Consider the following 72089-nt stretch of genomic DNA (forward strand, 5'->3'; position numbering starts at 1 on the left):
CAAGCTTCATCAGGTCACCAGAATCTGGCTCTTAATTAGGAAATGCCTCTCTCCATGTGAGAGGGTAGAATTTGGGAGTAAGTAAAGACTTTAGGAATTGACCCAAGCGAAGGGGTGGTATGAGCTAATAGAGAAGGGGTACTTGAGTGGGCGTCTGGAGTCTTGGGTTTTGTTCCTAGGTCTGCCACTGCTGTGTGACCCTGGGCATTCCACATCACTTCTCTGTGCCTCCAGTTCCTTTCCCAAACGTTGTCTGTCTTTGTTGACAATGTATTTGCAGGGGGAGGGGCTAAGGACTACCTCTCGGTCTTTATTTAACATTTTCGACTGGGGCCCTGATCTCATTTGGGACCTCTATGCCCTACTCTAACACTAATCACATTAATAACGCCATTCTAAGTATCCTGCACAATGATGTTTTCAATGTCCTTCGTTTTAGGTTTTGGTTACACCGTATTGTGTACATTTAGGCCTTTGGATTTTCTCGTATTTCTGTAACAGTCCAGAAAAACTTAGCAGCCAGGAGACCGAGAGATACGAAAATGCTAGAAGGTGATGTGCTGCTTAGTTTCCATCCACAAGGAAATGTTTTAATAAATCCCTCACAGGCATCATACACTAGTTTAATAAATGGAGGAACACAGTGAACACCACAATAATCTTACCAACAAACTCCTTTGGTGAAAGGGTAGGTAGAGCTTAATCAAAACGATTTTTTTTTGGAGATATTGCAATCAGATATCTTTTAGAAAGGGCTTAGCAGCTTTTTTAAATACATGTCTGTGCTGAATTGTGGATTGTTAAAGCTTTTGTATTGTTAGAGATCCTAATGTAGAGAGGGACCTCAAATATATTTTTGCACGATTTTTCTACATAAGAAGTTACATTTGTATTTAATTTGCAGTCCCATGGAGGATTCTGGTGTCTAGCAAGCAGTGATTTTATTAGATTTATTCCCATGTATTATACATTGAATTGTTCTAAACTGTTCAGTGTTTGATTAAATTTAATTATGGAGGAAATAATAAAATAATGATGGCATGGTATTCCTTGTGATTATTCCAGGACTGTAAGCATGTTTCTTTTTGTTCTGATCCCTTCTGTTTAGATGCTAGGACAAAAATCCAGAAACTTACCAGGATTTGGATAGGCAAGATTTTAAAACAGTACTAACTTTCTGGTGACTGTCTTTATGATTAACCTTGTTGGTAATATTTTTGTCTGTACAAGTGTCCTAAGTACATTCATTTGAATAGCCACCATAGTCATACTTGCCTATATAACCAAATAAAACAAAGCAAACGAATAGTAAAATTATATATGACTTCACTGTAATTATTCCTCATTTATACCAGTGTAAGAGAGATCAGTATCAGGTTCAACTTCTCTAAAGGCTTGCCTACACAGGCACATCCAGGAAAATTAATTCAAATTAACTAAGGGCTTGGCTACACTTACAAATTTGCAGCGCTGCAGCAGGGTGTGAAAACACACCCTCTCCAGCGCTGCAAATTGCGGCGCTGCAAAGCGCCAGTGTGGTCAAAGCCCCAGCGCTGGGAGCGCGGCTCCCAGCGCTGTACGTTATTCCCCACACAGAGGTGGAGTACGGGCGCTGGCGCTTTGACTACACTTAGCGCTTTGAAGTGTAAGTGTAGCCAAAGCCTAAATGTGTGAATTTGAAGTGGATTAGTTAAACCACATTAAATTCCTGTGTAGATGCTACTACTCAGAATTAAAGTGGCTTTAATTCCGTTTAGTTTAATTCACTTTGTAAGTAAATCAAACTAAACAAACTAAGGCCACTTTAATTCTGAATAACAGCATCCACACAATAGTTTAATCCACTTCAAATTAACACCTTTAGTTAATTTAGATTAATTTTCCTGGATATCCCCATGTAGATAAGCCTTATCTTCAGAAGCATTCCATGCATACTAAGGACTCCATTATGTAATCCTTAGGCTAAGGCGAATCTTACTGTGTGAGTAACTTCACTGAAGTCAGTGGGACTCTCACTTGCTGAAAGTTCTGCTTAGCTGAATCAGGGCCTTACATGCTAAGGTAAGTGGTACCAAATATAGCTTTGCATTTACAGGACTTAATGTAGCTATGTGCCAATGGTCTCCGGGTCCTGAAGTCATAATAAAAACAAGAAGAGACTGCTGGCAAACTCCTCTAGAAATATGAGAAGGGTGTCCAAAGGCTTATTATTTATTTACACCCCTAAACATAAATAATCCCCTCATGTACCACTTTTACCCACAGCCTCAAACACATAGTTTTACAGTAACATCATATCTTCACTAATGTTTTGGAAACATAATATATCGTTTGAAGTTTGCAATTCACTTAGTTCCAGCTGCGGGTTTGTAAATCACTCCACCTTCTAAGAATTCAAAAGCTTCTTAAGACTGTTTTCATTCGCATCAGGTAGCAAGGTTTTCATTCACATCAAGTCACCAATTTAAAAAAAAAAAATCAGGCGCAAGTATAATAGATACATATTCTTTCCCATTATTAGTGTAAATATTTGGAGAGGAGAGTGAGCGGTAGTTTGCTTTTCAAAAGCCAAAGTATAAGTACCACTGTCAATGAAAAAAGCTTCTGTTTTCAGGAGCTATGGGGAAAGAGTGTTACTTCTAATGGCTCCCCAAGTGAAACTTTCAAGCAAATATTAGCAGACATGCCTATTTGTGCTGAAATTTAACACTGGGCCTGATCAGACAAGACTTTACCCAAATCTTGTCCGAAACTCGATTAGACTCTTTTGCCCAACATACCAGAGGAAGTGTGGCCCTGCAGAATGTCCATCTTCAGCAGTCCACACACCAAAGAAGCTGAGATACTGTGAACAAGGTCTGAGTAAGTGTCCAAACTCTTAGATGCTTAACCAATCCAAGGACCAGATTGTGGCCCAAAATGTTGCCCCTTTGCACTGGTGCAGTGTGCAAAGGGGCCAGAAAGCTGGATCCGGGGAATACTGGCATGGGGGAAATACCCTGGCAATATAAAGCTCACAGAGATGACTCGATGCCATCCCCTCACCAAAAGGCACATGTGGATGATACAGCTTAGGCAAGTGGATGTGGATAGAGTGTCTTCCACTCCAGCAATCTCTAGCTGGCATACAACCCCCTTGGGGGGCCACCGCAACTCGCACAGTTTACAGACTGCTCTAATTTGTACCCCAGCACCAGTCCAGATCCCTGTAGCCCAGGCTTCCTCAGTCACATTGGGGGCAAGGGGCTATACCCAAATTCTCACTTCCAAGAGTGTCATCTTCTTAGGGTATGTCTTCACTACCGGCCGGATTGGCGGGATCAATCGATCCAGCAGGGATCGATTATCACGTCTAGTCTAGACTCGATAAATCAATCCCCCAGGAGCTCTCCCGTCGACTCCTGTACTCCAGCTCAGCGAGAGGTGAAGGCAGAGTTGACGGGGGAGTGGCAGCAGTCGACCTACTGCAGTGAAGACACCATGGTAAGTCGATCTAAGTACGTCGACTTCAGCTACATTATTCACGTAGCTGAAGTTGCGTTATTCACGTAGCTGAAGTTCCTCCCCCCTTTTAGTGTAGACCAGGCCTTAGCAACTGATCACCAGGCAGTATCACAGCTACATGTGCTCTCTTGCCACAGACTTGTCATCACCTTATTGATACTAATTTCCAAAAAATTTTCAGTTCTGTAGCTTGAGTCTTGTTTTGCCCTTCATCTTTCCTTTGTAATTCTTTATTAGAATACATGCTGTCTGCAATCTAACCAGACAATTTAAAATAAGTAATCTTGCATAATTATGGTGCTGTTATGTGAATAGGATGTGTTGCATGTAAACCATACTTCAATCTGAGAAGAAGCCTGGTTGTTGGCTGTCTAAAGGGAAGATTCAGTTATTCTATCTATTAACTCATAATCTATTAACTCATAAAGTTATTCTGGCAAACAGATTATTGCTGATTGGACTATCTTGGACTAATCAAGTGAAGCTAAACATTCCCACATCTCAGATTATCCCGAGTTTAAGGGACACAGTTGGTTTAACTTCACAGTATTTAAATGGAATTATTCCCTATTTACGCCTATGTGAGATCAGAAGCTATGTTCCCTGTTCTGCCACAGATTTCCTGTGTGACCTTAGGCAAGTAATTTCAAGTCAGTTTCTGTGAGTGGGTATCTCCCTGGATGAGGCCCCTAATTTTCCAATGCTCTATCTAAACTAGATTATAAGGGTCTGTCTACACGTCAGTTAAACACCTGCGACTGACACATGTCAACTGACAGATTCATGAGACTTGGGTTGTGGGGATGTTTAACCGAGGTGTAGACATTTGGATACAGGCTGGAGCCCAGGGTCTGGAACCTGGGACAAGGACTATCTTTTTTGTTATCTAGCACAACGGGGCCCTAATCCTTGACTGTAGTTCCTAGGAACTAACATAATGTAAATAATAATAAACAAGTGTTTTACGGGACTAATAATACTTACCTATTGTCACAGCACCCTCTGTGTGGTGAGCCCCTCAACACCCTCAAATGGAAAATTATACAGAAAAGCAAAGTGTTATTGTATTTCAGATTTTCTGGAGTTAAAGCTGTGACAGCTATGACAATATCCTGGACAATCCTTCTGGAATTAAGTTGAACCATACTAAATTAAGTATTTTAGGAGTACTTTGTATGAAAAATGCAAATTTTATGTACTATTGTGGGGCTGTATAGAACTTCTTTAGGCAGACATTAGAATTAATGCAATCTCTTGGAAGAATTAGGAACTTCAAAGGACTTTTGTAAACAATATGTGTGAAGTAGATTTCCTAGGAAATACGTGGGGTGAGAGACATGCAGATCACCCACCTCAGAGTCCATCCTTTTGAACTTGCTTCTTGAACAGAAAACCATTGTCTAGCTGATCACCTATTCAAGGTCTCTTCAAAGGCCCAAACTAGATAAATGAATGACTCACAGTCATGAGTGTTCTAGTTCTAAGAAAAAGGTGTTATGAACTTGAAGACACAGGAAAGGTCCTGTGTGGGGTTTTGAAGGATTTATCACTTACCAGAGCCCATGTTAGAGTTGAGGTGATCTCTGGTAAGCTTATTAGCATATGTGTAGGTTCTTTTATAGTTTTTAATATGGTTTCTGTCATGCTTTTACTTTAATAATAAAATGTGCTTGAACATGAGATCATAAGAACATAAGAAAGGCCATAATGAGTCAGACCAAAGGTCTATCTAGCTCAGTATCCTCTCTTCTGTCAGTGGTGCTTCAGAGCGAATGAACAGAACAGGTATTCATCAAGTGATCCATCCTCAGTTGCCCATTCCCAGCTTCTGGAGAACAGAGGCTAGGGACACCATCCCTGCCTATCCTGGCTAATAGCCATTGATATACCTGTCCTCCATGAATTTATCTAGTTCTTTTTTGTACCCTGTTATAGTCTTGGGCTTCACAATATCCTCTGGCAAAGAGTTCCATGGCTTGATTGTGCATTGTGTGAAGAAATACTTCCTTTTGTTTGTTTTAAACCTGCTGCCTATTAATTTCATTTGGTGAGCCTAGTTCACGTGTTATGAGAAGGAGTAAATAACACTTCCTTATTTACTTTCTCCACACCAGTCATGATTTTATAGACCTCTATCACATCCCCCCGAATCATCTCTTTTCCAAGCTGAAAAGTCCCAGCCTTATTAATCTCTCCTCATATGGAAGCTATACCATATCCCTAATAATTTTTGTTGCCCTTTTCTGAACCTTTTCCAATTCCAATATATCTTTTTTGAGATGGGGTGACCACATCTGCATGCAGTATTCAAGATGTGGGCGTACCATGGATTTATGCAGACGCAATATGATATTTTCTGTCTTATTATCTATCCCTTTCTTAATGATTCCCAGCATTCTGTTCGCTGTTTTGACTGCTGCTGCACATTGAGTGGATGTTTTCAGAGAACTATCCACAATGACTCCAAGATCTCTCTCCTGACTGATAACAGCTAATTCAGTCCTCATCATTTTATATTTGTAGTTGGGATTATGTTTTTCAATGTGCATTAATTTGCATTTATCAACATTGAATTTCATTTGCCATTTTATTGCCCAGTTACCACATAGCTCTTTCTAGGCTGGGTAACTTACAAATGTTGCCAATTGCTCTGTTAGTCTCTGAAGAGAAAGCAAAAGAAGACTGCTTAGGGAGCCTGCCTTTTATTGGGGATATCACAGTAGGGTCAGGGGACTGTACAGCAATACTTCAGTCGGAAGGGAGAGAGATGCATGTCTCTACCCAAAAGAGACAATGGCTGGGGAGCCAGAAGCCTAGAGTAGGTGCTCTTGCTTGGCCACAGAAGTTGCCCTGAATTGTGACACAAACTACAGGATTAGTAGCCCTTACATAGCTAACAAGCAGCATAAATAAGATCAGTGCTGTAAAACACGAGTGGCTTTCTTAAACGCAAAACATTCAACAAACCAGCTGCCCCTTTGGGATGAAAGACACTGTTATAAATGAAAGACACTGTTGTTGTTGTTGTTGTTGTAAGATTTTATTAGCAGCATTTACCTGTAGCACTTCTCACAGAGGAAACTGCTATAGATATCCAACTGATTTCCCAGTAATAGCATCAGTTATAGTGAGGAGGACTTAACATTCCACTTTTCTTTTTATCTATTCTATTTTACATCATGAAACATTGACTTAAGAAAATATTCCTAAAGCATGAATGTAAAGATTTCAAAACCACTGACTGAATCCCTCCCTGGGGTAATATCACTGAGCTCAGTAGAATTATATCAGAGATAAATTTAGGCTGATATTGGCAGTTCTGCAAAGTTAAGAGATACAAGCTGAAGGGGTCGTTATTGAAGAGATTGTAGCCCCAAAGCCAGCCTAAAGTTAAAATAAAGATAGGGGTTTAAAAATACAATAATGCATTTTAACAAAAGTTTAACTTCATTTGTTAGCACAGACAAGTTTGGCTACATCACAGTACCAATGTACAAGCTGTGGATAGAAATCATGGAGGATGAAATCTTGGGGACCATTGAAAGCTTACAATGGAGGGAACCATCAGGATCCAGGGGGACCATGCAAACACTGTGACAATAGAACAGAGTTCTGCGGTGGTGCACTCCATGGGATTGTGTAAGCTATTGGAGATCCACTAGGTTTGGTCCCTGTAGGGAGGGCAGCAGGCCGGATGCTACTGTAGACGACAGGCTGCAGTGTGGTATCAGCTGTCTCATACCTTGCTTCTGGGCTGCTGGAAAGGGGAGAAGTATTTATTCCACTACTTCCCTCAAAGTTGTTCATTTGGGCTTTGCATAGAGGACCAGAATTTCATACCCCGACTTCCCTGTATGAGACATTGGGAAGAGTAGGATTAAACACTTAATGTCTTCAGACACTTTCATTTAAAATTTTTAATAATTTTTCATTTTGTATAATGTCTTTAAACACCTAAGGCCCAGACTCCTTCCTGTATTCAGGCTGTCTAGGGGAACCTGTCAGTGGTGCACAGCCAGAGTAATGGCTTTCACCTCACTCCATCTCTCTGTGGCCAACATAGGGCTTGTGGCTGGCTATCCCTCTTCTGTAATGATCCCTGGTTGTTGGAACAGTTCCCATGGGCAGCTGAGCTAAACTGGAGCAGCCTTGAGGCTGCTCTGACTTTTGCTGTGGGACTGACCTGGTGAAGAGCCAGCCCAGGAAAGCCACTTGTGCATGCCTATTCCCTTGTTTGCATAGTGCACTACTTGGGCAGAGCAAAGATCTGGGCCTAAACCATTAAATGAAAGTGTATTTTTCTGGCTTTGAGTCCCTATGTATTAGCATCCCAAACTTCCACTCTTTTACAATCCTGCGAGTGTATTAGCGATATGAAAATAATGTGAAATGTCAGCCACTAGGGGCTGCTGTCTGTGTCAAAAGAGAGCTTTTTTGATGTGAGATGATTTCTGAAGTAAAGCTTCCTACAAGGCGTAACTGTATAATTAACAGAGGGTGTTAGATGCCCAGAAATCTCTAATCCCCAGATAACCATGTCCCTTTTAGATGATTTGGTTGATATGACTCGTGGTAACTTTTCCAGCTCCCCTAATATTATAGTAGTTCCTTTCAGGAGATATTAGCTTTCCTCTCCAAAGCCATGTGTCACAATACTTTGTTCACACAAACTCTTTCAATAACTTTACACAGACCACTGCAGACTTGATCTTTCCTCAGTGTAAAAAACCAGATAGCCAGTGTCATTAGCGATGACTGTTTTCTCTACCCTTCAGAACACTGTTGTACATTCAATCTTGTTAAAAATGTATAGGCATCAGTGCATTTTAATCACTGCAATTTTCTAAAATCTTCTAGTAACTAGACCAGTGGTTCTCAAACTTTTGTATTGGTGACCGCTTTCACATAGCAAGCCTCACAGTCTGACCCCACCCCCAATAAATTAAAAACACTTTTTTATATAGTTAACACCATTATAAATGCTGGAGGGAAAGCAGGGTTTGGGGTGACAGCTCGCGACCCCCTCATGTAATAACCCTGCAACCCCCTGAGGGGTCCCAACCCCCAGTTTGAGAACCCCTGAACTAGACCCTTAAAATCTTCTTTCCCGTATTTAAATGTCAAACAAAGATGTGATTTTATTTTGTTGATCAGTTTTCTCAGGACCTTAAGGTATCTAATTGTTTGATGCATTTAATCTGTATGAGTTTATCTCTGTAATACTTGTTTCTTTCATAGGGTTCTATAATTGGCTAATGGATTTGTTTATCTGAGTGTCTGGCTGTTAAGATGAATGTGTAGTGTTGCTGTCTTTCTCTGGTGATGTATTACTCACACAGAGCTAGCAGGAAGGAAAGAGTCGGAGACTCATTAAGTTTCTTTTAGTCTTTTAAAGCTCTAACTTAAAATATTTTTAAAGGACACATTTATTTTGTGAGGTAAGAGGAGAGAGCAACTCCTAACATACATAACGCAAGCTGATATAAATGCCTTGCCAATACGGAGCACGTGAAAATACTGAATGCTCAATAGAATTAAAATCTTGGGTCAGCCATTTGCAGATTTGAAGTGTGAGCAATTTCCCTGCACTAAAATCACAGACAGACAAATATGAAAATGTTGGTCACAGTCAGATGGCTCATGATTTTATATTTCCAGCAGTGGATTTGCTAACTTACCTTGCTTTTGCTTTATAAAAGCTAAACAAACTGAAATTATTCTGCCTTTTGTCTGTGTGTCCTAACTGTTATCACAATGAAGTCAATCAGCATGAAATTATGCCCACAAGTGAAGTTCCCAGGCAAAGAGAACGCAAGCAACATGAATAATGTATTGCTCATAACTGAAGCACTAAGTCAAGTTCACTGTGTATAGTTTAGTTATAACTGCGGAGAAACCACAGTAAGAATAAGAAATTCTCACAGTAGTTAAATGGTTTTTGATGACATTCAAACTATAGTCAGACCCATTAGAATCACACTTGTATTTCTGGTTTACTCCCATTTCAAGAGAATGACTGTAAACTAAATGTTAAGTTTAGGTCCCTCACGAGAATGAAATACATTCAATATTGCGGCAAATTAGGAGTGAATCATGTAGAAAATAGATTAAAAGCATTTGTCATTTGTCCCAGTCTATCCCTGAAGTGGTGCTATCCACTGTTCAGCAGCACATTGCCAACTGCTGAAGAAAGAGCCAAATGAATTCTCCATTCTGCCCAGGAAAACTAGGCCATGTGTGCAGAGGGCAAAGAGGCAAATGCTGCAATTCAGGGGCTGGATTCAGGGGCAGCTCTAGCCATTTCACCGCCCCAAGGATGGCGGCACGCCGCATGGGGGCGCTCTGCCGGTCACCGGTCCCGCGGCTCCAGTGGACCTCCTGCAGACGTGCCTGTGGATGCTGCACCAAAGCTGCGGGACCAGTGGACCCTCCGCAGGCACACCTGCGGGAGGTCCACCGGAGCCACCTGCCGCCCTCCTGGCGACCGGCAGAGCGCCCCCCGCAGCATGCCGCCCCAAGCACGTGCTTGGCGTGCTGGGGCCTGGAGCCGCCCCTGGCCGAATTCTCCACTGCCTTTGTAGCCATTGGCACTTGTGCAAAGTGGCTGTCAAATTTTCCTGTCACTGTCGAGGGCAGCTGTATTTCCCCCTCATTGCCTACCAAGAGCACCCACACTAGGATCCCGGCCCATAGTAATACATAACCTTTGCATTTAATACAATAGACCCCAAATAAACAAAAACATTAATAAAGTTTTTCAAGAATATTGCAGGAAACTGCCATGTGTCACAGCTCCTATTCTGATTTAGTAGTGTTTTACACCCACTGTGCTCTCACTTTGTACAGGTGTAAATGACACTTTTGCAGGGGATAATAGGTGTTGTTAATTATTATTATCTGTTATATAGCAGATTGTGGAGAATCAGACCCTGCAAACAGAATTTTCCCTTTGGTTAGATGTTCAGCTCATTCCATACCTCATCCGCAGTTTGCATAAACTAGCGGTAGAACCTGACCATACCCATCTTCAATTTTTCATGTGAAATCAAAAGCACGAGCCTGAAAGCCCTGGAGACCTGTTCTATATTTAGAACACTCGTGGGGATTGATCACTCAATAATTGCTCTGTTCTGTTCATTCCCTCTGAAGCACCTGGCACTGGCCACTGTTGGAAGACAGAAGACTAGGCTAGATAGACTGTTGGTATGACCCACTATGGACATTCTTATGCTCTTAACGGCTATACCATCAGCTGTGTCTGTTTTAGGGTTTTTTACTGCCATCTATCACCGTAGTATCTCGGCACTTTTCATGTAAAACCTCTCAGCAGTAATGGAGTCTCTGGATCTTCTCCCTTTTGGAGGATAAAAGCTCTCTTTGGGGTATGTTTTGTGCGTTTGTTGGAATTGTATGGGGTTGTTTGTTCATTTTGGTTTCTAGGGGGAGGAAGGGTACAAATAAAAGAGTGTTAGTATTGTGTCATTCTTTGAAGTGTTCATCATTGGAAAGTATGACAACTTATAGGGTGAGGAAGTCTTATAGGATGAGCAGATTTTTAAAGATATTTAAGTGCCTGAAATCAATAGGAGCTAGGAACTTATGCAGATTTCACTAGGCATGTCTCTACAGCTCTAAGTATGTAAATACCTTTACAAATCGGGCCTCAGGGCTATTAATTCCCTGCCCTCTGTGCTGAGACAGACAGCATGCTGCTAATTGTGTTATGAACACTAGGGCCCAGCTCCTCGGTTGGTATAAATTGACATAGCTCCATCAGTTATACTGATTTACACCTGTTAAGGATCTGGCACTGGGAACTGGATTGACATCATCAGCTGATTGCACATAAACCACTTTGCAACCATGTGATTAGAACCAACCTGTAATGTGAGCACTCCCAACCTTGGCTAGAGGAGAACCAGTGAGTTAGAGTAGTTGGCCTTCTCAGTGTCTAACTTATTTGGCTGCATGAATCCTCTCTTGTAACTACAGCTGGATGAATAGTGAGAAATATCATTTACAAATATTTCAGAAGCTTCTATATAGAAATTTGCTTCAAATATATTTGAACCCTTTTTATGTGTTTTTCATGACCCTCCCCACCAGGTCTGATCCCATTTTGATGCTCTACAGAAATCACCCTAATTTTCTTCTTCTGAAGATCTGACAGGTGTGAATGTGAGTATATGAATGAGTGAAAGAGAACTTGCCAGATGAAATTGACTAAACAGGTTAAAAAAAGAACCTCCAAATGGAAAGTCTCAAAGGAGGCAGTCAAGTTGAGTTAAGCAGACGGAGGCAAGGGAGTAGGTGGATGTAAAATTAGATGGAGAGTTTTATGTGAAAAGCTGTAGAATGATTTGTATTTGGTTCAGAATTGGATAGGAAGGCACAGGATGGGTTGACAATCTTATTCCCCAGAGTGGGAAACTAGCCTGACTTCAGGATTTTGGACTCCTTGAAATTCAGAGCATAGGGATTTTAAAAGATCATAAAAAAGGGATTGTCAGCAGTTTAGACCGAAGTTGATTAAGACATGAATTATCATTTCAGTAGAGTCCTGGTGAAAGAAAAAAATGAATTCTGGTAGTGTTTTAGAGATGGTAACAGGATGACTAAACAGACAAAGGAAATGGAGGAGGAAAAATATATATGGTCAAGAAGAGAGACAAGTGGGTGAAGTCATATATTTTATTGGCTTCTGCTGGTGTGAGGGACAAGCGTTTGAGCTACACAGAGCTCTTCTTTAGGTCTTTATCATAAGAGAAACACCAAGATTTTTGTCTTGACAGAAAAATGAGTTTGTTATAGTTGTAGTTACAGTTATAGTTATAGTCGGAGACATGGAGAAAAGACTTTCCATCTAGGAAAAGTACTTCAGTTTGTGACACAGTTATGACAAAGCTAAAAGATGAAATAATGAGGATAGAAGAACTAGAGCACAGAAGGAGCTCTAGAGTTGGGCAGCATCTGCACAGAAGTGATAGCCATGACAGATGCTAGCAAAGAGAGTCCAGAAAAAGAAGAGAGAGGTAGAAGAGGAAAGGGAAATGGAAATGGAAATGGAAGCCTTCAGGGTTTGAGGCTATAGATGAAAGGGTGAGGTAAAGATGTAAGAACACTATCAGAAATTTAAAAAAGGGATAGATAGAATTCAGTGCAGAAGAGGAAATTGACTGTGATACTGGCTTCTTTCTCAAGGCTATCAAAAATAGAGGGACTATTGAAATATTTCATTGTTTTCCTCAATTGTTAAACTGTACGTTTTTTGGAATAAGGACTATGTTATCTTATGCATTTATACAGTACTTAGCACAATGAGGCATGGAGTCTTTGTGGTTTACTGCAGTACAAATAAAAACAACAACAACTAGGGGCCTGCCAGTTTTCAGTCAGTGTGTAAGGACTCCAGGATATGGTCCTACAGAAAAAGAAGAAAGTGTAAAGAGATACTGGTATTTTTCAGTGGTATCACCAACTGTCTCCTCATCTTGATAATTAATGATGAATTGTGTGAAAATCCCTGACTACATACAACACAATGTGTACTCCAGTATTGACATGGTTCATTATGTTATTCCAAATACAGGAAAGCCACTTTAGATGCTCATCTGCTGGGAGCTACTATAAACTGCCCATATTCAATGTTCGTATACTGCCTCGCTGGGTCTCCTTTATTACACAATGGCCTTTCTTCCTGACCAGCAAAACATTGCTCTTCAGTCTTTTAAGTTTTCTTACCCCTGGTTAGGGGTCTAACAGAATATTTTCTTACTATTAGCCTTGGCACCTGGAGAATATTCTGATGGTTCATATTACAACAGTGAACTGGCCCCAGAATGCTGTCCTACAACTGCTTTACCTTTTGGCAAAGAATCTCCCTAGTCCCTTGAAAGCTTTTAGTAGAAAAGGAAATCAATAGTTTGCCATTAAAATGATTACAGTTCTCAATTTGCCAGCCAGTACTTGATTCTATGCTGTTATTCACAAGATTCTTGCTCCAGGGACAGCTCTGGCAGTACTACCCAGATCAGCAATAGCAGCAGAAGAGAGAATAACCATACTCTACTAACTGAGGCTGAGGGGATAAGTTAGAGCATTTAAGAGGGTGAGACCACCAATAACTTTCTCTTATTTTACTAAACTTTTACAACTAAAAGTGAGCTGGGGGACGGGAGGCTCTAGCAGCAAATATCCTCTTCAGTGAGGATGAGGTGTTTCCTAAATATAGAGTTTGAAAAGCTTTAAGGAGCCTTCAGGATGAAAGATGCTATATAAATGTGAGATATTATTACTAATAGCAATATTCCCAAGGTTTTAATTGGTCTTCTAATAGTTTTTCAGTGGAAAAGGAGCAAATGGGAAGTCTAGGGCTTGTGGATAACCACTCTCCTGTCCTCAAAAACAAAAAAATGTAAAATTTTAGAGCCTGCCAGTCGACTCAGTCTTATTTCTTGTTCAGCTAATTGCTCAGACAAACAAGTTTGTTTACATTTTCAGGAGATAATGCTGGAGATAATGCTGCCCACTACTTGTTTACAATGTCACCTGAAAGTGAGAACAGGCATTCACATGACTCTGTTGTAGCCGGTGTTGCAAGATATTTACGCGCCAGATGTGCTAAAGATTCATATGTCCCTTTATGCTTCAACCACCATTCCAGGGGACATGCGTCCATGCTGATGATGGATTCTACTCGATAACAGTCCAAAGCAGTGCAGACCAACGCATGTTCATTTTCATTATCTGAGTCAGATGCCACCAGTAGAAGATTGATTTTCTTTTATGGTGGTTCAGGTTCTGTAGTTTCTGCACTGGAGTGCATGCCCTACATTTGGTACCTCTCAGATTATGGAAGGCACCTCAGATTCTTAAAACTTGAGTTTAGTTCTGTAGCTATCTTTAGAAATCTCACATTGGTACCTTCTTGGTGTTTTGTCAAATCTGCAGTGAAAGTGTTCTTAAAATGAACAATATGTACTGGGTCATCTTCTGAGACTCTATAACATGAAATATATGGCAGAATGTGGGTAAAACAGAGCAGGGAACATACAATTCTCCTCCAAGTAGTTCAGTCACAAATTTAATTAATGCATTATTTTTTTAATGAGCGTCATCAGCATGCAAGTATGTCCTCTGGAATGGTGACTGAAGCATAAAGGGGCATACGAATGTTTAGCATATCTGGCACATAAATACCTAGCAATGTTGGCTACAAAAGTGCCATGCAAATGCCTGTTCTCACTTTTTGGTGACATTGTAAATAAGTGAGCAGCATTAGCTCCTGTAGATGTAAACAAGCTTGTTTGTATTAGCGATTGGCTGAACAAAAAGTAGGACTGAGTGGACTTGTAGGCTCTGAAGTTTTACATTATTTTGTTTTTGAGCGCAGCTACATTTGTAAGTTGCATTTTCACAACAAAGGGATTGCACTACGGTACTTGTATAAGGTGAATTGAAAAATACTATTTTTTTTGTCATTTTTGTAATAAAAAATAATATACACTGATTTCAATTAGAATACATAATACAATATATATGAAAATGTAGAATAACATCCACAATATTTAATAAATTTCAATTGGTATTCTATTGTTTAACAGTGTGATTAATCGCGCAATTAATCACGAGACTTTTTTAATTGTGATTAATTTCTTTGAGTTAACTGCAATTAATCGACAGCCCTACTTAGCACCAAATTCTCATTAGTGTTATTTAATAAGTAGAAAAAAATTCACATCCTCTAAAACAGTGGTCTTCAAACTGGAATTTAAGGTACGGGGTCACGGTGACCCTGGACAGCACCTCCAAGCGGGTCATTAAAAGTCCCATTGGCAGTGCTGCCCTGGTAAGGCAGGCTAGTCCCTACCTGTTCCGATACCGCGCTGTGCACCGGAAGCGACCAGCAGCAGATCCGGTTCCTAGGCGGGGGGCCCACAGGACTCTGCACACTGCCCCCGCCCCGAGCACTGGCTCCATCCAATGGGATTGTGTGGGGGGGAGCAGTGCCCTCGGGCAAGAGCCGCACGGACCCACTTGTGTGCCTCCACCTAGGAGCCGGACCTGCTGCTGGCTGCTTCCAGGGCACAGCGCGGTCCGTGGTGCTAGGACAGGTAGGAAGCCTGCCTTAGCTCCCCTGCTGCGCCACTGAGCGGGAGCTGCCCGAAGTAAGCCCATGCCCCAACCCCGTGCCCCAATACCCTGCCCCAGCCCTAAGCCCCCAAAACCTGCACCCTAAACCCCTCATCCCTGGCCCCACCCCAGAGCCTGCACCCCCAGCCCAGAGCCCTGAACCCCTCCTGCACCCCAACTCAGAGACCCCTCCCACACCCTGAACCCCTCATTCCCAGGTCCCCCCTGCAGCCCTCCCTCCCCACCCCAACCCTCTGCTCCAGCCCTGAACACCTTCCACACCCCAAACCCCTCATCCCCAGCTCTGTTGGGTCATGGGCATCAACAACATTCTTCAACTGGGTCGCTGGAAAATAAGTTTGAAAACCACTTCTCTAAAACATGCTCATATATTATATGTATAACAGTGTCCCTGGACAGCACTGAGATCTTTAAGGGAAAAAAATCTTTAAAAACCATTTCTTCTTTCATTTCTTATTCATGTGAGTCTTCCTGTTAATACCCTTTGTGCTGCATTAATAATGAAATCTAGCATGTCTAACTGTCACAAAAAGTGACAGAAAATATATTCATCTTTCTTATCTTCTTGGTGTTAGAGGGAATATGTGCTGATGATGTGGAATCACTGCACCAACTTGTGAATGATGCATTAAATGAAAGGGCTTGCCCAGTGAACAGAGAGAGAGAGAGAACATGTTGCTGTGCCATTTGCTGTGTGCCTGTAGGACCTCAATTGCTGGCAAGCTTCTAGCTTAAAATAAGCCAGTGTCCAGCAAAATAATGAGTTCATTTCCGTGTAAAGGGGCTCAGTGTTCTTCCCTCCCCTCAGTGATTCACTAAGAGCTTTTCTACTGTCAAAAATCAGTCCATGAATGTGGAGGGAGAAATAAAATTAAGTCTTGGTAAATCCCAGCTGCGTTTCTTCTTTTGAGTATGCTCCAGTGTTTCTGAATAGCCGTGAAAGTGCAGTCTCTGCAGGTGAACTTGCAAACGGTTTTTCACATGGATTCCCCAGTGATGGGAGATAGCATGTCTATCAGTGTCTGTTAAAGCAGCAGAGAAAATGCTGCTGGCCTGTGAGACAATTAAGGATAGCAGCCTCACAGATCAATCGTGCTTAGTCTCTATTTATATACTTAGCAAGCGAGTGTTGGTGACATCTCTCCAATCACACTCATCCTCCTCCCCTTTTTCTGTGTTCTCTGGTCTGCGTCTATGTGTAAACAGGATGTGGGGCTGTACTGAAATGTATTGAAGTGCTATACACCTCCATCCTCACCTCTCACTGCAGTATGTATCCTGCTTAGAACAACTGCTTCACATAAATACAAGGAGAATTCAGAATATGCTGAGGAGAGCATGTCCTGGAATTATTTAGCCAATTCCCATGCTTTAAAAAAAAAACTTACACGCTGGAAAGGTTAATACACCTAAGTGTTTTGGGTTTTTTCTGAAAAACCATGGTATATATTTTAATTATTAAAATATATGATAATCCCATTGAGAAAAGCATATCTATTTATTCAGTTTGAAGTCATGCTAAAAAGATGCCCATCCACAAACTGTAGGACCATGACCTAACTCAGGATGTGTAGCTGTAGGTACACAATTTTATGTGTAGCTGTGCAATTTAAGATAACCAGCCATCAGAAAGCTACATAAGTTAGAATTCAGAGCTGTGCAAAACCTTTATAGTGGAACTACACAAAAGGATTTCATTACAATTCATTTAAATGTCATTAAAAATGCAAAACTCCAATCTTCAAGGCTAGATTTGCCCTGGCTTCTGAGAGAACCTACACTCAATTGCTGATATTTCATGAAACCCATGCAAAGCTTATGGTTTCATATGGTGCTGCTGTGAAACTCAGCAGTTACAAATTATTAATTAATTAGTGCCCAAACTGGAGGTGCTGGCTGAGAGAGGAAGGATGTCGCACTGGTTAGGGTGCAAATGTAGCATTCTAGAGACAAGAGTTCAATGCACTGCTCCTCTACAGATTTTGTGTCACTTTGTCTGTCTGTGAATCAGTTCCCAACCCATAAAACAGGAATAACAGCACCTCCCTCCCTCACAGGGGTGTTCTGACTGAGAGTAAGTACACTAAAGACTATGAGGTGCTCAGATACTGTGGTAATGGAGGTCATAAAAATCCCTAAGAGAGATTGAATTTTACTTTCATTGTTTGGGAACATTTGAACCTGAAACACAAAGTGCAACTCAAGGATGGGAAAAACACATGGATTGAAACCAAAATACATGTTTATGTGAACTCATCCAGAGTGAAAATTGTGCTGCTTTTTAGAAAAGTCAAAAGCTTTCAAAGCAGAATACTGTTGCTAAACCTAACTATTCTAAATCATTTTGACCTTCATCGTTTTGCTTTCCTGATTTTTGTTTGTCTTTTTTTTTTCTTTTACTTCAGGGTATTATTCCCTCTTTACCACACTCTCTCCATCAGCAGTGGTTAATTGAGCCATAGTGACATGAAATAACAATAGAGTACAAACTGCTAAGAAGAGAGAATATAAATGATAGAGGCAGCTCTAACATAAATGGAACTGGCAGTTAGGCGAGAGAGTAACATTGAAACCCATGAAATATTTTTAAAGTTTAAAAGTAGCTCAGGTGCTTCGTTTTATGTAACCATCGAACACATTTTATAAGCCAATAACAAACTTAGCAGGATGAAAAATCCTAGACTCACAGGAACAAGATCATGTTATTGACTCGCCTTCTGTAAGTAGAATCTAGTGAAACATCAACATGACGTTATGACTATACAGAAACTGATTCTTTATTATGATCTTTCCAGGAGGGTGTCCATTTTCAAAGTAGGATGGCTTAGGCAATAAGCTCCAGTTTGAAATAATTAGACTTCCCAAACCATAGTTTAAAATCCTAGCAGGAGCAATTCTTCTCCTTCATCTTTTGAAGGAAAATAAATAAGTTCATTGTGTGACAGTCTTTTGTGTGAACTCTTGAGACCAAGGCTGTGTCTGCTTTGCATAGACATTAAAGATACTATGGCACTTTTCATAAGAATAGAAATTGCCCTGGCATCACTGTCTTTGGGCAAATTTTCCCCTCCTTCCCACCATTGTGATATATCAATTGCTTACCCCTGTATATTTAAATACTTATACCATGCATATCACCATGGTTCCTGAGACCTTACCAATTCTGAAAGTCTTTTTAAACAAGTACTCTACTTGTGTTGGAGTCTGTGGAGTTACTCCAGATTTACAGTAGCATAACCAAGAGAATAATTCAGCCTATTAAACTTCTTTCAATCTCTCCCTCCCACATAGATTTTTTTAATGATGATTGCTGTGGGAAAGCGAAGTCAGATAAGTGAGTTTTGCATTTTGAGATGTATCCACAGTGTTGCCAACTTTCATGATCTTATCATGAGTCTCATGATGATTATTATTTTCCTTAAAGCCCCAGCTCCTGGAGTCAAGTGGATGTGATGATTTCAGCCGTCTTTCTTAAAGAAAAAGTAAGTTTGTAGCCCTCATGACTGTTGAGAAAGCTTCAAAATGTGACCCTAATGCACTATAAAGGCACAAGAAGCAGAAGGCAAATAAAAATTATTTTTACATAATCTCATGATTTTTGGTAAACCTGACTCATGATTTCTGAACATTTGGGCTTGGCAATACTGTGTCCAGGAATGAGTTCCACCATCACGGCCCATCTGCCAAGGAAGCAGTGTCCCTTATTCTCTTGACACTTGCCCTGGTAGTTGATGAACCCCCCGGGTGGCTGCAATTCAGTAGTGTCAAATTTTTCTAATTTGCAAAAGGACTTAGAGATACTTTGGGGTGAAAGCCCACCCTGTTTCTCGAGCTTTGGAGGAAAGGGTGCCGGAGGGTTGGGGCTTTTGGTGGATGTTTATGGGCACTCTTTTATATTCAATTGTTTATAGTAATTTATGGGACAGGCACCAGGATGATGAACACCCTTAGCTATTTTAAAGCACAGATATAATATGTAAGGGTAAGGGCCTGTTGTGCCACCCTAAAGTACAGCGACTGTTTATTACACAACTAGGCACATTAAAATAAGTAGGGCAGGTATTATTCAATATGAATAAAGCACCTAAATAAATAGTTGGGCCCTGAATAAATAAAAGTATAAATATAATTATTTGTAGCAGGAATAATAGGCGAGAACGGCATATTCAACTCCAGTCTTGCAAACACACACACACTCCTGTATCAGTATGACCAAGATCAGGCCCTTATGTGAGTTCCTCAGGGTTGTAGATACAAACACATACCATTACAGGCAGATATTAAGTCATAAACAACTGGCAAATCTCCAATTCATCCCTGATTGATTTAAAAGTATATTCCCTGAGACAATGGAGAATGATTTGTGACCTTTACGTGTGTATTATGTTTCTGTCTAGTTTTACCACACAATACTTGGGTTCAAACATTCAGTGGTTTTGATTAAACACTTGTGAGAATGAGTTATTCAAGACATTGGAGGGGAAATAAAGCCCAACAAATCTTGAGGGATAATATGGGATAAACTCAAAAATGGTGTGAATTAAATTAAACTGTTGGCTTATTTGTTAGGCCCGCTTGCAGGTGATCTTTGTGATCTAATACCCTTGCATAGCATACAGCATTTCTCTTTGTCTTTTCTTCTTTTTTTTTAAAGTTAAACTTGGCAAAAGAGACCCCCATTGTGCTGTAGTCAGGAAACCAGCAGGTAAGATGGATGGTGGTGCCCAGCCTTTGCATAGGTAATAAAATCATTCAAAATGACAACATCCCTGTTCATGCTAATATTTCATACAGTATGTACTGGTCCACATAGGCCTCACCTACTTCTCCACACACACAATGTATAATTGTCAGTGACAATGAGAAAGAGGTTATTTTTAGTCACTCATACTGTAAACTGGGAATTGTGGTAGGGTATATTTCTATAAGGGAGATGCTGGATGGCAGCCACTGGAGGAGTATGGATCCACTGTAATGTTAATAGAGCACTCATGATAATGTGATTATGCTATAGTGTTTGTGAATGGATGAGTCTCCCCTCTCCTCTGCCCCCACCCCCATCCAGTTTCCATTCCAGCCAATGCTGGGATCAAAGGGGCAAAATTACCATGCAGAATACTTTCTTTGTAGTATTCCTTTATAGCCCTAGCCTGAGAGATGGAGAAGAGAGCAGCCAGCTGCACCATGAAGAGAGGTGATGTGACTTGCCCAAGGCCACTCAACAGGTCAGTGGCAGAGCTGAGACTAGAGCCCAGGTCGCCTGGGTCACAGTCCAGTGCTCTATTGACCAAAGCACTTTGCCCTGCAAAAATCATGCAAACCTTTAGCTGTCATTCACAATCATCATCATCATCAGGTGTTCAACTTTGCTGCAATAAAGTGATCCTGAGAGGCCTTGCATGGGTAACAGCAGGGTTCCTGAAACTGTGACGCTTCAGTGCAAGTGAAGGCTCTGAGTGGTTGAAAGGTGTAGTCCTCTGCACTGTACAACAGCAATCGTTAAACACCTTGTGCAGTTTCCCCCTTACTCGTAAGGTAACAGGGTGAAATAAATAGGTGTAGTATGAGAGGAACATGGACATGTCGAAGAAGACATGGGCTTGTGTGACCCCTTATTATTTTAATAAGATGCTTAGCTAGGTTCTTCGCTATTAGGCTTACTTTTGGGAGAAGTAACTTGCTAGTTGTGCAGCCACTCTCCAATTAGTGCAAGGCATAGCTCCCCTGTGCTCCCTGTCCTGTTCAATGTTTATATGCACAGCCCTCTGCATCTTCATTATTCAGGATCAAGTAACCCAAGCAGGATCCTAACAGCACTTGTGTGAAGTGAGTCTATGTTATTGTTACCATTTTACAGATGGGAAAACTGATGCACATGTGAGAAGTCACTTGCTACAGCACTAGCACTGGGACTAGAACTCAAGAGTTGCTGTTTCCCAGTCCCTCTTTGGGTTCAGCAGAAGAAGGGGGAGTTTTGCCATTGAATTCAGTAGGGTCAGGATTTTACCCCATCTCTCTCTCTGCCTACCTCACCATTTACTTCTAAGTGTTTAAGACTCTCCATCATTTCCTGTGCAAAAGCACATATGACAAAAGTTCTGAAATAATGATTTGCAAAACAATGAGGATTTCCCCACCTCCCCAAAAAATCTATTGATTTGATGGATCAACACATTATAATGTGTTCCTCATCACTCTGCTCTGTCACATGGCAGTACCATGTAATACTTTTGCCTTGCTGGTGAAAGCCTGCTTGTCTGGAAGAGTCCCAGTGCTTTGACTCTGAACCTACTCTCTACTGCTCATGTGCAGTTCCATTAAAGTGTGTTTTCTCCCATTTTGATTACAGATGCTTATTGCCGTCCCTCCTTGCCATCACAATCCACATGTCTGCCAGCCAGCAAATAAAGTGTAGAGCAACCCATAGTGGCCATTGCTGCACACTCTACAAATGAAAAAAAGCAGGCTTTTTCCTTTACATCACTGTGATGACACATCACAGAGCAATGCCAGAGAGACACTAAGCTGCACTGGGCTTTTTTAGTCTTGTAACATATTGGAACCTGCTGCAAAGCAGTGAAATGGCAGCAATGCGAAAGGCTTTTGAAAATCCTGCTAGCAGCAAGTAATTGTTGTGGATGGGGAAGAACTGAGTGGCTGGTCTTATCCTCAGTCCTATTCCCGGTGTTTCTAGCTGGGCTCTGATGGAATGGAAAGACCAACCTATGCATTCTACATCAGCTACTGAAGCCACTAAATTCCACTGGATATGTCAGTGCCCTTGAGATGGAGAGCCCATATCTCTGGCTTCTTGTAGGGAAATTCAGTATAGGAACCACAAAGTGCATGTTCTTTTCCCATCTCTGTTTCTGTTTCCATACGGGGCTTGGTGCATAAGGGGACAATAACCTACTTCCCCAGCCCTGTTCCATAGGTCAATATAGTAGGAGTAGGGTCATAGCCCTGCCTCCTCCCCACCCCCTTGGGGATGAAGGACTCCTCTCGGGGGGTCAGTGATTGTAACTGTTCCTTGTACAGAGCATGCAAAGGGGAAGGCTCCTTGCACCATCCCTCATCATGACCCTTGCAAAGGCTAGTCGCTATTTGGCCCCCTGCCTGCAGCGCATAGTAGCTGTTTTGTAGCGAGAACACACAGACACCGCAGGGGTGGAAAGAGACAGAACCGAGGAGGGGCAGTCAATGAGGGACAGCACTGGCTGGGGCGGATTGTGAGATGGGGGTGAGGGAGAGGAACTGTGAGGAGACACACACAGACACACACCCCCCATGCTCTCTCACAGAGAAATGACTTCAGTTTATTCTTACTGATTTTTGCATAATCTAAAGTAAGTCATTTGAGATGCAATATGCTTCGCTCTTTGGATTTGGAAATAGAATACTTTATCCCAGATGCAATGCTCCAGATGTGCATTAGAAGCACAGCACATGTGCAATATATGCCACCTGTAGCTCCATGGGCTCATATGCATACCGGTTAACAGTAAACACTTCAGTGCTATACTTAATGTTGCCATTTTTAGAGAGCCCTCCTACGTTCCATTAAATTAAGTCATGTCTTCCACATCCGCGGCTGCTGATGTGAAGTACTGTTTTGTCTTGAGCTTTCATAGTTGCATGTTCTCATTGTCTTTCTTAATAATAGTACCTTTCATAATCTTTTTTATTGTTTGTGGTTGTTATTAAAATTATAATACCATTGAAATCTAGCCAGAAAAAACTATGCATGATTATATCCAGCAATTCTACTGATCGACTTTCTCTCCTAACTAGTCAGGATGAAGGAGTCTGAGAAGTTTCTTAAGCAATTTTTCTTTGATGCTAGCTTAATATAGTTAAATAAAACTTTGCTAGACATTTTGCAGCCTGATGGTTTGGTGTCTAGATTTATAATTCAGGAAGAGGCAGGCACTGAAAAATTGTAATTTACAGTAATAGTGGATGAATATGTCTGTTTTATTTGTTAGTTATTTATCATCAATGAATGATGACATTGATAATTGCATAGTATTACAACCTGTGATAGGAATTACTATTTCACTATGCATGACCAATACGTCATGAATCACAGACCAGAATAAATAAAACAGCAGAAATTGTTGCCTTTTCTGAGCTATGCAGCTCTTCCTATGGGTTCTCATTTAGCCCTAAACAGATTTTAAACTAGTACTTTTCTTGGTCTGCTCTTATTTTTCCACACTAATTCAAAGAATACCCGAAAAAGTGCTTTTCCTATTTTAAATAAGAATGTGTTCACTTTTCTCTTACAAACGTTAGTCAATAGAGCAGGTTTTCAGAGGCGGTCTCCCGGAGGTCTCAGCATACGTTTGCAAGAGAGCTTTCATTTTCTGCTTCACTTATGTTCATATTTACAGCAATAAGCATTTTATTCTGCAACTCATCCTACTGACTTCAGTGGCACTCTGCTCTGAGTTGGTGAGAGCAGTAGTGAAGGACATGTAATGTAAACTGTGTGGGATGGTAAAGGAATGAGACCATTCCCAGTCAGAGCTGTTGGACTGCATTTGGAATGATGTAAAACAAAGCAATAACGTTGGGACAGGCTAGCATCAACAGACAGGTGTTTAACTCTCTCCTCAATGTTTTGCTTTGCACACACAGACAGAAAAGGTTGGGGTAAAACAAAAGAACTCCTGACTGATAAGTCGGCCAGCAGCTAAAGGTTTAGACAGCTCCCTATAAACAACAGCTCCTTAGTCGTTGGAAGAGGGAGCACAGAGGGGTCATGTACCAATGGGAAAGACTCACAGAATGAGTAGCTTTCTTCCAACATGAACAAGGACCTTTATTAGAATTACACACATTAAAAGAAAGTTAAGGTTGTAAAATAAAGCACCCAAAAGTAAGGAAATCCCTGAATTAAGGTTGCCTGTGTAACCTTACTTTCACCAGCCTTTGTGAGTGTGCATTATGGTACAGACATAGTCTTAAAAATTAGATAGACCTAGCTATGTTGCTGTGAAAAATTTCATGCCCTGAGTGCTGTGGTCAGAGTGACATAATACCCAGTGTAGACACAGCTAGGTTGACAGAAGAATTTTTCCATCGACCTAGCTACCACTGCTGAGAGGTGGATTAGTTACATCAGTGGAAAAACCTCTTCTATCCATGTAGGAAGCATCTACACTACAACCACATAACTGCAGGTGTGCCACTGCAGTGCTTTTAGTGTAGACATATCCACAGTCTTTACATGATCACATACTGTTTTTCTGCCTTACTGAATTCACAGGCTGGGCATGCTATTGGATTGACACAGGGTTGTGCAATGAAGGAAGCTGGATATAACTTTGACACTTACCTCCCTGGCTGGACTCAGGTAGTTGAATGTCTAAGTGACATCAGATGTTCTCATAATGATGTGTACCTGCAAGACTCTGAGAAAAATGAGAGGCCAGGGTGAGGCCTCTTAAAAACTAGGCCCATTGTCAGGGAGCAGTTTAGAGTAGGCTGGCTTAGATAACATGCAGTTGATGATGAATAAAGGAACAAATTACAACTGAGGCAGGTGCACTCCAGGAGGAATTCAGGAGCTTGATTCTGTCCTTATTTACACCAGTGTAAATGAGGAACAACCCCTATGAAATCAGTGGAATTACTTGGGCTCGGAAGCAGTGCAAGGGGAGAGTCAGGCCCCTTGGAATTTGTATCACCACTTTTTGTGAGGAGGGAAGCTGTAATGTGGAACTGGAACACCCGCAGAAGCCCTGCCACTGGAGGCTGCCTAGAGGATGAGCTGAATGTGTGTACCTCTTAGCTGCCCATAACCAGGCCCCTCTCCTGGTTTGCACAACCCATTTTAGGGGCTGTGCTAGCTTCTTTGCTCTCTCCCCAGGCAAGTGGAGACTGCTGCCACTTCCACTATTGTAATTACCTCCAGGGTGGACTTTCCACCACCAAGCACTCTGCCTGTCCATTTTCATTGTTAGTAGGTGGCAAAACACATGGGGTGAATATGATCCCACAGCTCTAGCACTACCCCATATCATTATAAAACAGTTTGGTCCCATCCCCACATGACCTAAAAACATTATAAGACAATCAGGAATCTGTTGTAGTACAACATTGTCCCCATCTGGTCAGTTGTGTTGTGTGAATGGGCTTTGTGTCTAGAGAAGTCATTCACAACACCTGGGAAGTCAGAGTCCAGTAGTCAGGCTGGTTTTAGTGTATCTGACCTGGGTCTCTCTGTGTGTGTGGCAAGCGCCTCATTTTGGTTAGAAATCTATTTACATAGTTTTCACTTGCTTGGAAATGGTTCCTGTGCCAGATTGGGCCACAGTGATGGCTCTGCCAGCTTACAGGCTTACAGTCACATTTTGTATCTCAATAAAAATAGCTAATAAGAAAAATAACGTTTAAAGAAAAAGTAAAGGATGATTAACCTCCGATCTGTTCTCAACAAAACAAGGCCACCTTGATAAGTAATAAAAATAGCCTCTCAATGGTCCTTGTGGCTGTCAGATTTTCACTCTGTGATCTATCAGTCAAAACCATGGAAAAAAAGGAGTACTAATGTGCCACTGTCGTGTGTGTGTGCATGTGTGTGCGTATGTGTGTGTGTGCCCACGTGCGTGTGTGCCCAAGGCTGCTCTGCTCTGTCCTGTCCTTCACATCATCTCCACCAGTAAATCATTTAGCTCACCCTGTCACTCTTTGCCATTGTGAGGAGACAAAAGCTCCCCATTTAACCCCAACCATGGCTGATTCACTCTGCAGGGAAGGGAAGTTAACAAAAGGGGTCTAGAGAGGAAGGTGGCTGTTGGGTTGAATTTCATGTAGTCTGGTGGTGGTTTTCTCTCCCTCTTTCTGTTGTTTTAAATCAGCAGCACCTCTCACACTGAGATTGTTTTTGAAGACCACATGTTTGTCAACAGAGCTGTTCTGCTTCAGTAACTTGACCCCAGTCTGGCTTAAAAGGTTTGAAAGGGCAAGAAACACATATATCCAGATCAGCATCCATCTGTTAACCCTTTCACCTGGCCAGCTTTTGTAGGGTACTTTTGTTATTTTAAAAAAGGTAGCACGAAAACATCTAATTAATCATGAGGGAGCAGAGGCATTCCAGTCAACCAAATTTTACATGAAATCTGACCTACACTTATTTGGTCTTTCTCACCCAATACACTGCTCTAATCAATCAGCTAAGAGCAACCCCCCCAGAATGGTCATAACCCCTGCCACATCACCCCAAGGTGTGAGAACTCAAAATTATAGCCTCAGACGTTTGCCTCCCATACTACTGCATGTTGTCCTATCTGCCAAGATATCAGGTTGGACCCAGATTATTATTTTTAATGAAAAATTGGGGGGCAATGGATCGGCATTCACAACATGCCCCCTGTAAGTATCCAGCTATAGCCTGTCTGCAGTCTGGAGAAACGGATGATCCATCTATCAGTTGCATATGCCAAATAACTGAATTTCGCCCATTGCGATAATCTCTTTTTCAAAACTGTACTGACCAAGATTTAGCTTTACCGTCTCCTTAAAATGTGAAAAATCAAAAAGCCATGAGGTCAGAGAGAAAGACATTTTATCAGTACAGTTGGTAAAATAAATGCACAAAGAAACCAAGTGATATAGCGATAGATACGTTGTTTACTTCTTCCCTACATTTAACTACAGAATCTCATGGCCTGGCACAGAATTTGAAATGACAAGGACTGTAAAGTTTATATATCAACTAACATACAGTCACAAATAGCTGAAACTGAGATTTCTAATGGCACATCATTAAATCAGTTTTAGCCATTACAGAAGGCCGTCGGTATTTAATGACAAGGTACTGAGTATGTTCTGTTTTAAGAAGCAAGCAATGTCTCATGAGCAGAGGAGACACCAGCTATCTCATCTGTATTACCCACATTCCAGGAGATGAATATGAGTGAAACTTTTTTTTACGTGCCATTTAATGACAGACAATTCAGCATATGGGTTTTAAGGTTAATGCTTATCTTACTATGTATTCTTTATTCTCCTGTCAGACATTTAAAATGTATTAAATTATCTTTTTACTAAGAACAGTGTTGTGTCACACTTATTTTTGATGGCAACATTGTACATCATATACCTATGTCTTTATCAAGAAAAAATTGCCTCTCTTTGGATCAGTCTTCTGATCTCTCTCTCTCTCTTTTTTCAAGGCTCACTTTAATTTCCTCACAGATGTGTCTGCAGTAGGCGGAGAAGAAAACGAGCTTCCCCCCCCTGGATCTACAGTGTATGTGAATTGTCTTCCCTTTCTAACTGTGGGGTAGCCGTCACAGATTTAAGCACAAATGTAAGAAATATCTGATTTCCCATTCCATCTGTATTCAGTTTCTTTCTGCTTCTTTGTATAGTTTCTTAGAGACATTATGGAGTGCAGTGGAGGGGCTGCTTACAAATGCCTATTGCTGCACTGGGCAAACTGCCAGAGTTTCACTCCAGGAGGTTGGAACTGGAATCTTTAATTAACTTGAACCAAAACTTTGAATGTTAAAGAATAAAAAAGGGGGGAAAGGCGAGAGAGGGACAAGAAAATAATGTTTCCAGTACTGGAATCTTAATTTTTGGTCATGATCTGACATAGTCATAAAGTTATAAAGTTATTCCTTACATATACTTAGTAGATCAGAGTAAATAATTCCAACTAATATCTTATCCAATGAATTTGGCCTCTCTCTCTGTCTCTGCTCATGGAATATCTGTGAGCTGATTGCCATTTCCACAACTTCAATATTAACATTTATTTAACTTTTTTTGTAATGTGTTACTTGATCACAAGTAGTTGACCCTCTGCAATCTGTGCTCAGTATTATCCATTTGAGGAGCCCCATTCTCCACTATCTTGCACCCTGTGTAGTTAGTCTTGTTATTATTACAATTATTAGTTGTTATTTGTATTGTGGTAGCACCTCGAGCCCAGTCATAGACCAGGACCCAACTGTGTTAGGCACTGTACAAGCATGTAACAATAACACAGTTCCTGTCCCAAACTGATTATAATCTAATTATAGGACAAGAGACAACAGGTGGGTACGGACACACAGAGGAGGACAATTAAACAATGAAACTATTTTGATCATTTACACTTGAGCAAAGTGGATATCAATGTTATGGAAGCAGAATGGAAGCACTTTACCCCCATTTTGCACTCTTTGCACAGGTATACATGGTGCAAAGCTGTGGAAAATCAGGCCCAAGGTGTTGGCTTATTTGAGAGCAGTAGGCTAAAGCATGTCGTATATTGCCCATTCCCCTCCCCCCATTTCCTGTCTGAATAGGTATGAGTACCATGAATGCAAAAACTAACATTTGGTTTCTATGAATGCTCATGCAAGTGACTTTGAGATACAGTTTCTTCAAACATTCTTGCCAATAAAGTTTAGTTGCTTGAATGTTTGTGGAAAGCAAACATGGACGGGGTATGCACTGGCCAATGTGAATTAATTAAAAATTCAAAAGAATATTCACTCTGAGCCTGATTCTCCTCTCATTTACCTTGTCTCATATTGATGTAATGCCATTTCTTTCTTTAGAGTTAATCTGACTTTACAGCAGTGCAAGATAAATTTACCAAGTTCAGTATTTGCCAAGTGCTAGCATTCAACATGAGAAGTTTTGTTATTCTTTACATTGAATCGCATTTGCTCAGCCTGGCCTCATCAAGCATCAGGTATTTGGAAAAGAAAAATACAAATGGCTCATCACAAAAGAAGCTCTGGTGCTATTTTGATCATCTGTGACCTTCCCAGAGGAAGAGTTGAGCCAAATTAAAATACTCTAAGCCAAAACTACCCACAAAAGCACACAGGCTGCTCCCTGCCCTTCCTCCTATATTCCTACTGCAGTTTCAATTGAAAAGGGTATTAATTTCCTCTCTCAAACTGATGTTTAGCATTGTTATGGGCTGTTAAATAGTTGCAGCATTTCACCCCAGAAGGTGTTTATATTTCACTTGTGTGTGAAATGAGCCCTGTGTATAGTTTAGGACCCTTGTAATACAATTGGCTACATGAAGGCAGACCCCTGTGCTAACTCAGAACCCTTTTGAAGTTAATGGGACTCCTTCCAACCTCCAGGGTCTGCCCTCCTGGATGCAGGATCAGGACCTCAATCTATAAAATCATTTGAGATCCTCCAACCTGAAAGGGGCTCTATAAACATGAGGACAGCTTCTGCTAGGATTTGCACCCCAAGAAATCCTATTGACTCAGTGGACCCACAGAGTGAGAGTCAGAGCAGAAACTCAACCATTAATATTATCTCCAGCTGCCTTCAATAGGAGCCCTGGTTTAACTTTAAGGTTATATATATTTACCCTTTAATAAGCAAATTTGACTCACATGCATTAAATGGAATTATGCATAAACTGTGGGAGGAGTCTGTTCCCTTTGGAGAGGGTAGTTAATTCATACTCAGACACAATGGCAAATTAATCACTATCAGAGTGTAAAAACTTTGCTCTGATTTATACTGCATAAATACTGCACAGAGTAACTCCTTTGCCTTCAATGGAGTTATTCTGGATTCAAAGTGAAGACAGTGGAATTGGCTCAGAGCACATATACAGTACATTATTAAGGCATGCACAATGAAAAAGTAAAACACTATTATTGGACCTTGTCAAGAATGTGCACGATGTGGTAATCAGATTGAATCTTTCATCTAATCACTAATATGCAACAATCTTGCTTTGCCAGAACTCATTCCTGAGTGGTGTACGCAGCATTAATCTGAGTCCAAACATTTTAGGAGGTTATCTATGACTATATCAAAGACAGCATTGTTTGGTTTATATTATAAGCATGACTCCATCTAACCAGCTAAGGAATAACAATTTGTCATGTAATGTACTGTAGCCTACAGGCCTGTCTGAAAATCTTTTTTTTTTTTAATTGCTTGTTATCCTCAATAATATCAAAATGGGAAAACTATCCCAACTTCAGAGTGAAAGAAGATTTGTTTAGAATAAACCTTTTAAGACCCTGGTCAACATTCATCTCTGTTATAACACCACTGAAGTTAATAGTGTTCTACCTGGGATGAATTTGGCCAGAAATATTTACATGTGGCTAATCAAACTCTATTTCATTTCTATTGCTTGGTTTTAACTATGCCAAATAGTCACAATTAAAAATGAAATTACTCAGAAGTAGCGTTGTTTGGCTTTTCATGACAACTTGAGTATAGTCTATGTTGCTGAAAAATTTGCTTTTCTATTTATATAGATTTTTTACTGAATTGGGGGTTCTCTTTTTTAATGAAGACGAGCCTGTTTTGAGTGACAAATGGCTTTGGAATTCAAGGTTAGAAATTCTGAATTCCAATGAAAACAAAACAGCTGTTATCAGAAAAGTGAAATGTTAGGGACACAAATCCCTTGAACTGAAACAGTGAACATTTTCACGGCAAGGTTCCCAGGCATTTTCACTAGTTGAGACATCTCTAAACACAACACATTTAACTCTGTGTGAGGCACACATTGATATGCAAATATTCTTTTCCAATTTACTCAGTGAGGTCTCACTACAACTCTGGCTAGTTTTCAGAGAGATTCCTAGGTAGGGCCCAAAACTTTCTCCTTCGCCATCATGATTATCCCACATCAGACATTAGCACTTTCCCCTTTTTTTAAAATGACAAGGATATTGAGAATTCTCTGGGAACAAATCTTAAATTAAACTCTCCTTATAAATGCGTGGCTATCTTTCATTCCTTAGGGCTGTGGACATTTCAAAGAAACAAGTAGGCTTTTAGTAAAGGGCACTAACACTATTGTGCTTGCAAGGAAACTGTTGGCCATTCAATGATGGGTCATAAACAATCCGAGCTCCCTCCACAGAAGGCCACACAGACCTCACAACACTGAGGGCTTTTACACACTGCCACTTACATTGGTATGTTGCTCAGGGGTGTGAATAAGCCACCCCCCCGCCCCGAGTAACATAAGTTACACGGACCCAAGCACCAGTGTGGATAGCGCTATATTGGCAGGAGAGCTTCTCCCGCCAACATAGCTACTGCTTCTCATGGAGGTAGTTTATTTATGCTGATGGGAGAGCTCTCTCCTGTCGGCCTAGAGTGTCTTCACCAGACACGCTCCAGCAGCGCAGCTGCATCTGTGCAGCTGTGCTGTTGTAGCACCTCTAGTGTAGACTAGGCCTCTCTCTTCAGTTTGTGTGGGTTTCTGTTAGTGATGAGTAAAGATCAACATTGGAAGGTGCAGGGGAAATTAATTTCTATAAAACTTTGGGGAACTGTCCAAACTCTCCAAAACCATTTTGATTTACTTAATTGGGCTGGAAATCTCACATGTACAGGTTAAGGCCAACAGTGCATGAACTGGAAATACCATGAGAACAACTTTCCCCGCGGATGCTTTCACTTGTGGTCATATGAACGACACATCTGTCTGTCGAGAACCTAGCATGCTGCTAGTGTCATGCAAAGCATATTGAAAATAATGATAGAGGAGTCCAAAAACGGGGGAGGGAGGATTGATACCACTTTTTGAACCATAAGAAATGTTTGGTTCAATGGATGAGCAAATGTTCAGTTCTAATTTTATCTAGACTAGTTTTCTGATGCCTAGTTTTTGAGGTGCTGAGTGGAATTTTTAATGACACTGACCACAGATCTGATAAGTATCATGTACTGCAGCGGCAGACTAATTACATATGCCTGTATAATTACAAAGCAAACATTAAATCATATGTGATTTACTGCATCTACCAAACTGCAGTTTACTAACTTATATTAATTTTGAAGGCACACATGTAATTGCTAAATAAATGATAGGAACATTAAATTGTTATGTAGTTACATGGTACTTAAATACTGAGGACTTATTACGTAAGCAAAGATTATATGATTCCCTATAGATATGCCTTGGAACTCAAAATGTTATCAAACACTGAACATCATGAAAACTCTCATTATTTTTTCTGAAGGTATCAAAGCCCATCCTCCTTCCTGTGAGTCTCTGATAATGAAATAGACTGGGGGGAATGGAATATTCCACATTATACGCTGGCCCGGCACAAAGAGTGCACTCAGAATATAATTGTGGCACAGTTTTCTGAGCTTTATCTCTTGGCTCTCACTCTTTAAGAAGTTTCGCTCATCTTGTGGCTTAGCCATTGAGTGGCAGAATTTTCCCCTGAATTCTTGGTCATACCCTATTGCAGTCTTTTGTGAGTGAGCTCAGGGGAAGTTTTTCACTAAGGTTCAAATCTCTTTGCCCTCAATTCAGTTTTGCTTCAGAGCTCATTTCAGAAGCAGGCAGTCACTAGGGAAGTTGCAAATAAATGTGCACGGGAGAACCTAAAAGGCTGTCGCTGACTTTTTTTCCCCACCGTTTTACTGTTAGACAGTTTTTTTAAACTAAAGAATGTTTGTCTTGTGTTTTGAGAAAAACAAACGGTAAACCCCAGCAAATTTGATGGAGTCTTATGGGGTGACGCCTCTAGATTAGAAGCAAAACTTTCTCTGTGAGGGGCTAACAATGCTGCAGGGGGCCATCTTGCTTCACTGAACTGGAACATCCAGTCTTTGAGAGCACTCACACATTAGGGCTAAGACTGCTCTCTCTATAGCAACGCTCTTCCCTCCAAGCCCTTCTTTTAAAGAAGCTTTACAACTTATCAGTGCCACAGCCCACCTTCTCTCCTATTTTCCTTCTGAACTTCCTCCATCTAAGTAATCACAGTTAAGTCTTATGCAGGGCTCTACTCCTGTACTTTAGTTTGTATATTGTGGTGACTGAACAGAGCAAATGCTTCACTCCAGATTTCTTTATTGTGATGTGGCATTGGCTTGTCAAATCACAGACATGGAATCGTCTGGGTCCCATATGACTTGTGTTTCTGTGTGTGTGTGTGTGTGTGTGTGTGTCGGGGGGAGGGGCATGCGTGTACATGCATGCACACTCTTAAGGGAGAAGTCATTCCAAAGCATATTGAAACCAGAGCTTTCTAAATTGTCTCTTTGAAGGCCTTTTTCCTTTATTAAACATTTAGGAATCAACAACAAATGAATGATTTCATTTGAAAATTTGATTTCAGGATCCAAGAATTAATTTACAGTGTCTCAAAGGAAGTAACACACAATGTAACCCAAATAAAATTCTGAGAAGTTTTATAAACATGCTCGAGATGGTGGTGGCGGACCAGAGAACGATAAGCTTTTCAGAAGATCAGTTGAGTGATAATTAGTAGGGCTGTCGATTAATGGCAGTTTACTCACACGATTAACTCAAAAAAATGAATCGCGATTAAAAAAATGAATTGTGATTAATCACAGTTTTAATTGCAATGTTAAACAGAAGAATACCAATTGAAATGTATTAAATATTTGGGATATTTTTCTACATTTTCATATATATTGTATTGTGTGTTGTAATTGAAATAGAAGTGTATATTTTTTATTACAAATATTTGCCCTGTAAAAATGATAAACAAAAAAATAGTATTATTCAATTCACCTCATACAAGTACTGTAGTGCAATCTCTTTCACAGTTGCCAACTTTCACGCAGTAAATAACCCCCCCTGACTTTCACAATAAGCCAAAAAACAAACTAATTCCATTTCAAAACAAGGCCAAAACAAGCCAAGCCCTAAGAACCCCAATACTCTGTGCAACTAGATCCTCCCGGCATGCAGTCTGTGACTGCAGTGGGCCCTCTGTGCACCTCGGACTCTCTCCCCACCATGCCTCTGCTTGCAGCTTGCCCCTGCTTGCTGGAAGCTGATCAAAAAAAAAAAAAAAAAAAGAAGCAACAAACCAGAAGCAAGAAGTGACAAGCCAAACAAGCAACAAGCGACAAGCCAACAACTAACCAACAAGCAACTCACGAGCTAATTAAGCCAAAAATAAGCCCAATTTCTGCGTTTTCCCCATGGGTTTGGCATGTCTGATTCTTTACTGTGAAAGTGCAACTTACAAATGTAGATTTTTTTTTTGTTACATAACTGCACTCAAACACAAAACAATGTAAAACTTCAGAGCCTACAAGTCCACTCAGTCCTACTTCTTGTTCAGCCAATTGCTAATGCTAACAAGTTTGTTTACATTTACAGGAGATAATGCTACCCACTTTTTATTTACCATGTCACCAGAAAGTGAGAACAAGTATTTGCATGGCACTTTTGTAGTCGGCATTTTCAGGTGTTTATGTGCCAGATATGCTAAACATTCATATGCCCCTTCATGCTTTGGCCACCATTCCAGAGGACATGCTTCCATGCTGATGACACTCATTAAAAAAATAATGTGTTAATTAAATTTGTGACTGAACTCCTTGGGGGAGAATTGTATGTCCCTTGCTCTGTTTTACCCGCATTCTGCCATATATTTCATGTTATAGCAGTCTCGGATGATGACCCAGCACATGTTGTTCATTTTAAGAACACTTTCACTGCAGATTTGACAAAACACCAAGAAGGTACCAATGTGAGATTTCTAAAGATAGCTATAGCACTCAATCCAAGGTTTAAGAATCTGAAGTGCCTTCCAAAATCTGAGCAGGATGAGGTATGGTGCATGCTTTCAGAAGTCTTAAAAGAGCAACACTCTGATGCAGAAACCACAGAATCCGAACCAGCAAAAAAGAAAATCAACCTTCTGCAGGTGGCATCTGACTCAGATAATGAAAATGAATGTGCATTGGTCCACGCTGTTTTGGATCATTATCAAGCTGAACCTGTCATCAACATAGACACATGTCCTCTGGAATGGTGTTTGAAGCATGAAGGGGCATATGAATGTTTAGCATATCTGGCATGTAAATACCTGGAAATGCTGGCTACAAAAGTGCCTTGAGAATGCCTTTTCTCACTTTCTGGTGACATGGTAAATAAGAAGTGGGCAGCATTATCTCCTGTGAATGTAAACAAACTTGTTTGTCTTAACGATTGGCTGAACAAGAAGTAGGAATGAGTGGACTTGCAGGCTCTAAAATTTTATATTATTTTATTTTTAATGCAGGTTTTTTGGTACATAATTCTACATTTGTAAGTTCAACTTTCATGATAAAGAGATTACACTACAGTACTTGTATTAGGTGAATTGAAAAATACTATTTATTTTATTCTTTTACAGTGAAAATACTTGTAATCAAAAATAAATATAAAGTGAGCACTGTACACTTTGTATTTTGTGTTGTAATTTAAATAAATGTATTTGAAAAATGTAGAAAACATCCAAAATATTTAAATAAATGGTATTCTATTATTATTTAACAGTGCAATTAATTGCACGATTAATCGTGATTCATTTTTTTAGCACTTGACAGCCCTAATAATTAGCAATCAATCATGCTATATCATATCTCTGCCCTGCCTTCTCTCTCCATTGCACAGTACCACCTCTCTGGGAAGTGCATGTGTGCGTACATTGAGGGCAACGTATGCATTGAAACATGCTGTTGGAACAGGGTTTTAAAAACACGGAGGTTCAGGGAAGAAAAAGGATCACATTCTCTGGAAATGAACAAGTTGAAGATAGCTTGCTGCAGGAATCAGAGAAAACTCCATAAGCAGAGAAACATGGGCCAGGGGCATGAGGTCCAGAACAGAGGACCTGGTACCTCAGACGCCACCGACCAAAACCCAAAGAAAGCTCCAGAGTGAGGGCTCTAAGGTAGATATCTGTGTATAGATATACCATGGATTTATATGGTGGCATGGCAATATTCACTGTCTTATTATCTATTGTTTTTCCTAATTGTTCCTAACATCCTGTTTCACTGCCACTGCACATTGAGTGGATGTTTTCAGAGAACTGTCCACACTGGCTCCAAGATCCGGTCGTATTGTATGTATAACTATGATTATGTTTTCCAGTATGTATTACTTCACATTTATCAACATTGAATTTCACCTGCCATTTTGTTGCCCAGTCACCCTGTTTTCTGAGATTCCTTTGTAACTCTTCACTGTCTGCTCTGGACTTTATCTTGAGTCGTTTTGTATCATTTACAAATTTTGCCACCTCACTGTTTACCCCTTTTTCCAGATACATTTATGAGTATATTGAACAGCAGTCATCCCAGTACAGCTCCCTGGGGGTTACCGCTATTTACTTCTCTCCATTCTGAAAAATGACCATTTATCCCTACCTTTGGTTTCCTGTCTTTAAACCAGTTACTGATCCATGAGAGGACTGTCCCTCTTATCCCATGTCTTCTTACTTTGCTTATGAGACATTGGTGAGAGATCTTTCTGAAAGTCCAAGTATACAATAGCCACTAGATCACCTTTGTCCATGTTTGTTGACCCCGCTCCGCTCAAAGAATTCTAATACATTGGTGAGGCATGATTTCCCTTTACAAAAGCCATGTAGGCTCTTTCCCAACAAAATATGTTCATCCATGTGTCAGATAATTGTATTCTTTACTATAGTTTCAGTCAATTTGCCTGGTACTGAAGTTACACTTAGTGGCCTGTAATTCCCAGGATCACCTCTGGTGCTTTTTTTAAAAATTGGCATCACATTAGCTATCCTCCAATCATCTGGTACAGAAGCTGATTTGAGTGATAGGTTACATTCCACAGTTAGTAGTTCTGCAATTTTATATTTGATTTCACCAGAACTTTTGGGTGAATGCCACCTGGTTCTGGTGACTTATTACTGCTTAATATATCAGTGATCATGAATTAGGAGACCAGAGGTGACCGATGTAGTGCAGGTGATGCACGACGCAAAGCGGAGATGGGCGATGTATGACACAAAGTGGAGATGTAGTCTGCAGGCAAGACAATAGGTGGACAACCCGAATCAGTGACTGGATCCCCAGAGACCACCAGTGACCACTGGGCAGACCGGAAACATGCTGAGCCAATCCCATGACAAAACTTCTTGGCCAGAAATGGAAAGAACGTGCTCGCAACAAAACGGAATAGTGTGGTGTCAATTTGTGTTCACGGAGGAACGGACAAGGACAAGCCGGACAAAGGTGACAAAGGTGAATATATCAATTTTTTCCAAGACCTCCTCTATTGACACCTCAATCTGGGACAATTCCTCAGATTTGTCATCTAAAAAGAATGTCTCAGGTGTGAGAATTTCTCTCACAGCCTATACAGTGAAGACTGACGCAAAGAATTCTCTTAGCTTCACCACAATGCCTTGTCTTCATTGAATGCGCCTTTAGCACCTCGATCATCCAGTGGCTCCACTGACTGCTTGGCAGGCTTCCTGGTTCTAATGTACTTACTTTTTTGTGTGTGTGCTGTGAGTTTTTTAATCTTTTGCTAGTTGTTCTTCAAATTCTTTTTTGGCCTTCCTAATTATACTTTTACACTTGCCTTGCCACAGTACACGCTCCTTTCTATTTTCCTCAGTAAGATTTGCCTTCCAATTTTTAAAGGATGTTTTTTTGCCTCTAACCGTCTCTTTTATGCTGTTGTTTAGCTATGGTGGAATTTTTTAGTCCACTTAAATGTTTTTGGTTTTTTAATTTGAGCCTGTATTATGGTGTTTTTTAAAGTTTCCATGAAGCTTGCAGACATTTCACTCTTGTGACTGTTCTTTTTAATTTCTGTTTAACTAAATACTGTTATGGTGGGTTTCTTTGGTATTTCTGCCAGTCCTCACAAGGATGCTAAATTTTATTATATTATGATCACTATTACTGAGAAGTTCAGCTATATGTACATCTTGGACCAGATCCTGTGCTCCACTTATAATTAAATCAAGAATTGCCTCTCTCCTTGTGAGTTACAAGAGTAGTTGCTCCAAGAATCAATCATGAATGGTGTCTAGAAACTTTATCTCCGCATCTCTTCCTGAGGTGACACGTACCCAGTCAATAGGAGAATATTTTAAATCCCCCATTATTCCTGAGTTTTCTATTTTTGTAGCTTCTCTAATCTCCCTGAATCACTGTCACCATCCTGGTCAGGTGGTCTATAGTATATTCCTACCGCTACATTTTTTTAATTCAAACATGGAATTTCTGTTCTTAGAAATTCTGTGGTACAGTCTGATCCATTTAAGATTTGTACTCTTTCACATGCTTTCTTTCACATATAGTGCCACTCCCCCCCCACCCAGCTTGACCTACTCTGTCATTCCTACATATTTGGTATACTGGCATTAATGTATCTTGACTGTCATCATTCAACCACGTTTTTGTGATGTCTATTATATCAATATCCTCATTTAATACCAGGCACTCAAGTTCACCCATCTTAGTAGTCAGACTTCTAGCATTTGTATACAAGCACTTATAAAATGTGTCACTTTTTAGTTGTCTGCCTTCATGTGATGTAATTGAAAGGGCCTGTTTGTCATTTCACTTCAGTTTCTCTTTTCTCTTCAGTTCCCACCTGTACTTTATCCTTTGTGAAGTCTGCATGTTACTTGCTTCAATAGTCACCTGTTCCTGAAGGGTTAAACTAAAAACCAGAATACGTACCAGGGTAAAGCTCTGGGAAGGGTATGCATGAATAAGTGGGATGCAGTGAGGGACAGCCCTGGTTCTGGGGCTCAGGAGAGCTGGTCCCATCCCCATGAAGTGGCTCCAGACAGAAAATCTGTCCCTGGGAAGTGTGCCTGAGAGGCTGGAGCCTGCTCAGACCCAAGGGAGCTTAGAAGAACATGGATCCAACATATGGGTCCAAACACAGCTGCCTCATGAGCATCCACAAAGGGAAGCTCAGCCAGGACCTGGACAGGTGACAAGTTTGAAGTCTTATTGCAAAGTTTGACAATAATGGGCTCAGGAGACATCATATTTTGCAATTAGAAACCAGTTTCTGGATCCCAGTGATGCTTCAACCTATAAGGACTCCTTAGAGACAGAATAGACTCACACACAGGCAGGGTAAATCACACAATTATACACATTCTCACTCTCTTTCCCACACAAATTGCAAAAACAAATTTCTACCAAAGCTCATGAGGGAATAAGAAAAAAACAGGGGCCTTTAGGGTGTTATAAAGAGTGAGCTCTTTTATCTGTATCTGTCAGAATATAGCTGCCTAGATAGAGACTGATCTTTTTTCCACATACATTTTGACACATAGCTGGCAAGCACAGTCCTATTCAAGAAATCATGTCAGAAGAATGGGCAAGATTTATGGAAGCTAGTGGTTGAGTTATCTGAAATATAACCTGAATGCCTGACTCAGGTACTGAAAGCAATGATCTAAATTATGAGATGCACCTAAGCAAAGAGTTTCCGGACCTCAATCATTGCAAGCAGGAAGGGTCATTATCTCTGTGATGAAGTCTGCTTTTGTCCCTGGAGAAATGAAAAAATGAACTGGCCCATTTCACGTCATTTGAGCTGGGTTTACGTTCTTGACCCTTGATCGGGTGTTGACAGAAGTGGGGAGGAGAAGGAGGAGGCTTTCTTATGCTCTGCCCAAGCTATTTTGAAACTAAGGTGGACATTTTCCTTGCCACACCATTGTGATAGCAATAGTGACCTTAGAGGCAAAGTATTTCACTTGCCACCCTTGCGAACACAGCTGTCCATGTAGCTCTGCATAAAAAGCAACAAGGGAGATGAACTAGAGCTATGCTTGCCCTAGTTAACTGGAGGATGCAATGGAGTCATTACAACATCAGGGGTTTGGCTGTATCTGGGTATCCCGAACCCTCGCCCATAACCAACTTACACAAGAAAGAACATTTTGAGAGAAAGGTCCAATAGCATCCTTCATTCGGATCCACTTTGTCTTGGCAGTAGATAGTGAACTGCCATCAAAGGATCTCAGAACAGTGGAGTTGGTGACTTTACATATGTTCTGCCATTAGTAAGGTGCAGTGGGGCTTAATTCAGAGCAATTACTATAGAGCAGTGGTCTCCAACCTTTTTATGCCCAAGATCACTTTTTGAATCTAAGGGCAACTCAGGAACTGCTCTGCCCCTTCCCTGATGCCCCATCTCTTCCCCAAAGCCCTGCCCTGCTCACTCCATTCTCCCCTCTCTCGATCGCTCGCTTTCACTCACCCTCACTCACTTTCACCAGGCTGGGACAGGGGCTTGGGGTTCGGGAGGGGGTGAAGGCTCAGGGCTGGTTTCGCAGTGTGGGAGTAGGCTCTGGGCTGTGCCTGGTGCAGGGAGTTGGGGTGCAAGAGGAGGTGAGGGGTGCAAGCTCTAGGAGGGAGTTTGGGTGCAGGAGGGGGCTCCGGGCTGAGGCACAGTATGGGGTGCAAGAAGGGGTATGGGGTGCTGGCTCTAGAAGGGGGATCAGGGCTCAGGCAGGGGGTTGGGGTGTAGGAGGGGGCATGGAGTGCTCACTCTGGAAGGGGGCTGGGGTCCGGCCTCCCATCGGGCAGCACTTACCTCTGGTGGCTCTTGGTCAGCTGAGGGCACAGCGAGGCTAAGGCATGCTCCCTGCCTACCCTGGCCCCACACTGCTCCTGGAAGGGGGCAATGTGCCCCTGCAGCCTCTGGAGTGTCCGGGGGGATGTGGCTCCATGCTCTGCCCCTCTCTGCTAGCACCACCCCCACAGCTCTCCCAGCCAATGGGAACTGCAGGGGTGGTGCTTGCAGGCAGGAGCAGCACACAGAGGGTGACCCCTGTGCCCCCACTTCCAGGACTGTGCGACTGCAGTGGCCACTTCTGGGAGCAGTGTGGGGCCAGGGAAGCCTTAGCGACAGCCACACTACACTGCTGCCAGAGATCGTGATCAACTGGGAGATCCTCTAGGATTGACCAGTCGATTGCGATTGACAGGTTGGTGACCACTGCTATACAGCATGAAACTAAAAAGTGTCTTCCTTATTAACATTCATTCAAATTGCTTTACATTTAAATGTATGCATGTGTGTATGCAGGTGTACAGTTCAGGATAATTTTACTTAACATCATAAACCAACTTGAAAGATCAGGGAACCGGTGCTTCTTTCGGTAATACTGTATAGAGGCTTTAACTTCAGGATCATGAATTTCAATTCAAACCAAGATTGGCAATGACCAAATGTTGTTGCTACCATCTGCAGAATGACTTTGGTGGTCTTGATCCATTTCCCAAAGGAAAGAAAACAACATCACAACACCAGTCACCGCTAATTGGTAGCTTTCTGAACAATCTAAGCAGAGAGCCTCAGAACTGATTGGAAATGTAAAAAAAATAACCCACTTAATCCTAGAGATGGTCCATTGAGATAGGGGTCAAGGTACATCAGCAATGTATCATGAGCAGGGCCGGCTTTAGGCCAAGTCCCCCGATTCCCCAGAATCGGGCCCCACGCCTAAGAGGGCCCCATGCCAGCACCTAAGAGGGCCCTGTTCCGGGGGTCTTCAGCAGCATTTCGGTGGTGAGGGGGTCCTTCAGTGCGGCGGAAGACCCGGAGCGGACCCCCTGCTGCCGAAGTGCCACCAAAGCCCCAGACCGCCACCGGGTATTCGAATCGGGCCCCGCAGGTCATAAAGCCGGCCCTGCTCATGAGGAAGGTTGCCGTGCCACTGTCTATTCTGTACCAGGGTTGTGGCTGAACAGAAGACTCAGGGGCTGTCAATGTGACACCTTTCAGGAACATTAAATTCCAAGAAAATACTTTAAAAATATTTTAAAACTGAAGAAGCCCTAGTTCACTAGGCAGGGTGCTGGTGACAAAGGAATTTTGGTCAAGCAATGAACTTTGGAAGACTTTTCCCCCACATGTTTCCTTTCTGTCTTTAAAACAAAGAAAAGTGAATGAAAATCAAGAAGTCCTCACTGTACAGTACAGCATTATGTAACTGAACAAGTTGTTGCCTTGATACTGTTTATTTCTGCAGCCAAGTCTATTCTGACAGAAGGAAAAGCCTGTCTGTGCCTGCATAACTGTTGCTTTTGGTAGCTAAACTATTTGTTTGCACGTAAGTGAGTCTGCATTGCCAGCAGCGTATAGTGATTGTTAGTCTATATCACTAATTTTGTTGTTACTAGCAGAGGTTAGTCTGGATGAATCTGATCTTGAGGCATTTATATTGGGTGCATAGTTATTTCCCATCCCAACACCTCCAGAAGTCAAAGTAGAAGTATAGCAAGTTATTCTTCAAGGATTCAAATTTCAGCAAGGATGCCCTCCCCCGTCCCCACAGCCATTATGCACTAATTTTTTAATGAGAAAACAGGTAGAGAGCAAGCCAATTTTTTGTATTTAAATTCAATACGGCACCAAAGTAAGAGTTAGAGCCTAAACAACTCCTTTGCCAAGTACACAGAAATAATTCCTGGCACACAGCAGCATACCCAGAACTTCCATTGTGCTCACAAAGCTAGCATACCAGCACTGGGTGCAACCTTAAAGAGCATTCTGGGTTTTGGAATGCAAATCAGCACAACAAACATCAGAATTTGCATATCCAGTATTCCCTCAATGAGGAGTTTTATAACAAGGGCTATCCAGATTAAGTCAGCAACCATGGACTTTGCTGGAGTTCATCAGCGTGGAACAGACTTGGTATAAGTAAAGCAGTTATGCTCAAAAATAACTTACTTGATTTCATGTTTGACCAAGCATTAATTTAAACCAGGGGTAGGCAACCTATGGTACGCGTGCCGAAGGCGCACACAAGCTGATTTTCAGTGGCACTCACACTGCCTGGGTCCTGGCCACCGCCCCGGGGGGCTCTGCATTTTAATTTAATGTTAAATGAAGCTTCTTCAACATTTTAAAAACCTTATTTACTTTACATACAACAATAGTTTAGTTATCTATTATAAACTTATAGAAAGAGACCTTCTAAAAATGTTAAAATGTATTACTGGCACTTGAAACCTTAAATTAGAGTGAATAAATGAAGACTTGACACACCACTTCTGAAAGGTTGCCGACCCCTGATTTAAACCAATATGTTAAGATAATGAGGAGGTGCTAGTTGAAATAAATGAAGGCAGTTGAACATTTTCTAAGAAATGTTGACCTCTTGATGAGACTGCCTAAAAAAAAGAATGAAAACTTAAATAAAAATGCATTTCATTTTTTGACCAGCACTAAAAATGACCAAAGCCAAAAGTCATTCCATTCCTAGTTCAACAAGTTGTACCCACGTACTGTAGGAAGTTCCAGGCAGTAGGCAATTTTGCTCAGTATCTAGTGAATCTAGGTTGATTTATGGTTTAGGCTCAAAATGTGTTTACATTTAGCAGTTTGGGGTTGAGTTTAACTTTTAGTTTTGGGTTTGTTTGAACCTGGAACTCAGTGATGCCATAAAACCTCTCACCCACATACAGCAAAACAAAATATCTGGCATGAATTTACAATGAACCAAATCCACTGAGATTCATATACCTCTCCTCTTAGAGTGAGAGTCTGCCCAGAAAAATGATGATGTACAAAAAATTAGCACTTCCTTACTCGACAGACCTATTGCTACAGGCCAGATTGTGAACCCCTTATGCATATTGGTGAGAATGGGTAGTCTCACTGACTTTAAGGAGACTACTTAAATGAGTTCCTGGTAATCAACTGGAAAATTGGAGGTCACAATCCGGCCCTGTGTCATATCTGCTTACTTTAGACTCAAAAATAATGTTACTATTTATTTATTTCAATTAGTTCTGCGGTGAACTCCCCGTGTTGGAAGAGAGAGAGCGAAAGAGATGGGTACTAGTGTTGCTTATGCAGAGAATTATTTCACTAAATTCTGGCTGAGGTATCTTGATTACTGATGCTCATATGTAAGCCAGATAATACATAGCCAGGGTTTTGGTTTGAGGTTGGGTTCACAGGACTGGCAGTTAGGGCTGAAAAAGCCCTACATGTATTGGTACTCTGAGAAAATCATTTCTGGAAATACAGAGACAATAAATAGTGAAACCACAATTCCCTATTTTGCAGTCACTTTTTACAGTATACCCACACTTTAAGGATGAAATTCAGACTGGGAGTTACCTCTGCTTATACCAGGTATGAATGTGTGCCAAGGTATGGGATGCTAGGATGACCATATTGGATTTTGTGCACACCTAAGTATAACAATATAAATGTTGACTATTTCCTAAAGCGATCAGGAGAAGACACAAAATTAATAATAATCAAAAGGATTTACATCGTACAGTGATGTAAGAAGAAGACTGGCAAGTTAAAAACTGTTGAAAAAGTTGAACTGGCAAGATTTAAAAAAGAACTAGATACATTCCTGGAGGATAGGTCTATCAATGGCAATTAGCCAGGATAGGCAGGGATGGTGTCCCTAACCTCTGTTTGCCAAAAGCTGGGAATGGGAGACAGGGAATGGATCACTTGATGATTACCTGCTATATTCATTCCCTCTAGGCACCTGGCAGTGGCCACTGTCAGAAGACAGGATACTGGGCTGGATGGACCTTTGGTCTGACCCAGTATGGCCATTCTTATGTTCTTATGAAATGCTGGCACATTAATTGACTGTAGCATGGAGCTGGCAGAGACACCGAAGAGGAGGAAGGTACAGAGAGCATGCATCCAGGAAGCCACCAAGATTGGGGAAGGCTACAAAAAACTTTACTGTGGGGCCTTCAACTCAAGACATGGAATAGGCATAGCTCTTGATAATAAAATAAAGGAAAGAGAATCAGCAACAGGTTAATGATAGTCACGCTGACTTTGGAATGTGGCTTTCTAAAGTTAGTTAGCACACATCCACACCAGTCTGGCTATGGCAAGGATGAAAAGACAAGTTTCTGGGAAATGTTAGATGCTGCTCTTCAGCAAATTCCAGGAAATGAGGAAATAATTATCAGTGCCAACTTGAATGGACATGCTGGAAGAGGCACGGATATAGTAGAGAACATGGTGGTTAGAGCTATGGTACTTTAAATGATGGGGAAAGCATATTGCAGCTGGCACAAGCTCATAACCTCGAAGTATCCAATGCATTCTTTACGAAAAGAGGTGAACATTGTATTAGGGTATGTCTATATTACGGGATTATTCCGATTTTACAGAAACTGTTTTTTTTAAAACAGATTGTATAAAGTTGAGTGCACGCGGCCACACTAAGCACATTAATTTGGCGGTGTGCGTCCATGTACCGAGTCTAGCGTCGATTTCCGGAGTGTTGCACTGTGGGTAGCTATCCCATAGCTATCCCATAGTTCCCGCAGTCTCCCCCACCCATTGGAATTCTGGGTTGAGATCCCAGTGCCTGATGGGGCAAAAAACATTGTCGCTGGTGGTTCTGGGTACAGTCTCACCTCTTCCTCCATGAAAGCAGCGGCAGACAACCATTTCATGCCTTTTTCCCTGGGTGAACTGTGCAGACGCCATACCACGGCAAGCGTGGAGCCTGCTCAGCTCAAGACAGCGATCATGGACGTTGTAAACACCTCGCACATTCTCGTGCACTCAATGCTGAACCAGGACCTGCAAAACCAGGCGAAGAGGCGGCAGCTATGGCAGAGCGGCGACGAGAGTGATGAGGACATGGACACAGAATTCTCTCAAACTGCGGGCCCCGGCGCGTTGGAGATCCTGCTGGTAATGGGGCAGGTTTTAGCCATTGAACGCCAATTTTGGGCCTGGGAAACAAGTACAGACTGGTGGGACCGCACAGTGTTGCAGGTGTGGGACGATTCTCAGTGGCTGCGAAACTTTCTCATGCGTAAGGACACTTTCATGGAACTTTGTGACTTGCTTTCCCCTGCCCTGAAGCGCCAGAATACAAAGATGAGAGCAGCCCTCACAGTTGAGAAGCGAGTGGCGATAGCCCTCTGGAAGCTTGCAACGCCAGACAGCTACTGGTCAGTTGGGAATCAATTTGGAGTGGGCAAATCTACTGTGGGGGCAAATAGCCAAAGCAATCACTAAGCTGCTGCTACGAAAGGTAGTGACTCTGGGAAATCTGCAGGTCATAGTGGATGGTTTTGCTGCAATGGGATTCCCTAACTGTGGTAGGGCGATAGATGGAACCCATATCTCTACCTTGGCACCGGAGCACCAGGGCACCCAGTACATAAACCTCAAGGGGTACTTTTCCATGGTGCTGCAAGCACTGGTGGATCACAAGGGACATTTCACCAACATTCACGTGGGATGGCCGGGAAGGGTTCATGATGCTCGCGTCTTCAGGAACACTACTCTGTTTAAATGGCTGCAGCAAGGGAATTACTTCCCAGACCAGAAAATAACAGTTGGGGATGCTGAAATGCCTGTAGTTATCCTGGGGGACCCAGCCTACCCCTTGATGCCATGGCTCATGAAGCTATACACAGGCAGCCTGGACAGTGGTCAGGAGCTGTTCAACTACAGGCTGAGCAAGTGCAGAATGGTGGTAGAATGTGCATTTGGCCGTTTAAAGGCACGCTAGCGCACATTAGTGACTCGCTCAGACCTCAGCCAAACCAATATCCCCATTGTTATTGCTGCTTGCTGTGTGCTCCACAATCTCTGTGAGAATAAGGGGGAGACCTTTATGGCGGGGTGGGAGGCTGAGGCAAATCACCTGGCTGCTGATTACGCGCAGCCAGACACCAGGGCGATTAGAAGAGCACACCAGGAAGCAGTGCGCATCAGAGAAGCTTTGAAAACCAGTTTCATCACGGGACAGGGTATGGTGTGACTGTTGTGTTTGTTTCTCCTTGATGAAAACCCACCCCCTTGATTGACTCATTCTCTGTAAGCAACCCACCCTCCTCCTTCGATTACAGCTTGCTTAAGGAAATAAAGTCATGTATTTAAAAATCATGTATTCTTTATTAATTCATTATAAAAAGAGGGAGAGAACTGACAAGGTAGCCTGTGTGGGGTTTGGGAGGAGGATAGGAGGGAAGGAAAAGGCCACTAAATTTTTTTCAAAATAATGAGAGCCTTTTGGTTGGGCTGTCCACTGGGGTGCAGTGAGCGGGTGCACGGAGCCTCCCCCCATGCGTTCTTACACATCTGGGTGAGGAGGCTATGGAACATGGTGAGGGGGGGAGGGTGTTTATACAGGGGCTGCAACAGCACTCTGTGATCCTGCTGCCATTCCTGAAGCTCCACCAGATGCCGGAGCATGTCCGTTTGATCACGCAGCAACCCCAGAGTTGCATCATGCCTCCTCTGATCTTCCTGCCACCACCTCTCATCTCGAGCGTCTCTACTGCTTGCATCCGAAGAAGTGGGTATTCACCCACGAAAGCTCATGCTGCAAAACATCTGTTAGTGTATAAGGTGCCACAGGATTCTTTGCTGCTTCTACAGAACCAGACTAACACGGCTACCCCTCTGATACTCTCCTCCCCTCCTGTCCTCATGTTCACTGGCATCTTTCCTGTACTTTGATACCACGTCCTTCCACTCATTCAGATGAGCTCTTTCATTGCGGGTCGATTCCATGATTTCCGAGAACATTTTGTCTCTCATCTTTTTTTTCCGCCGCCTTATCTGAGATAGCCTTCGGGATGGAGTAGGGAGGCTTGAAAAATTTGCAGCTGCAGGAGAGAGGGAAAAATGGGAGAGAAATATTTAAAAAGATACATTTTACAGAACAATGGTTATACTCTTTCACGGTGAACAACACTATTCACATTACATTGCACATGTGATTTCAGTACAAGGTCGCATTTTGCATCTTAATATTGAATGCCTGCGGCTTTGGTGTTAGAGATCACAGACGCAGGTCCGGGCAACAGAATTGGGCTTGCATGCGGCCATGGTAAGCCATTGTCTTTCGGTTTCTGCAGCCTTCATATATCCAGCGCCCTCCTTTCCCAAATACCAAGCAAAGCCCGTTGAGTGCTGCGGCTTTCATGTTAACGTGCAGCAGCAGAAACCAAACTCTCCCCCCCATCCAATTCTCTGGGATGATCGCTTTACTCCTCCCGCCACCGCATGGCTGGTATCATGGAAGATCCCTGCTAGCCACCCCACCCCTGCCCCCACCGAGTGGCTGATATCAGGGAAGATCCCTGCTAGCCAAACGTGAAAACGCTCAGCGCCAATCCCTCGCCCCCCATCTCCCCCTGCTTGGCTAACTGCAGGGAAGGATTTTTTTTCAGCCACAGGCAAACAGCCCAGTAGGAATGGCCATCTCTGTCCCCTTAATTAAATTCCCATATTTCAACCAGGTTACCATGAACGATATCACTCTCCTGAGGATAACACAGCGAGATAAAGAACGGATGTTGCTTGAATGCCAGCAAACACCAGGACCATATGCTGCTAGGCTTTGTCATGCAATGATACCAGATTACTTGCTACTAGCATGGCATGGTCAAGTGTCCTACCATGGAGGATGGAATAAGGCTGCGCTGCCCAGAAACCTTCTGCAAAGGCTTTTGGAGTACCTCCAGGAGAGCTTCATGGAGATGTCCCTGGAGGATTTCCGCTCCATTCCCAGGCATGTTAACAGACTTTTCCAGTAACTGTACTGGCCGCGAATGCATCCCAAGTCCTCAGGGCAAATTAATCATTAAAAAACGCTTGCTTTTAAACCATGTTTTATATTTACAAAGGTACACTCACCAGAGGTCCCTTCCATGGCTTCATTGTCTGGGATAGTGGCTTGGGAAGGCTGGGAGGGTACTTCTGTCAGGCTGAGAAAAAGCTCCTGGCTGTTGGGGAGAACGGAGTGCTGTGTGCTCTCTGCAAGCTCGTCCTCCTCTTCCTCCTCCTCATATTCCCCGTCCGCAGAATCCTCAGCCATGGCTGCGATTACCACCCCCACCTCGGAATCCACGGACAGGGGTGGGGTAGTGGCGGCGGACCCCCCCTAGAATTGCATGCAGCTCAGTGTAGAAGCGGCATGTTTGTGGCCCTGCCCTGGACCTTCCGTTTGCTTCTTTGGTTTTCTGGTAGGCTTGTCTGAGCTCCTTAACTTTCCCACGGCACTGTACTGAGTCCCTGGTGTGGCCTCTCTCCATCATGGCCTTGGAGATTTTTTCGACTGTTTTTTCATTTTGTCTTTTGGAACGGAGTTCTGTTAGCACGGAATCCTCTCCCCATACAGCAATCAGATCCAGTACCACCCGTGCAGTCCATGCTGGAGCTCTTTTTCAATTCTCAGAGTGCATAGTTACCTGTGCTGATGAGCTCTGCGTGGTCACCTGTGCTGATCAGCTCTCCACGCTGGGCAAACAGGAAATGAAATTCAAAAGTTCGCGGGGCTTTTCCTGTCTACCTGGCCAGTGCATCCGAGTTCAGATTGCTGTCCAGAGCGGTCACAATGGTGCACTGTGGGATAGCACCCAGAGGCCAATACCGTCGAATTGCGGCCACACTAACCCTAATCCGACATGGCAATACCGATTTCAGCACTACTCCCCTCCTCGGGGAGGATTACAGATACTGGTATTAAGAGCCCTTTATATCGATATAAAGGGCTTCATTGTGTGGATGGGTGCAGGGTTAATTTGGTTTAACACTGCTAAATTCGGTATAAACGCGTAGTGTAGACCAGGCCTTACTTACAAGAGTGGAAGGACTAGAAGCCAGATTGACTACTTCCTTGTATCCCTGCAGAAACTAAAAGATATAAAAGACTTCAAGTTGATTGCAGAAGAGAGTCTTACTACTCAGCATAGTTAGACCTCTCATCTTATTCTTAGAACAAATGTACAGTGAAAATCAAAGAAGGTAACACCAAAGATAAAGTGGCAAAAGCTACAGCGTATCAGGAATAACTACTTGTGGCTGCACCTGCTCAGTCTCCTGTCACCCTAATGAGCACAGCTGTGCTGCATCTGCTAGACCACCTAACTGAATGTCCTGTTGAATTGGCTGAGGAAGATTGCAGCACTTCACTGGCTACTCAAAGAAGTCACCCACAGCTGTGATAGCTCCTGTGCCTGCTTGTTCCCAGCCCTGCTTCTGCCTCGGACCCAGCCCTGCTCCTTGCCTCACTCCAGGTAGCCCAGTTCTGACCCCGGGCTCCAATTCCTGACTTTGGCTCTGACCCTTGGCTCCAGCATCTGGCCTCTGACTCCAGTTTCTGACCCTCAGCTCTGACTTCTGACTCTGGCTCTGGCATGTGACTCCTGCTTCAGCCACTAGGCATGACTGTTCACATCCTGGGCCCTGATAATAAATCTGAGAAGGACTTTAGAGAGTTAAATAAAATAAAATTAAATTGCATTTATTTATTTAATATGTAGCTAAATGGACATCTGATGCTAGTTGGTTATGGAGAAGATGAGGTCAGCATCACATGGGAAGGAGTGCATACATTTTGGGATTTTATGGCAACAAATATAGTGAAGAGTGATAAACAAGTTATGGGTGAATCAAAAGGGAAAACCTTTATTCAAAAACAATTGGTAGTGGAGTGAAGAAGTACAAGAAGTGATAAAAGAAAAAAGAAAAAAGGAGTAGTAGCAAAGGAGACCTGGATGTGAGGAAATTGGCCAGAAATGTAGTTGCAAAAACAAAGGTCTTTGAGGAACTTTACTCAAGACTTGGAACAAAAGAAGGAGGGAAGAAAGCCTGGGAAAGAAGTACCAAAGATACAAAGGAAGTGAAGTTCTTCAAATATGATAGACACATAGAGAATCAATGGAAAAGGTATTGTTAACAGTTTTTAAGAGAAGATAATCCAAGAGAGCAATGTGACTTCAGAATGATGAATTTTGATGTAGTGGAGCCGATCACACCAGATAAAGTTGCAAATGCTATAAAAGAAATGAAAAATAATAAGGCGCTAGGCCCAGATGGAACCTCTATTGAGACATGGAAGAAGCTTGGAATAGAAGACATCTGCTGACATCCCTGTTCAGTTCAATCATGAGATGGGACAAGATACCAAACACTTGGAAGAGAAATATCTTGGTGCTGTTTTATGAGGGAAAAAGTGAGATGTATAAAGCTGATGAGTCATACAATGAAACTATGGCAGAGAGTCATTGATAAGAGACTAAACATGAATTAGATATTAGCACAAATCAATATGAATTCATGCCAGGAAGACCTACAATAGATGTTGTTTGTGCAGTGAGGCAGCTAGTGGGAAAAAAATTAGAGAGAAAGGGAAAAATATTCATGAGATGTTCATTGATCAGGAAAAAAACTTTTACTGAGTTCCAAGGGGAGTCATCTGGTGGTGTCTGAGAGAGAAAATGGTATCAGAACCATGGGTGAACTATGGACTTGGGGACGCTAGCCCCTGGCCGACCCGCCACATCTGCCCGGAGCCCTGCCCCTCCCTCCCCTTTCCCCCACTAGGCGCCTGCCCCTCTCCCCCAACCCCAGAGTGCCCGGCGGGCAGGCAGGTAGACAGCACAGCCCCCAGGCCAAGCCCTGGAGCAACAGGTGGGCTGTGCAAGCACTGGCTCTGCCTGCAGGCCAGCCTCCAGTAACTCCAGGCCAAGGCAAAGGCGCCAGAGCCCTCCCAAAAGTGTGGGGTGGCCCTACCAAGGTGGAGGCAAAAGCAGTCCCCTGCCCATGCCCCCGGGGAGGGCCTTCAGAGCCACAGCCTGGCCATGATGAGAGCCGGGTGGCAGCTGTGGGGAGCTGAGGAGGACCCTCTACCTGCCCACAGTGCAGGGGCCTGAACAGCCCCCGGCTCATTTCCCTGCCCCTCGGGCTTCCAGCCCACCTGGAGCAGGTGGAGGGTCCGTGACTCTGTGGCTCCTCAAGGCAGCCCATGTGGCTCTTACTGTGGACAGGCTGCAGCTCCGAGGCCCTCCCCTCCCAGCCACAGCTGTGGGGAACTGGTGTGGAGTCACAGACCCTCCTCCTGCCCCAGGCAGCTCTCAGTCCCTCCAGCACATCCTGAGCAGGTGGAGGGCCCGCCATGGCTCCCCACAGCTGCCCGGGCTCCCTAGCTGGGCTCCACGCTGGCCTGGCCAGGGGGTAGGGCCTCAGGGGGAGGGGAAGAGTAGGGGAAGGGGGCAAATATGCCCCAGCAAAAAGTGGATGTGCCAGGCCCATCCACTTTCAAAAAGTGGGAGGGCTATGCCCCCTTGACAACCCCCCTCCCCCGGTTCCAGTGCCACTGGCCTGGGGCCACGACCACATGGGAAGTAAGAGCCACAGCAGAGCGCAGAAGGAAGCAGGAGGGGGCCTAGGGTGGAGTGTGGGTGGGTCCAGGCAAGTAATTTGGGTAGGCTTAGCCTTCCCCTGCCTTCGATACCCACTGCCCATGACCAGAACTTTATGTTTGGCTTCTTCAAGACATGCATGTAAGTGCAATGTCAATAGTCAGAACTTCTAGGTGTTGAAACAGACAACTATCAGTAAAGGTAGGAGTGCATCAGGAATCAGCACTGAGTCCTTTCCTTTTTATCCACATTCTGGACCCTCACACAAGGAACATACAGAAGGAGGCACCTTGGTGCATGTTATATGCTGATGATTTTCTCTTCACTGCATAAAATGACAGTTTAGACAAGGATCTTGATAAATGAAGAGATGTGTTAAAGACATGGGCTCAAAATAAGCTGAGGAAAAACATAGAATGGTATGTAATTTCAGTAATGTGACTACGGAAGAATTATCCTTTAAACTAGATGAGCAGACAACACCAAAAACACAAAGTTTCAAGTATCTAGGCTCCAGAATCCAGGGAAATGGAAGACAGAAGGTGCAAAGTGGGCAAGAGTAGTTACTGCAATATCTTTTAATGGACTGGTGACTAGATTACAAATGATTTCAAGAAATGCCCTTCTTCAGGCCTACCACTTGTTTGTTAAGAACAACTTGCTTTCTTGTTTGTGTGTTTAGAACCCTAAATCTCTCACCTCTATTAATACCCAATGTTTTCTTAGTCCCTTCACAAGTGTCCGTTAGTATGTTCCACTGTTTGCAAACAGGGTGCATTAGAAAGGAACCAGTGACAGGCCTCGGCATATGTGGGAAAAAGACTAGTATATACTGTTGTTAAAAGTGTGTGTCACTATTTAGAAGGGTATAGCTGAAGGAGGACCTGCAAATTAAGGGCTCAACCCTGCAAATGTGTACTTTAGAATTTAGATTGGTACCTTGCAACCAGCAAATCACAGTTCAGTCCCTGATTACAACTTACTTGTTCCATGGCAAAAGTATGCTGCACCAGCCCTATTCCCAGTGCAGCTTTCCTCCCTCTCTGGCCAGCACATTGGTGAATAGAATAAAGGCTGCATTTATTCCCTGCTCACCTGTGTGGGAAGAGGAATATCAGCCCTGAAGCAGCTCGTCTATCCTGCTTCTTCTCCTCCTGCATTATGATCAGCAATATGGAGAACCCACAAAGAAGAGTGAGGAGGCATCTCATGCATTCTTATTCCCCTGCACAGGAGTATGGGCTGCCAGCTCACAGTTAGAACCCTGTGGGACTACTCGCAGAAGTAAGAATTTGCAGGATCAGCCTCTAAGAAATAGCAATTTCAAGCGCCCCTTCACAGATTTTATATAGGAGTCGGGCAGGGTTATTGCATTGCCCTTTCAGCCCAGTTTCATGTATATGTAAGATGCTGAAAGGTCTTTCCAGTTCCCATACAGTTGATCATCAGGGGATGGTAGAGATGAAGCATTATCCATTTAAGTGAAATAGTTTTCATCTCTTCTGCAATGAAAATACGTGACAGATCAATAATGATTTGGTTTATAGTAAATGAGCATACCAAATGTTAATAAATACAGTGATTAAAACAGACATTATCAAAACACCATCCCACTCTAAAGAGCTGGTTTTGCGTTAGTATCTGCCACCAGTATACTGAAAAGTTCTAGAGAGGAGGTAGTGGTGATTAGAGCTAGCCAGAACTCAGAATTTCCATTCCATGGTAAATGCCAACATTTTGATATTAACTTTCATTCCAAATTGGAACAAAAAGTTGAAATCTTAAAAGTTCTTGCAAAAAAATATACTTTTTTGAAATAGCAAAACAACCTTACCAAACCATTTAATTTTGATAAGGTCAAAGCACTAATCGTGACTACTTGAGTCTATTCATAATAAATAGATCAACTAATAAAGTCAAAATGAAATGCTCGAATCCTACCAAAATGAAACATTTTGATAAGGTTGTTTTGATGTTTCAGAAACTTTTGTTCTAAATGTTTAGCTTTTGTCATATCGGAATTTGCAAATGGAAAAGTGTTTAGTTGGAAAATTTTGACCACCTCTAGTGGCAACTTGCTTAGGCTATCTACCAAGACTTCAGGTATGTAAAAGAGATATCATAGCTCTGTAATGAAGGGTAAAGCTCCCAAGCTAGTTTAACACCAGCTGATATAACTCTATTGGTTTCAGTAGTTTTACTTCAGATTAAATTGGTGTTATTTAGGAGTGACCCCACTGAAGAAATTGGAGTTACTTTGGATTTATAGCATAAGAACAGCCATACTGCATCAGACCAATGTTCCATCTAGCCCAGTATCTTGTTTCTGACACTGTCCAGTACCAGATGCTTCAGAGGAATGAACAGAAAAGGGCAATTTCGAGTGATCTGTCCCATTATGTCTAGTCCCAGCTTCTGTCAGTTGGAGGTCTAGGGACACGTGGTTGCATCCCTGACCATCTTGACTAAGAGCCATTGGTGGACATATCCTCAATGAACTTACCTAATTGGTAATTTTTGGAACTCAGTTATATAGTTGGCAATGAGTCCCACAGGTTGACTGTGCATTGCTTGAAGAAGTACTTCCTTATGTTTCCTTTAAACCTCTGCTGTCTGTTAATTTCATTGGCTGGCCCCTAGTTCATGTGTTATGTGAAGGGGTAAATACCACTTCCCTATTCACTTTCACTTTCTCCACACCATGATGTTATAGACCTGTACCATATCCCACCTTAGTCATCTCTTGTCTTGAATGAACAGCGCCAGTCTTTTAATCTCTCCTCATATGGAAGTTCTTCCATACCTCAATCATTTTGTTTGCCTTTCTTCCAAATCTAATATATCTTTTGGGTGCTTTTTTTTTTAAAGATGGAGTGACCAGAGCTGCATGCAGTATTCAAGGTGTGGGCATACCATTAATTTATATAGCGGCATTATAATATTTTCTGCCTTATTATCTATCCCTTTTCTAATGGTTCCTGTTACCTTTTTTGACTGCACATTGAGGAGATGTTTTCAGAGAACTATCCACGATAACTCCAAGATCTCCTTCTTGAGTGGTAACAGCTAACTTGCCAGAGCTGGACTGCTGGGAGTGGCTAGACTGCTCAGGAGTCATAAAGAGGTCCTGGCTCCCCACGCCACTGTATCTCCCTGTCGCCTTTCCCCCCGCCCCTTCCTCATCCAGCACCTTGTCCTCAGAGTTCACTCTGGTGGCTCTTGGTGGTGGTGGTGGTGTCGCCACTGAGGATGGCAGGCAGCTCCTTGTAGGAGCATCAAGTCTGTGGTCCGCACCAGAGTGACTATTTGCCTCCCTTGCCTTCTGGTATGCCTGCTGCAGCTCCTTGATTTTCACATGGCACGATTGCATGTCCCTGTAATAGCCCATCTCCTCTATACCCCGAGCAATCTGGCCATAGATGTCGAAGTTCCTGCAGCTGGAGCGGAGCTGTGAGTGCACAGCCTTCTCTCCCCACAGAGCCAGGAGATCCACCATCTCCCGTGTACACCAGGCAGAAGTGGAGCTGGCATGGTCAGCTGGGCAGTTGCTATTTTGCTTTTCTCACCAAGCAAACAGGAAAAGCAACTTCAAAAGCTCCCAGGGCTTTAAAAGAGGAGGGGTATATACCTGTGTATCTGGCTGCAGGGCAGCGGAGTTCAAAACGGTGACCAGAGCAGTCATGATGGCCATTGTGGGACACCTCTTGGAGGCCACTGAGGTCAACATAAGCAATGCAGTGTCTACACTGACACTGTGTCACCCTAACTACTTCAACCTAAATGCTACACCTCTCATTGTGGTGGTTTTATTAGGTCGATCTAGCGGGCAAGTTAAAGCAGCAGGAGGAGCATTGTAATGTAGAAACTTCCATAGTTAGGTCCATGTAAGCTGCCTTACATCAACCTAACTCTGTAGTGTGTAAACTATGGCTTAGTGAGAGAACTGGGCTTTATCTATGCCTTATTGCTCAACCAAGAATGAAGAAAATAAGAAAGAACTTGAGCTGAACATAGTTTCTATTAAATCATGTTCACCAGGCCCCGTTTGAAGCAGTCTAGAGAGCAGAAGCAGGGGTCTTGGAGGGGCTTCTTTCATGGCATTGACTATAGACCCAGCTTGGGGATGATTTTGCATTAGGCACAGTGCAGTATCTCAAGCACACAAACTAACGCACGGGAGAGGGCACTGTGCTACCAAGGTGTCTGGATCTTTTCTAGATGCAAACGCCAGTTTTAGCAATCTTGATGATGTGCAGATTTGCAAATCATATCAAAGGTATTTTGAGTCAGCGACTGTCTCACCAGCTATTATGCCCTTGTAAGGAGCCAAGTGGGTTAAATAAGTAATTAAAAAATGACCAGCAAAGTCATTTTCTTGCCCCCAATGTGTGAGACTTTGAATCACATCATAAATTACTGCAAAAGAAAGAGAGACTTCTGTGTGTCAGAAATGTTATTGTCCCACAATGTGTTATGTTATTCAAGCTAAAGAAGAAATGCAGAGAGGCTTTTTGGCAGGTGCAGAAACTCCTCGAGCAGTTAGAAGAAGCCTTTTCTAGGTTTATGTTATTATTTATCCCTTAATGAAAGAAAAGCCTTATTAATAACAGCAACAAAAATTTACATTTGCCCTTTAATTTGTTTTGCAGTCTGGTGGGTGGAACAACAACAACAAAAAAAGGCAGAAACCAAAAAAACAGTTTTGATTCTTTTGAGCCCATAGTCAGAAGTACCTTAGTGATTCCTTCATGGGGCAAACTAATCTGTGACAACTGTAGCTAATCTGATAAGAAGGATTGCATATGTGCTAATGTGCTAATATGAGAGGGCTCAGAGCAGTCAGTGGTACTGAGAATCATTGCCTCTTGAATGGGCCCTCATTGGTAATAGCCCTGGTAACATATGCGCATTTTAACACCCGCTTAACATTGAGAGAATGCATTAGCCTTTGTTGTTTAACACAGAGAAATGATTCTAATGGTGGGAATTTCTGCCTCAAAAGCGACATTCTTTCAGATGTGATGAAACTTGTTAATGGCCCAGACAGACACATAGCAAGGAAATGAGAGAGGAAAATTCAGTACTGCTTTTTTAGAACCAGTTACATGCACATATACATAATGAAAATCTTCCATTTCTAGCCTCTCTGAGGGAATGCACAACGGAATAATCTCAGTGTGACATGGAAGAAAAGAAAAAGAAAGAAACATTGCGCAGCCAGTTCCTTAGCTGGTATAAATCAGTGCAGCTGCCTTGGACTCCATGCCATGCTGATTTACACCAGCTGAGGCTGTGGCCCAATGTTTGTTCTTATATATAAGTCAGTGGGGCTGATTCATGAGTCCTGATATAGAATGGTGTAAATTACAACTCCTTACACCAGCCTGCCCCACTACACCACCAGGAGATTCACTCTGAGGGAGAATAGGCAATATTTGGGGGGTAGGGAGATTAGTTTTAAGTTAAGGCTGGGTCCCTAGTGAGCCCTGAAACAGTGCACTCTCCTGTCTCCCTGTCCTGGCCCTGCTATCTTGCTAGCCAGCATTGCTTACCTGCCTGGGGTATGCTAACCACCCCTCTCTGGGCACAACTGCCCCCCCCCTTAGACCAGTGTAGACTCTGTGCCCAATTTTCCATGGTTCTTCACCATGTGTAGACCTGCACCCAAGGGCAAAATATGTGTAAAACACTAGTAAATCAGAATGGTAGAGTATTAAACCCACTGTGCACTGGGGTAAAGGACAGCACAGCTCTTCCTACTGCTTTTCATCTGCAATTCTTAAAATGCTTTATTATCCCCGCTTTACAGATGGGGAAACAGATCCACAGAGAAGGTCAGACCCACATTTTCAGAAATGGGTTCTGATGTTGGGAGTCTTTATCTCTACGTATCCACCTATATATTTTTATTTATAGACCTAAATGAAAAACTGGACTTACTTTTTGCAAAAATTTTGTCAAAAATTGTGCCCCGTGTTTTTCTGATTTGAAATGTCAACAATTTTTTTTATTGAAATTGTGAGTTAGGAAATTTTTCACCCAGCTCTATTTATCTATGTATTGAACTTGCTTAGGGTCATTCTAGGCTTCCATTTAATGGTCTAGAAGCCCCTGGCAAAAAAACCGGTACAAATCAAAAGCAAGCAATGTCAATGTTATTGCCACGAGGTGTCTCTCTCTTTACTTCTGTGCTACACATTTTCCTAGCATTCCCCTCAGCTTGCTCCCCTTGCTTGAATCATCTTCTGCACAAACCACATCAGCCATAAGAAGGAAATATTGGCAGGTTCTATTGTCTGTATCAGAAGGAACCTGTGTTAAAGATTTAATATTCAATCTTAGTTTGTGGCTGAGCTCGGCTTGGTGCAAGTGGTTGCCAGAGGATTGGGGCAAAGGTGGTTCTAATCCTTCTTTAGTGTTCCCCAACTCTGGTGCAACTCTGGTGCAAGCCATCTCAGGGCTGCTCTAAATTTCATCTACAGCCATGGCATCTAACAGGCTGTTGTACTCACTAGAGATCGTAGAGCTCTGGTCATGCTCCCATTTCCCCAGTCGCACCTCTAATGGCCGCTGTGTGAATGGGAACTGTATGAAGGACCAGTTATACCTGTTCTGTAATTCCCTTGGCATTGAAGGATTCCCCAGGTGGCAGATTAAGCCAGCTTTATACCTCTGTGCATGGTTATGGCCATAAAAAGGGGTCAGAGCTAGGGCCGGGTTCTGGCCTATGTCATTTAAAAACCTCCCCCACTCCCACCCATCTCCACCATCACAACCACCTCTACCCTCCCTTATTGAAACGAAAACTCTCCAGAAGTGTTTCCCTCGCACAAGTATAATTGCCCCCAGATGAAAACTTTAACAAAACATGGCAGGAAGTCAGAAAGCTGAAAGAGAAGTTAATGGAATACAAATAATTTAATCACTAGAATAATTATTTGAATCCAGCCCAGGGCAATCATGATTAGCAATGGTCCTGGCTTTGAAATTCAGGTCCATTTCCCCATTGTTAATAGATATTCAGATCTCCAGGATTTGGATCAGCCCATTAGAAAAGTAGGGGTCAATCACAAAGTTACCCAGGTGTTCTTGAATGGGTCAGACCAATGGTCCATCTAGCCCAGTATCCTGTCTGCCAGATGCTTCAGAGGGAATGAACAGAACAGGGCAATTATCACGTGAGCCATCCCCTGTCATTCAGTCCCACCTTCTGGCAGTCGCAGGTTTAATGTAGGTGACATACCTCACAATGGTGTTGTGAGGCTTTAACTGATGCTGTGTAGGACTTAGGGACCCTGCTAAGCAGTATTATTTTGCTATCTTGGCCTTGTTTTATTTTCCTCAACTCAGAAGGTGTTAGAGAGCCAGAATGACCTTTCTGATCATTTCCAAATGTGTAAATGGCAAGTTCTCATTGCTTCCTTTCCACTTTGTTGCCTTTATGGATGCTATTTTCCTTTCCAGTTTTGAATACATAACAATTGACCCCTACTAAACAGTGACAACATTTCCTCTCAGAGGAAGTTCTGGGAAGGAAGGTCACACATAAACTTCCACTCAGTACAATAGAGCAGACCAGAAATGTGGCCATTTTTTCAGGGCCTGGGTGAGGCTAACGCTGTCTTCCTGCTCGTGTAGCTCGGTGCTTATCGCAGTCCTGTTTCCCTGTAATTTAAATGTTTGCACAGCTTCTTGTTCATTTATATTTTTTCTCCTGCAGTGCAGATGTAGCCCGTTTTCCTGTTGCTGTGGAACACAGCCACATTTGCAAACAGTGTTACATAAATGACCATCTGTGCTTGAAAAAAATGCTGACCCGCAGGACTACAGTGTGAGAATTTTAGCTAATTGGAAAAAAATTTTGCTATTAATACTTCTGACACTTCCTGATAATCAAGGCAAAATGCAGAGTTCTCCTTGTTTCACAGTACATCATGGGCAGCAACCATTGCCACTCACAGGGAATCGAACCCTGGAGAATATTTAAGCAAACCCTGTATGAATTTTACCTGGCATTCTTTACATATAAAATTTACCCATGGTACACAGGGCCTCTGAAGTGATTTTCTCAACACCTGAGCCTTGCAAGAGACTGTGTGATCATGCAGTTAAGACTGTACCTAATGGATAGGCACAAGGGGGCCAATTTACGTAGCACAGGCCACCTTAATTCTGGAATTTCCTAATTTTGGAGCGCTTGATTTTGTAACCTTAATAATGTTCTTTTATTATAGTTTAGGTGTATTTTCCTCAGTTTCTAAAAAGAAAACTGGAAAAAAAACCCCAAAAAAACAGAAGTTCCAGCATGTGGCATCATAACAACACTCACATGGTTCATCAGCAGAGTTGGAACCTTTAGTTCTATAGACCTTTGCCTTTGAGGGAACATAGTAATGCATAGCAGTAGTAGGTTGTCATCCTCTATGCTGACCAGCACTAGAAGGGTTGGGACACTCTGCCATTGGGTTTCACAGCTACTTGCTGACAGCAGAAGAATCGTGAGGCTCTGGAATCACAGATTCCATTTTAGGCTCTAGAGGCATAGGTGCTGGAACCAGGGGTGCTGAGGGTGCTCTAGCACCCCCCCGGCTTGAAGTGGTTTCCATTATACACTGGGTTACAATTTAGTTCAATGGATCTCAGCATCCCCACTATAAAAATTGTTCCAGTGCCCCTGTCTAAAGGTGAGTGTGTCTCATGGGCACAGATTCCTCTGCATACTCCCAGCAAGTGTGGCCCCTTCTGCCTTGTCCCCTCTACACAATACACATGCACATTTACAGGTGCCTGTGTTCAAAATGTATCCCACTGAGCTTTGTTCATTAGTGACTGAAATTCTGGCAAATAGTTTTGAGCAGTTCTATGGAAACTATCCCATTGCCACATTATATGAAAGATTTTCATGAGTTACAGAACTTGATTGTGTTCATTCATAAATAAACAGCATTAATACTACATACAGCAAGTAATCATGACAACGAGGAGAGATTGTTTCCTACGTTCAAAGCTAGACCTGAGCAATTTGATTTAAATCTCACAGGTAGAAAAATAATCTAATTTAGTTTCTTTCCCCCACTCCTTGCCCCACAGACTGAGACAGTGCTTTGTCACCTCAGGGAAAGAATGTGGCCCTTTATACGCTTCCTGAAAACTAAGCAGTTAACACACACATACCTAGTATTACTACTTCCACAGAATATTTGTGGCATTCCTTTTTTGTTGAATTGAACAAGAGTTCTTTCTGACTTAGTTATGCAAGTTTCATCCCTTTGCCTAGTAGACCTTGTAAAAAACTATTTACCATGCCCATAGGAGAACAGACAAATTGATGTGCCTTCCTTTAAATAGGGTTTCCCTGCCTTTCATTACCAGAAGAATTATTTTAGAATAACGTCAGGCATGCTCAATAAGCAGTTCAGTAAAAATAATGGAGCTCAAATGTCACATTCAGTCATTTACCTCTGCTTCAGAGTAAATATTTTGCCACTTACATAGGACTCAGTGGACATAAATCCTTCATTCCATCATGAAGCATCTGGTAAGAAGGTAAGCATTCTGTAGAAACATTACCTTTTCTAAAGCAACATGGATGTTCTTTATTTCTTTCTGGAAATACAGAGAGCATCTGAAAGTAGTTAGTAGCTCAACTACCATATTTGCTGAGGCAGCAAAAGCAAAAAAAAAAAAAAGGAATGTGGAAACATCCCAGAGGGGCTGAGGTTTCACATTGTAGTGTACAGGAAGTGGATCTCTTGTGTGGACTGGTCCAGGCTGAGGCTGGTCCACATGTGGGGTTGAAATTGTTGAAATCCAGGTGGAATTCTTCAAGGGCCTCCTTTCCGTGGGTCCATATGATGAAGATGTCATCAATCTAGTGCAAGTATTGGTATATTTTTCTCGTAAAGGGGATTTACGAGACTGTTGAAAGCTAGCAACTAAACTAGATCTAGTGGAAGGCAAGTCTAATTGCTTTCCTTTAGAGTCTTGGATATTAGAATGATTAGACTCAGTCCAGTGGGCCCCAGCTCATGCAGATGAGGAAGGGCAAGGCTGCCAGAAAGCTGCCCTAAAGAGGGGGCAGTTAAGAATTCCCCCTGTCACTGAGGAATCCTTAATTAGCACAACCTGGCTGAGCTGGCTCTACGCCATGCCCCACCCCTTGCGTACAGGGTGGGTATGAGGTCTGGGTAGGGGTTAAGGTGGAGAACATGGCCTTCAGCCAGAATCACTGGCTCAGGCAATATAACTTGGCACAGTTTTAGGGTTGCTTTAAATTATGCTTGGGGTCAATATGATCAATGGCTTAGGCAAGATTTGGGGAAAGAGAATTGTGCTGTAGATCGTTCACCCTTACGCCTCTGAGTGCAAACTCTGTGCAGCTGAGGACTGAGTACATTATTTATATAGTGGCAGTGGTGTGTGCGGTATTTTATAGATATATACGAATACAAGGTTTCTGGCTTGAACGGTTTACAATCCAGGTCCCTGATCCTGTGAGTTGCTAATTTGCCTCTTGCATGGTCCCATTGAATGACAAGATCAGGTCCAATGCTGGCTGAGGTATAGACAAAGGTGTGGGGGAGGATCTGGATGTAATACTGAAGAATTGTGTTTGGCATGTGTCTTGTTAGTTCCAAGGAGGTTTAGTCTTCTGTTATATTTTATACTTGTATTGAAATGCTCTTGAAACTTTAGATGTGAGGCATGAGAGAGGCATTGCCAGTGAGCAGTTCAAATCTAAGAAAAGAATGAGTTTCGAGGAGGATTTGAAGGAGGTCCTGCCTTACATTGAACCTTCGAAGGAAAAAGCCTCCTTTTGAGTGGTATAAGGAGATATGCGTTCAGCACAGCTCACATTAAAGGGGTTCTGCATAAAGGACTTGAGCCAAAGCCCATCAAAGTCAATTGGAGTCTTTCCATTGATTTCAATGGGCTTTGGATCAAGCCCTAGCTGCTAACCCAGTGTGTGACATTCAACTACAATCAACATTGAACCTAGAACAATCCACTCAAATGCATAGTACTCTAGGTAATATCCATCTATAGTCTTACATCTGGATCTGTTTCTGATTAAAAAAAATTAGTTCTTATTTTGCCCAAATAAGTTCATCCAGCCCTGGTTTAAAAAGATAAAAAGCCTTAAAGATTTTGGGGGTGATAGTTCCAAAAGTGAGTTTGAATTATTTGGAGAGGGAAGAATGGAGAAATGGGGTGTGAATACCCTTTAGTTAAACTAGTTTGATTGTAAATTGTGTCAAATGATTTCCCCAAGCTGAGACTTCCATATGGCAGCTTTTTAGCCTGGGTCTAATACTTACAGTCCTTTTATAAAACTCCAAGTAAAAGATCTAATGTGGAACTCTTGACACAACATTAATCCAGGCTGCAAAACCTGAGCTGCTAACCTCTCTGTTTCTTGCGCTAGTCAATGAAAAGTCACTTCCTATATGAGCTGTGAGGCACAGAATTACTGCAATCCTAAAATGACCTTAATTAAACCACAATCTTCTCATATCCTCTTGTTTTTTTCTGGGATGAAGTTTCAAAGAAACAATGCATTGAAACTAAAAAAGTAATTAGCCAGCTGGCTCTTATTACTCTTACGGCTTAATCCTGAGAGCACCCTGTACCGTCGCTGAAAGCCAGGAGGATGGAAGGCACTTAGCACCTCACAAGATGTGCACACCACCATATGGGATTTGGCCCTTGAGGATCTGGGCCTTAGACCTCTTTGCTTTGTTTTTCTCTTATTGTCCAAAAGTGCGCACAAGTGCCTTCATTATTTTGCTTTTTAACTTTGCTTCTGTGATTTCAGGTAAAGCTTTCAAATTATGATTCCCAGCTAGATGCTCACAGTAGATTTAATAAGAATTACATTAATTCTTATGAATTGGTTCAATAACTATGTAATCAATGTATCGATTGATTACATAGGTGGTATTCCTCTGCAATTAATTATAATTAATTCTAATTTGAATATACTATATATCTGCTATACAAATACTTGCTTAAATAGATTGCCTACCTATGTCATTAATTTACTACCAGTGACTTCCGAATGCCTATTACTGAAGGATCACCAACTAGGTGTTGTTTTACTTAAAAGTCTATTGGTATTATTATTAACATAGAATAATTGTCTCATTAACTCTAAATTAGATGTGCATCTGGGAATCTTAATACATTTAGGACCAGATCCTTGAGCTCTCTTAGAAGATCTGGCCCTAAATTAGTTCATGCACTAAATTAAAACCAGACATATATTATTTGCATTATGGTAGCACTTAGGGGCTCCAGACAAGATCTGGGCCTCATTGTAGTAGGTACTGTACATAGCCTCTGCCCTGAAGAGTTTCTGATCTAAAGAGATAAGACAGACAAAGAAAGGATATCATCACCATTTTAATAGATGGGTAGCAAAGGTACAAAGTGATTAAGTTCAAGACACACAGGAAGCCTTTGGCAAAACCAAGAATCAAACACAGATTTGGAGCTTTAAGTACAAGACCATACTACAATACCAGCTGACATCTACATAGCTATTAGCTCCTTGGCATTATACTCTAATAATTCTTTAGTGGGTAAAGGAACAACCAGTCCATTAAAGTCAATGGAAAGAGTCCCCCAGACACCAGTTAAAATTGCATTCAGACCTAACTCTGGCAGGATCAGACCAAGAGTTCTATTGCTCTGTACTGTGTAATACACCTTCCAATTCTATTTTACTTATTTCCTATGGGAATTCTTGCAGACTTCAGTTGCCTGTTCAAAAAGAAATGTATTTTAAAAACTCACTTAAAATATAGTAGACTCTGGCAATGAAAGCTTGTGCCTCTCATAAATTGTAGTAAATTGTGTGCTGGTGACTGATCCATTGTTTATATGATTAGTCACTCTTTGACTAATATAAGGGGTAGATATATCATAAATAATATATATAAGCCAGGACATATCATTTTATACATTTCAGATAAACTCACTTTGTTTTCTGGTGGTTGATGATCAGTTATCTATAAACCAGGCTAATTTTATTTCCTAAAAAGACTTTTTCCAAAATTCTAACATCATTCAGAATGAACAAAAGCTTTTTCTTTTTCTTCCCTTCTTTTAAAAGGAGGCGATTGGTTGTATTGCACTAACAAAACTTGTACTACAGCTTTATAATAAAACTTGTGACGCGTTCTGGGACCCAACCCAAAAATCAAACCAAATGTGCACTTTACAGGGGTGAAAGATTTTACTGGCCAGTCTGGTTCTTCCCCAAAATGGCTTCATTTCACATGTAAACATAAATGGAAACAAATGGTGGTGGTACCATTAAAACTGCCATTCCCCCCACCTCCCAGCCTTCTTTGGTATAAGCCAAAGAAAGAAATCTGCATGCAAAAGAATCAGAGGTGAGAGGGCTAATAATACCAAACCACATTACATCTCTCTCTTGAAATTCCCGTCAGCCCACTGAAACCTCCTCAAAATTATTCACAAAATTTGTTATTGATTTCTAGGGAGAAGGGCCCAGACAAACCAAAAACTAAAAAAGATCAGTAATTATAAAGTGATGCTTTGTGGTCCCCTTCAGTCTCCTTTTTCTTTGTAGCACTAAGCAAGCACTAAGCAGCACATTGGTTCATTGGCGTGTGCTTGATCATCACTTTGAATCCAGTCCTGAAATCTCCCACTCAGTTCTGATTGGGGCAAAGCTCCCTCTGATGTCAATGGGAGTTGTGCCTAAATAAGCTGAGATGTGTTGGAGTAGGCTCCTGGGGCCCCTTGCTAAAAGTTACATTGTGCACACTGCTAACCTATGGGAAAACATGCTTCTATTATTGCCTCATTCAACTCCCATCCATTTGTTTGTTTAATCCACTGATTGCATCTTGTAATTAACCAAGATTGTAAACTACTTAAGCAGGAACTATTTCCTTGCTACATGTTGGTACAACATATGGGTCCCCGATCTCTTGTCTCTGGGTACTACTGTAATAAAATAATAAACAACAAAAATAAAGAGAAGGGATTGTTGACATGCTTTTCCCAAATTCTGATGGAATTTCCCTCTCTCTCTGGGAAGTGAGTGTTAAAGCATCTCTAGCAGGCTGGCTTTTCCTAGGGATTAAATTGCATCTACAAAAGAAAAAAAAAGGTGCATTATTGTGCCAGCTATAGTTTAATATCATTTCAGTCTGGCAGGCACATCACACAGATGTCCTATAAAGCAATTCTCTTTAATTTAACCCAGGTATTCACTGAATAACCATAGGGACATACGCATGTTCACCTTTCATTTAGTTCAGATATATTAATTGTGACTCATTTTCACAATGTCTTTTGGCTCAATATGACATCAAATAATTCTTGGAGTCAAGAGGAGGAATACTCTTGGTGCCAAACTAATTTTACCTCATTTTATCCTCTCTAGATAAATTGGGTCAACTGAATAACAGTAAATGACCTAAGGCAGGATGACAGCCATAATTTTAAAAAAAGAAGAAGAAAAAGAAGAAAACCTGGAGAGAAGAGGGGAGATCCAGTCCAAGGAGAGAGTCACGCAATGAGCAAGGCTGAAAGACAAACAAATAGCAAAGCCTTGGGACAGAATGCTACAACACGACCAAGGAAGAGAAAAGTCACATGATGCTGCAAACATTCTTTCTTAACAAATGTGATATAAGAGTGTCAGAGACTCACAACTTAATGTTCCTGTCAAACCCCGAATGAACAGTAGCAAGACAACAAGAGTTCAAGTCCAGGGCTTCTGTCCTCTTTCCCTACTTTTTGTTGTTGTCTTATGAAATTGATGGCCCAGATTCTCTTGGCCAGCTTCTGGACTGAGGAGGCAGTAAAGCCAGCTTTATGTTTCCCTAAATTTTTCAGTTGATCCCTGGTGTAAATTACAGCAGCCTTAAGGTTGTTCTGATTTACATCCAGCTGCCCCATGTGAAACATAAAAATTGCACACTGGATCAGACCCAAGATCCATCTAGTCCAGTATCCCATCTCCAACAGAAGTCAGTACCAGATGCTTCAAAGGAAGCTGTAAGAACTCTTCAGTAAGCAGATGTGAGCTAATCTGCCTCCGCACCCCCATTTGGTCTCACCCTGATCTCTAAGAGTTGGAGATTGGCTTAGGCCCTGAAGCATAAGGTTTAGTATTCCATCCAAAATGTTTGTTATCATTAATTATAAAATTCTTGATATCCATATAAATATCCATTGTTAAATATCTAACCATGTTAGAAACCATTTATTCTAGCACGCTGCCCCGGAAACTGCAGATGGGGCCTTGACTACCAAACTCATTATATAGAGAGCACACAACTGTTATCAAACAGTAGAAACTTTGTGTCGGTTTCATCTAGTTTCGCACAAGGGGATGTGATTAGAGTTGATCCTCCACAATCTAAACTTGAATCTACCTTTGGATTTCTGCATTTAATTTCCACCACGATGTTCACAGGTGACAGCATCTGCAGAGGAGGCTGTAGTATGAAAGAGGAGAATCAGGCTGCCTTGAAAATACCCAATCCCTCGTAAGTACCACCAATTTTGGGGGATAGCACAGCTTCCTATAGGCTAGGCTCCTCAGCTGGAACTAGGCCCATATTGCTCTATGAGATGGTGCACAGAAATGTGAAAGTGAAGTAAAAAACACCTGAAAAGGTAACAAAATTACTTCTCCCATTCTTGCCCTAAGAGTTCCTTTCCCTCCCAGCCCATCTCTACAGTATCACTAATACAGAATCCTGAAGGCTTTTGCTATTTCTCCAGATAAGGTGTGTGTGTTTGGATTTGATGTACATTCCAGATTGCCCTGTGAGTATTTGGTTCAGAAGATGCACACAGCACCCTGAGGCACCAGAGGAAAATATTCAAACAGTTGAGCAACCCACAAGGCTGCCTCATCAAGGAACCCTTGGCTGTCTTTAAAAGCAGATTGATGCTACAACACATCTCCACATGTTAGTAACGAGCAATGGGGAAAAAGCAAGAGGGTGAAGGAATCAAAAGGACAAGGTACTAGTAGTCTGCTCTCTAGATCTGCAGCTCTTGAGTTCAGTATGTATGGAAACAATTTGTTGAGAGAGAGAAAGAGGGAGAGGGAGAGATTACATTTCTTCAAGGAAAGAAGAAAAATCCAGTTTATCATGCCTCAACTTCCTTCTCCTTTCTCTTCTTCCTCAAGGAGACAACACTTCATCTGCAGGGAACATCAGCATAACTTCAGTGTTTATTTCAGTGTTATGACTATTCTTTCGATGGTTTTACTATAGATTCCCATGCCAGATCCTTGAGCGGATTAGCTTGTGGGCTGCTAGTTAGTCAGACTTGGTTAGTGCAGAAAAAAAATAGCTGACAGCTCACTGGTTGAGATCTTGATTACTGTTTGGATACAAATAGCAACATGCTCCCCCCACCCCTTACAAATGTTTTCAGTCACGCAAGGCAATGTTCTAATGCTATGACGATGAGTGTGACTGTAGCCTTTCTAGAAAAGAGGAGCTGCTGAACAAACAAAAACAGGGAAAGCCACAATGTGGTGCTGGTGGGGGGCCAAATTCTGAAACACTGACTTGTTTTTTATTCAGACCTCACTCAGGCAAAACCTGTGGGAAGTTATCTGCAAAAGGTTTGAACAAAAACTGAGGATTTGCCACTTTGTGTCTCTTTAATGCATTCCTACCTAAATGCTTTTTATTTTCAACAAAATATTCTTACTAACAAGAATACAGACATAGGGACAGATCCTCAGATGGTATAAACTATCCATTTGGAGATATGACAATTTACACTAGCTAAGGACCTGCCCCTAATGTACATAGATAGCATTATGTCAGCAGAGCATTCTCAAGTGAGGTTAGGGTCCAGATCAGAGATGTCCAAACTGGCAATTTTTTCTGGACCACAAGGGAAGAGCAATACAGCCAAATCCTGCCAAGTCCTTTTCTTTCAGAAGTTTCTGACTCCAACAGAAGTTTTGTAAGGACTGAAGGTTTGGGCTGATAATTTGCATGCTTTATTTTAATCAAAAAGAAATGCATACAAATATAGTACTTCCTTGTGCTTATATCTTTGTTGGCAGATTAATAGAACTTGTTTGTTCTTTGAGTTCAAGAGCAATATAAATTCAGGGTCTGGTCTGTGTCCTTCCTGGAGTTGGTCAGTATATGTTTTTTTTCCCTACTCATAGAATCATAGAATCTCAGGGTTGGAAGGGACCTCAGGAGGTCATCTAGTCCAACCCCCTGCTCAAAGCAGGACCAAACCCAACTAAATCATCCCAGCCAGGGCTTTGTCAAGCCTGACCTTAAAAACCTCTAAGGAAGGAGATTCCACCACCTCCCTAGGTAACCCATTCCAGTTCTTCAGCACCCTACTAGTGAAAAAGTTTTTCCTAATGTCCAACCTAAACCTCCCCCTCTGAAACTTGAGACCATTACTCCTTGTTCTGTCATCTTCTACCACTGAGAACAGTCTAGATCCATCCTCTTTGGAACCCCCTTTCAGGTAGTTGAAAGCAGCTATCTAATCCCCCCTCATTCTTCTCTTCTGCAGGCTAAACAATCTCAGTTCCCTCAGCCTCTCCTCATAAGTCTTGTGCTCCAGCCCCCTAATCATTTTTGTTGCCCTCCGCTGGACTCTCTCCAATTTATCCACATCCTTCTTGTAGTGTGGGGCCCAAAACTGGACACAGTACTTCAAATGAGGCCTCACCAGTGCTGAATAGAGGGGAATGATCACGTCCCTCGATCTGCTGGAAATGCCCCTACTTATACAACCCAAAATGCCATTAGCCTTCTTGGCAACAAGGGCACACTGTTGACTCATATTCAGCTTTTCGTCCACCGTAACCCCTAGGTCCTTTTCTGCAGAACTGCTGCCCAGCCATTCGGTCCCTAGTCTGTAGCAGTGCATGGGATTCTTCCGTCCTAAGTGCAGGACTCTGCACTTGTCCTTGTTGAACCTCATCATATTTCTTTTGGCCCAATCCTCTAATTTGTCTAGGTCCCTCTGTATCCTATCCCTACCCTCCAGCATATCAACCACTCCTCCCAGTTTAGTGTCATCTGCAAACTTGCTAAGGGTGCAGTCCACACCATCCTCCAGATCGTTAATGAAGATATTGAACAAAACCGGCCCCAGCACCGACCCTTGGGGCACTCCACTTGATACTGGCTGCCAACTAGACATGGAACCATTGATCACTACCCGTTGAGCCCGACCATCTAGTCAGTTTTCTATCCACCTTACCGTCCATTCATCCAGCCCATACTTCTTTAACTTGCTGGCAAGAATACTGTGGGAGACTGTATCAAAAGCTTTGCTAAAGTCCAGAAATAGCACATCCACTGCTTTCCCCTCATCCACAGAGCCGGTTATCTCATCATAGAAGGCAATTAGGTTAGTCAGGCATGACTTGCCCTTGGTGAATCCATGCTGACTGTTCCTATTCACTTTCCCCTCCTTTAAGTGGTTCAGAATTGATTCCTTGAGGCCCTGTTCCATGATTTTTCTAGGGACTGAGGTGAGACTGACTGGCCTGTAGTTCCCTGGATCTTCCTTCTTCCCTTCTTTAAAGATGGGCACTACATTAGCTTTTTTCCAGTCATCTGGGACCTCCCCCGATCACCATGATTTTTCAAAGATAATGGCCAATGTCTCTGCAATCTCATCGGCCAACTCCTTTAGCACCCTCGGATGCAGCGCATCCGGCCCCATGGACTTGTGCTCATCCAGCTTTTCTAAATAGTCCCGAACTACTTCTTTCCCCACGGAGAGCTGGTCACCTCCTCCCCATACCGTGCTGCAGAGTGCAGCTGTCTGGGAGCTGACCTTGTCTGTGAAGACAGAGGCAAAAAAAGCATTGAGTACACTAGCTTTCTCCACATCCTCTGTCACTAGGTTCCCTCCCTCATTCAGCAAGGGGCCCACACTTTCCTTGACTTTCTTCTTGTTGCTAACATATCTGAAGAAACCCTTCTTGTTACTCCTAACATCTCCGGCTAGCTGCAACTCCAAGAGTGATTTGGTCTTCCTAATTTCACTCCTGCATGCCTGAGCAATACTTTTATACTCCTCCCTGGTTATTTGTCCAATCTTCCACTTCTTGTAAGCTGTTTTTTTGTGTTTAAGACGAGCAAGGATTTCACTGTTAAGCCAAGCTGGTCGCCTGCCATATTTACTTTTCTTCCTACACATCGGGATGGTTTGTTCCTGCAACCTCAATAAGGATTCTTTAAAATACAGCCAGCTTTCCTCGACCACCTTCCCCGTCATGTTATTCTCCCAGGGGACCTTGCCCATCAGTTCCCTGAGGGAGTCGAAGTCTGCTTTTCTGAAGTCCAGCGTCTCTGTTCTACTGCTCTCCTTTCTTCCTTGTGTCAGGATCCTGAACTCGACCATCTCATGGTCACTGCAGATTTTGATTACAGAAAGAATAGAAGGAAATCCATTTTGTCAAAGTTTTCAATGGAAGTTTTTGGACTTTTCATCAACAAACTGAAACCCCCAAACTGAAATTTTTTTGG

At 42.2% G+C, this 72089-nt stretch overlaps 2 long non-coding RNA genes across 2 annotated transcripts; one reads left to right on the forward strand and one right to left on the reverse strand.

Moving 5' to 3' along the window:
- Window positions 1-2010: 2010 nt before the first annotated feature.
- Window positions 2011-22159, forward strand: LOC120400286. Its single transcript, XR_005595681.1, has 5 exons — window positions 2011-2061; window positions 19082-19139; window positions 20312-20362; window positions 20788-20882; window positions 22007-22159. It is a non-coding gene; the product is annotated as an uncharacterized LOC120400286 (long non-coding RNA).
- Window positions 22160-66009: 43850 nt separating this feature from the next.
- On the reverse strand, window positions 66010-68047 carry LOC120400142. Its single transcript, XR_005595560.1, has 3 exons — window positions 67980-68047; window positions 67071-67124; window positions 66010-66687 (listed from the first exon to the last, which is right to left on the reverse strand). It is a non-coding gene; the product is annotated as an uncharacterized LOC120400142 (long non-coding RNA).
- Between the last annotated feature and the right edge of the window lie 4042 nt (window positions 68048-72089).

Source organism: Mauremys reevesii, linkage group 3, assembly GCF_016161935.1.
Source record: "Mauremys reevesii isolate NIE-2019 linkage group 3, ASM1616193v1, whole genome shotgun sequence".
NCBI lineage: Eukaryota > Metazoa > Chordata > Testudines > Geoemydidae > Mauremys > Mauremys reevesii.